We start from the raw sequence: 72089 nt of genomic DNA, 5'->3' as shown, positions 1-72089 counted from the left end.
GCTAGACCAAATTCACTGATGATTTTCGATGATATATCTACAGAAAAACAAGATAATGTTCGAGCATTTTTCTGCATGGGTAGACATCAAGCAGTTGATAGTTTTTATTTATCTCAGACCTATGCTCACATACCCAAACATTTGGTGAGAGATAATGCCAATTTTTTTGTACTTTTTCGTCAAGATGAAAGAAATTTAAAGCATATATACAATGATCATGTAAATACTGACATGGAATTTGTAAAATTCCGCAATATATGCTCGACATGTTGGAATAAAGATAAATATGGATTCCTTGTGATTGACAAAGATAGTGACATTAATAATGGCCGATACAGGAGAGGTTTTGATTGTTATATAAACATTACAAACGATTCTGCTGAAAATACAGTTTCTCCCTCTGCTACCACCACTGGTACATCTACTATCTAAAAAAAATATCAGATAATTTAGAGTAATATTATACGATATATAGTAAAAATTCCAAAATAAAAGACAGTAGGATTGTGTACTGTGAACTGTCAACAGCATCATTATCTATCATGAAGCATACAAACTTACATGCTGAAAAATCATTATTGCATGAAATTGAAAAAGCAAGTGACTCTATAAGACGTAAACATAAATTAATTAAATATGGTCGAGTTGAAAATGAAAGAATAACAAGTGAGGTGTTAGGACCTATAACTGAGCCTTTAAAAAAAATGCTAGCAGATGTATCAAAACAAAAACCAGCACCAAGTTCCAGTAAAAATCAAGCAGAAAAAAAAAATAATGCTCAAAGAAAAGAAGAAGAATACACGACAGAAGAAGAAGAATACGAGACAGAAGGAGAAGACGAAAAATCAATATTGACAAATAATGACGAAAAAATTGATATTGATCCGTTAACTTTTCATAAGAATAATGTTAGTGATGCTGATGATGATGACACAGACGAAGATATAACGGAGAAAAAAAAAAAAATTTGGATGATGAAGAAGCACCTTGAAAGGCAAAAATCAATAAATTCTCATGACAAGGCTCATAATACAATGTACACCATTCAAAAATTAAAAAACAATAAATTATTGTTTGGTAATTCAATGATTGAAATAAAAAATCATCATATTTATGTGAAAGATAAAATTTATCCGGCTACTCAAGGTCTCTTGGAGTTATTATTTCAACAATCACCTAATGCATCTATTATTCGGAAAGTTGATCGAGAAATTTTTATTGAAATTATAAAATTAACAAATGCACATCGTAAAAATTTCAAACCTGATGGTGCATTTCTGACAAACAGGACACAAAAATATAAAAATTATGTATCACTGTTTGTCAAGTCTTTGAGAAAACAAAAAGTAGAGAGCAAAAAAGGTTCAGCACTTGTATTACCAAAATACAAAACACTACAAAAAAATAAGAAAATAAATAATACAAATTATATATATTGGGATGATCCCAATGAGCTTGTCAATCGTCTTCAATTACTTGTAGCTTCAGAAAAAGCTGGCAATAATAGTCACGCTAATGAAATTCTTTCAATTATTGAAGAATTAAGAGAAGCTGGTATTATTTGTTAATATATATGTTCATTCAGTCTTTAATGTACAGTCATTAAAAGGACATTGGAGGAATAATGTCTAGTGTTGATATATTTGGACGTCAATTATCAAATAAACGAAAATATTCTATCGGAGGAAAAAGTGATGGCGATACAATAAGAGGACCACCTGGAGAAGGTTTCAAATTTACAGAAGACGGAAATTATGACATTGCAGAAAAAAAATTATGTCACATTGCCGATGCTCAAGACATGAATGATGCTGTCTCAAAAAAAGTAGCACTGATTCTGATTAAAAATGAAACTAATGATCTACTTAGAATAATGCAAGAAGATAGTCAAAAATATATCACTGAAGTCATTAGTAAACTGACAATCAAAGTGGACACATTGCAAAAAAGTGTTGAAAAATCACGTCATACATTAGATGAGCTGAGTACAGAAGTTGCAAGTATATCTCACTATTTGACAGAAAATTTGGGAGTACGTTTAGAAAATCAAAAATAAAAATGAATAAAACAAAAAATAATAAAAAAGAAGACAATAACTATTTGAGAAGCGTTGTGGCACATGAGCTACACAAGCCTGCTCGCAGATATTATCAACGTAGACATGTTGACATTAGAGCTCTCGATGAAACATGGCAATGTGATCTTGTTGACATGAGTGCATATGCTTCCGTAAATGAAAATTACAAGTTTATACTTACAATAATTGATAATTTTTCCAAATATGCATTTGCTGTACCACTCAAGACAAAAAGTGCAAAAGATGTTACTGCAGCGATAAAATCTGTTTTCCTGAAAGGTCGATATCCAAAAAAACATTTACATGTCGATCAAGGCAAAGAATTTTACAACAGTGAATTTAAGAATCTCATGAAAAAATATAATATAAATATGTACTCAACATATAGTACTTTAAAAGCAAGTATAGTCGAAAGGTTTAATAGAACCCTGAAAAATCAAATGTGGGAAAGATTTACATTCCAAGGCAGTTATAAATGGTTGACTATACTTCCTGAATTGATTAGAAATTATAATAATACAAAGCACAGAACTATAAAAATGAAACCAAAAAATGTAACTAAAAACAATGAAAAGGATATATTGAGGGAAATATATCATAATCAAAATCCAATGTTTTGTGTCACATCAAAGTTGAAAAGAAAATTTAAAATTGGTGATAAAGTGCGAATAAGTAAATATAAAAAAATTTTCGAAAAAGGCTACACTCCCAATTGGACAACTGAAGTTTTTACAATCACAAAAGTATTGAATACAATACCGATAACTTACAAGCTTGCTGACTATCAAGATAACAATGTTGAAGGATGTTTTTATCAAGAAGAACTGAGTCCAGTACGCTATCCAGATATATATCTTGTTGAAAAAATTTTAGAAAAACGTAAAAATAAAGTACTTGTAAGATGGTTAGGTTTCGATTCTGAACATGATACATGGGAAAATGAATCAGAATTATGAATAATTATATTTACAATGTATATAGGTATAAGAATTTTTTAATAAAAAATTATAACAAAATAAATTTTTTCAAATGTAATTTATTTATTGAATATTGTGTGTATAGGCTTAGGCCAATTTTCTAATAATACAACTTGATTATTTTCTCCAATACATTGTAATGTTAAAACTCTTCTTTTAATACCATCCTCTAATTCAAGGAACTTTTTTTTATTATAAAAATAATATTCAGCATTATTTTTAGGTAAGAAAACAGTATATTTATTATTTATTTCGACTGATAGTCTTGCACCAGACTTTTTTCCACAGTAACTTTGAATTTTTGTCACAGCATAGTAAACATCTTTTGTCAAATCTTTCAATAATTTACAATTTTTTGAAAGTCGCTTAGTCTTGGTGTTTATCAGTTTTATATTATAATCATTTTTTTTGTCTAGATAATAATAATTATATTTGAAGAAGAAGAGCTCACAAACTTTTTTCTAATTTTTTTCGTTTTATGAGAAAATGAACTCACATTTGTTGTATTTTCCTCCCAAAAAAAGAAGATCCAAGCATCCATCGATCGCTGCTTTCTCGATTTTTGTAAAATAATCATTATTTTTCATAAACTTGGCGATTCTGCTGGGTAGAAAGACATTAAATTCATCATTTAATGTAGCCATAACTCCATTGTATTCATTATGAATCTTCTGTAGAGCTGTTACTTTGTACTCTTTATTAACCTCCAACTCAGACATTTTTTTGACATCCAATTTGCTCTCCATTTTAGCAACATTATTTAATTGTTGTTCCATTTCTATTGAATGCTGTTTTTCTACAAACATTTTAATTTCAAGCAAATAAATATGTATAAAATATAATACTAATTATCAATGTATATTATTAAATTGCTTTCTTACCTTTCCTTACAGTCTTGATATTCGAATGATAAAATTTCAGAAAAACTTCTCGTTTATATAGGGATAAATACAATAGAATAGTAGAAGGAGTACCTATTCAAATGACACGTATTTAGAGTCAGCAAATTCTCACGTGCATATTAATTTTTTGCAATTAATATTTATTTTTTATCATAAACAATTAAATACTACGACAGCATTTTATTAGTTTATATTTGAAAATTCCACGTATCAAGAGTCAGCTAATTTTTTTGCAAAATTGTATTTTAAAAATATTTATGTATGGGACATGAAACGTGAGAAGTCCTACAAATAACCTTCGATAGCTCAGTTGGTAGAGCACTGGACTGTAATTGTATATTGTTATAAACAATTTAAAAAGTTATCCATTGGTCGTTGGTTCGAACCCGGCTCGAAGGAATGTTTTTTTGTTATTTAATAAGACAGGACATGAGACTTGAGACTTGAGCTAAGCCCCAGGACATGGGACACGATGAATCGCATGTTAAAATAACAAAATTTAATTTTTCCGGTCAAGTCTGTATTACCGACACATGGAGATTGGGTATTCACACCATCAATGATATATGGGACATAAAATCTAAGACATGGGGCATAAGACATGAGAAATCGCACGTTAAAATGACAAAATTTTTCCAAATCTGTATTACCGACGTATGACAATTGAGGATTTCACACCATCAAATGACAAATTTCTTTACCATCTCTGCATTATCAACAACTGGGAATTCAAATGACAAATTTCTTTACCATCTCTGTTTTACCGACCGAGTTGCAGTCCCCTGTCCCCTCGCCGATCTACTATTTTTCGACCTCCCTCTGGTCTAGAACGCCTATAGCTACACTACTAATGACGTAGACAATCGCGATACAATATTCGATGATGGTTATGTAATGAATGATGATGATTTTGGTGAAGAAATGACTATATAAATAAAAACACACAAATGAATTTTATCTGTTTTTCTTTTATTCATAAACCCTTATATTTATTATACATCGTAAAAAATGTTTTATTATTATGATTAGTATTGTTATTGATTGACATTGAATTTAAAATATTTTTTTTTTTTGTATTTTTTACATTTTATTTTATTTATTTTATGTTAGCTTGTGAACTATGCCACTTACTGGTCTGTACTAGATGATACTATCATGTAATATTAAACAATGTGCTGTTGTTCTTGCTGGAAAATTTCCCTTTGATTCAAACTCTAGACGCACATCTACAGCACCAGTTTTTAATGTTTCATTTTGCTTTCTACAATCAATGACAATAAATAGAGTCCGATTAATAAAAAAATCTTTTGAGAATAAGTTAAGCTTTGTCTCATAGTATGAGTCCCCAAAATTAGCATACATATCGTATAATAGAGAGAATTGATTTTTTTCAATATCTAAATTTAAATTCCCATATTAGTCCACTCAAGCCATACAGTTGGAGTCGATTTTTGACAAAACTAGGGAAAAAAATCACACTTACTAATTCGGGGTTGGGGAATTTGAGGGTGGTAATGAAAAGTAGCTGAAAATTTTTTTAGAGATAAAAAAAAATAAAAAGGGTTGAAAATGGGTGTTTTTTGGGAATATCGCGGAAAGTAAGGGATTTCGGGAAAAATAGTTTCAATAAAAGTTGTTCAGAAAAAAATTAGCTTCAATTTAGTTGTCGGGGGTTTTTCGCGTATTTCGAAGGGTTAAGCGGGAAATCGCGATTGAAAATATTAATAAAAATACCTCTGGTCGATCGGGAAAAGGGGACGCGGATTCTCTTTCACTTCTCATTCGTAGCTCATCGCAGACCCAAAATCCGAGAATTTAAAATAATATAAAATATTATAATATTTTAAAATTAAAAATTGCAATTGGGCTTTGAATTGTTTATAAAAAATTTTGTTCATAACAATAGCATCAATTTAAGGTGTTACCCCTGCATATCTAGAGGCCTCTTGCGGATGGCATTTAGAAACATAATATTTCTATGAGTGCGAATGAGATGAAAAAGAAAGAGAAAATCTTGTTTCTCACTTCCACTTAAGTATTTAGACAAAGACAAAAATTTATTTTTATTTATTGTAAAATAAAAAGGTCTCAAAGCCCTATTAATTTTTATATCAAAAGTTTCCTTATTGTTTCCTCTATCTATCTTTAGTTTTTGATAAAGCTATCTGCGTTTTCCATAAAATGGCTAACCAGGTTTCTAAAAACTAAACCGGACTTTCCATAAAAACCTATGTATAACCTCCAAAAAAGTAGCCTACTTTAGTAATTAATTACGAAGTAATTAGCTACAAGAAAATTTTCAAAAAATTTGAGCGTATGTATTATTATTTCATTAATCTATTTAAAAAATTTTAAAGCTTTATCTGCGTTTTTGATTGGTGGTGGTAATCCCTTAAATAATTTTGCTAGAAAATTCAGAAAAAATAAAAAAGTTTCATGTAAAAAAAAAAAAAATTTTTTTTTTTTGTTGAATTAATAAATAAACAATTGAAATTTATAAATAAATAATTCAACAAAAAAAAAAAAAATTTTTTTTTTACATGAAACTTTTTTATTTTTTCTGAATTTTCTACCAAAATTATTTAAATTGATGCTATTGTTATAAACAAAATTTTTTATAAACAATTCAAAGCCCAATTGCAATTTTTAATTTTAAAATATTCTCATATTTTATTTTATTTTAAATTCTTATTTTATTTTAAATTCTTATTTTATTTTAAATTCTCGGATTTTGGGTCTGCGATGAGCTACGAATGAGAAGTGAAAGAGAATCCGCGTCCCCTTTTCCCGATCGACCAGCGGTATTTTTATTAATATTTTCAATCGAGATTTCCCGCTTAACCCTTCGAAATACGCGAAAAACCCCCGACAACTAAATTGAAGCTAATTTTTTTCTGAACAACTTTTATTGAAACTATTTTTCCCGAAATCCCTTACTTTCCGCGATATTCCCAAAAAACACCCATTTTCAACCCTTTTTATTTTTTTTTTATCTCTAAAAAAATTTTCAGCTACTTTTCATTATCACCCTCAAATTCCCCGACCCCGAATTAGTAAGTGTGATTTTTTTCCCTAGTTTTGTCAAAAATCGACTCCAACTGTATGGCTTGAGTGGACTATATGGAAAAATTTGTGAATTAAGATATAATTTAACATTTGTTATAATGATCAAAATCTGTCATATTTAAATTCCATATATTTTTTCTATTCGTTTGGAAAGCAAGAATGACATAACGAGGTTTCTCCAATTGAGTTGATGTCTTCACTGTCCAAATATGATGATTAGTTGTTGGCAATATTGGATATTCATACAAATTCCAACTTCTAAAGCCAATAGATATGACTGGATCTTTTCGAATGTATTTTATCATTTCCATTTTATTTTTATATTTTATTTGATAGGCTGACATATGGCACTTACCATTCGATTTTTGTAATTTTTAAATCGAATTGAACTTCCTCTAGAATTGCAACATCATTCCGGATAATGCACTGCAAAAACTGCGCCTTTGGATTATAGGCACTGTTCCATTGGATTCATGGAGCACTGCTCCGCTAAAGTTGTTCCTTTGATTTCTTGGTCCTGTACCTATATATTTGTTGAGCAGATTTCGGCGTTTCGGAGGCATGCGCAAACACAACTACATTATATTTTTTCTCTCTCTCTATTTGTACTTTTATATCTGTCATGTCATGATAATTACATCATAAATATTCATTTATAAATTATTATAAATATTCTATATATCTTTAGTTATTAAATTTATCGAATATTTAACATATATGCATTCATATATATGTTAATTGTTTAATAGTTACTGATATAGAGAGGTTATGTTATGTGTATGCGTTTCTCTATCTTAATTCGAGTGACGGCTCAGGCTGCTCAACGAATACAGTTGAACAGTACCTTTGAATTAACAGAGCAACTGGACTGATATCGGTGCTCCTTGAATATCATTGAGCAGCGCTCAATAAAATGTGCTCCATGAATCCAATGGAACAGTGCCTATAATCCAAAGGCGCAGTTTTTGCAGTGTGGGCATCCTTATTAGACCGTGATCGTATCATGATAATTTCATGCTTTGCATTGGCAATAATTTTTTGGTAGTCTTCAGCAAAGCCAAGTAGCATTTTTAATGGTATACATGTATCAAAATAACCAGCTTGATTTGTTAATTTATATTGACTGTCAGGATTCAGCCATCCAGCATTTTCATAATTCATTTGTGAGTTCAATGATAAATAATTTTGAATCGTTGTTGTAATACCAACATTTTTTGATTTATCAACTGAAACACCATTCAGTTCGTAACGTATTTCTTCAAACAAAAAACCCATTGCATTGTGAATCAGTTCAATGCCAGTTGCTGCATCCTTACTATCTTTTTTACACAATTTTCCGCTTATATGTATGTAGCTTTTTGCAGGTAAAACAAACAAGTCTTGATTTTGTATAGATATTCTAATTCCATCACTATTATTGAAGGTTGCTGATCCAAATGGCTGATGTGCATGTAGCTCGTAGTTGGTTATATCATCATTGAATTGGACTGGAGAATTGATATCCAACATATTTTCTTCAACCATTTCGATGTGTAAAACAATTAAAACAATTTATATTTATCCAATTGAAATTCCAAGTCCAGAATTTTTTACTCTGAGTCCAAGACTTTTAAGATAAATTATATTCTGTGGTGTTAGCCTTCTGATTGCTTGATTCAGACTGACTGGATCTCCACATGATGTGCTGCTTTTATATGCAAATCCTCGTTTTATAGAACGCGAATTAAATGCAATTTCCATTGCTATGCTTTCACATGTAGTGTTATTGTAATTGTCTCACCACGGAAATTAACTAGTCTATTGTTTTGATCAACTATTCTTAATTGAAGATGATCAATTGTCTTCACAGTAACTGGTAGATAGATTAAATTTGCTGGCACTTGTATTATTTTACTTATATATTTTTTTGATCACATAATGTGATCAAAAATACAGATGTGATTATAGATTAGAAATGATTATATTTTTTGATCACATTATGTGATTTATTTATTGATCACATTGATCACATAATGTGATCAAAAAATATAAAAGTGTTCAAAATTAAATGGTGATCAATAAATAAATCACATAATGTGATTTTAAAATAAAATTGATTATTTTGTTATGATTAGTGTAAGTGCTGTGTGTGTGAGTTTGCAGCTGCGCGTTCATTATGATTTAGCTACATCTTGCGTTCGAATTTCGAATTAATTAAAAAAACAAAAACAATTTAATCCATGGCGCGTAAACACACACGTGGATTCAGACGTCATAATGATAATAATTTTCGACGCCCGATTCTGATTGGTCAACTTGAAACGTTAATAACTCAGGCACAAAGCGTGGTAGACCCAAAATTTAAAAACATTTACCATTTAAAATTTCACGTACAATCTCGTAGTATATCTACTGTTCGCGACTTACGCTTCATCCTGTATAAAGATGTACATTCACAATATTCAACATTAAAATCGAAGTCACAAAAATGGAAGGTTCAACATTCTCAAACTTGGTAAGTAAAATATTATTAATATTCTCCTTAAACATTCCATATTGACTGTGTAATATTTCCTTATTGTACAATCAGCTTTCTACTTGATACTAATTGATGTTATCGTTCTACTTATAATTTTAATTTGTAATTTTAAACATTTCAGCTCGAGATTCACACTGATGCATTGAAACCAATTGTCAGCTTTAAATTACGCTGTCGAGAACGTGTGGAAGAGGGAAGAGCTTTTCCATTTTCAAAACGAGCAAGTCAGTTAAAGAGGTTATGCACAAATTCATTGCGGGAGTTGCAGGGCGCTTCTGACGTCACAGACAAAACTGAAATCTGGCTACACTGTAAAAAAATAAAGTTAAAAGCGCCTGCGCCCCGTATACAATATATGGGATTGCGGGTATGTGTGTGTGTTTAAACATGCCATACGTTGCCAAATCTAATTTTTGTAAAGTTTATAATTAATTTCTCATCAATTGACCGATCAACATATGAAAATTTTTCGCGCAATTAATAAAACTCGGTTTCTCGTATATGTGTGATTTTTTTCAAGACTTTTTCATCATTGTTTCTATCCGAAAAAAATGGTTGAAATCTCCATAAGAGCCAATGTTAAATATTATTTTCAATAATTAATTACAAAAAATTTAACCGATCAACATAAGAAAATAATTATACCGTTGTATTCAGAATGAAAAGATCTACTTGTGTACAAAATTTCAGAACATTCTCATTATATTTAAAAAAAAAAGAGTAATTTCTGCATAACCTCCTTAAGATTAATTGAGTATCACACTTGTGCAATTGCTGGATTAATTAGGTCATCGAGGGTCTATAAAAATTTTTGTATGTGTTTTTTGCTACTTTTATTATAAATATGTGAATGAAAAATAATTCTAATTACTTTGTTAAAGGTGGCTTCGAGCTTAAACGTGATCAATAAGATGAAATGAGGATTGATATACGTAAGTATTTGTCTATATACTTAATATAATTATTATTATTGTTATTATTATGAATATGTAGTAATATATGAATAATTTTGAATTTTATTTGTTATAGATCAATTAGCTAGGACTGACTGGAGGGATCAAGATGATAGAGCACTTGCAGAGCATGATGCTCCATACAACATTACATCAAATGGTAAATTTCATTTTATTTTTATTGAATAGATAGTTTATGATAATAATTTGTAATTTTAATTTTATTTATTCATCTTGTTTTACAGGAACTTTCCAAATCACAAAATCACCAATGCGTCGAGTATTAATTGAGGGTCTGGATGCAATAACACGTCGAGCGCTCGAGAGTCAAGAAAATGCTATGTTGCTGTGGGTGGAAATTAAAAAAAATTAAAATTGAAGAATTAAAAAAAAAAAATACAGTCGTCGATAAAATTAAAAAATACATGTTTTTCTCTAAATAAACTTTTTTATATGATAATTAGTTTACGAGATAAAAAATAAAAACGAAATTTTTTTTTTTGAAAAAAATACTTTTTTTTAATCATATAACTCGAGACAACTTCTTTAAAAAGTAATAAATCGACCTGAAATTTTGACTGTAGCTTCATTATACGCTACCGATTGCAACAGTATAATAAAAAAACTTATTCATTCATATTGTTTAATTTTTATTATATGATTATTTAATGTCGAGGAAAAATTCAATGTGTCTAACTTTGAATGAAAAAAGAGTCGGAGAAATTTAAAAATTGAGTAACTTGTCAGTGGCAATATTGTTGAGCAGTATATCAAGAAGTTTTTTACAAATTTTCAGATATTTTTTTTAATTATTTACTAAGTTATTAATTTAACAACAAATTGCGCGTATACTGTTTGTATTTATATGGATATACAAACGCGCGAACATACGCGTTCGCGAGAGAGGGGGCTGACGATCACGCATACATAGCCCTAACGGCAGCTCGCAATTTGTTGTTAAATTTAACCATAATAATTATTAAAATAATGCGAAGGTATGCTTTACTAACTGCACAACCGGCAATATTGCCACTGAACCTCGAGCACAAATTTCTCCGACCATTCAAAGTTGAACAAATTAATTTTCTCGACATGTCAATAAAAAAATAAACAATGAATAGGGCACCGTGCTGTCGGCCAACAATGGCAATTTCGGAGTCATTATGTCGAAATTAAAGGTATTTTTCAAAATATCATGTAAAGACATTTTGAAAAACGTATTTTGACTGTTTATTTTTTAATTTTAATTTTTCTTATTTTCCACCCACGGCAACATAACATTCTTGACTTCGACATCTGTATCAAACAATATGTAGTATCAATTAATGAACAAATACTTTTTAATTTCATGTATATTTATTATTATTTCATATGAATTTTCGTTTCATTGCAGAAATTACACCCCTACGTCATATTTGGGATGGCCATCTTGATGGTGTCATATCAGGCGAGGAAATGGAGAAAGATGAGGATGACAATGAAGAAATAATAGAAGTTGAAGATGAAGATGGTCATGCTGATGAAGGAATTGGTGATGAAATTATTGATGTATCAAAATAACAATTTTAGAATTCAAATAAAAATTATAAAATCATATTTATATTTGCCTATGCTTCATTTTTATATTTTAACACAATTCAATTTCCATAGCATTCCTTGATTATTCATTTATTTATTTATTTATTTATTTATTTATTTATTTATGTTTTTAAATTTAAGTAGTTAAAAATTTTATATTATATGTAAAATTTTGATTTTATAATATATATTGATTTATATTGATATTTAATAATATTTTAAATTTGAATATTCACTAGCATTCTAAAGATTTGTAAATAAATTTCTATTTGTTATTTCATAGAAATATTTTATAAATTGAGTAATGCATTGATCCTATGGCTGAATATATATGGAACCATTGAACATTACCTTCAGCAAAATGCATCAGGCTCTCGACTTTCACCCAGAGGGTCCGGATTCAAACCCCCGTCGGAACAAATAATGATTTTTTCGAAAAAAAAAAAAAAAAAACAAAATGGCGGCTCGATCAATTACGAAATTTATCAAGAGGCACGGCAGTGCCTCGCGTCAAGTATGAGAAAAGTGGGAGAAAGAGATTAACTACCGTGCCTATATATTATCTGCATAAAGCTAACCCTAACCCTCCAATTCCTCGGGAAATTATTTCAGAATATGATTGATCAGATAAAAATATTATGTCTTCTGATCATTTCATTAAATCAATATCAAACTTTTTATTAAAAAAAAAATCAGATTTTTCAGTTGTATACTTTTTTTTTAAACTTTAAAATCAGTTTCAGAAATTGCGTTTTTTTTTTGATATTTCCTTAAAAACTCAGGGCACTCTGACAGACATTAAAAACCAAAATTAAATCAAAGCATTATGGCTTCCAAGTCCAGAGCAATTCACCAACCTTATAAAATAAAATTGAGCAATAATAGTAGAATGGTGTGAGAGAACCTTTATTTATATCAGTACAGTACAGTATTCATATCGCAGCGATGGTGTGCGCGCCATATGAAGTTGGGATATGGGCGCGAATCCTGCTCATCAGGTGTGCTAATGTACTTACATACAACATACACATGCTTGCTGATAAACGTAACCTTTTGTTTATACATCCTTTTGTCTTTATCGTGCCTTTGTTTCTTGTGCCTTTTGGAATATATTATTTAATTGATGTGAAAAATATTCCGTCTTCTGATCATCTTATAAATTAATTGAAACTTTTTAATAAAAATAAAAACAGATTTTTAAGATGTATACTTTTTTTTTAAACTTCAAAATCATTTTCAGAAATTGCGTTTTTCTTGAAAATTATTTAAAACCTTACTGCACTCTGACAAATATTATAAAACCAAATCAGATCAAAGCAATATGGTTTCCAAGTCCAGAGCAATTTAACAACATTATAAAAATAAAATTTTGCAAGGTTATAGTAGATGGTGTAGGAAACCTTTATATTTACTTCAGTATCCAATATCGCATCGATGGCGCAAATTAAATAATGTTACTTTAAGCTATGTTCCTAAGTCACATGTTATTGTTTATTTTTCTTTCCATCAAATTTAATGAGTTTTTTTTTTTACATCATATGTAAACAAAAATATGAAATATTTTTATTTACGAAAGGATTTATTTTCGAATATCTAAATCAGCTGCCAGAAGCATCGGTCTATAGAACTGCAAATCCGTGGTATCTCTCCGTGACTGCAGAACAAGCTTGACACCACCAAGATTGTTCTAAAATCACGGATTCGCGATAAATTTAGTAAATTTAGTTACTTTTTGGTGATTTTTATAGCCGCCATGTTTACAAGCAGAAGTTTTAGCTTGTCATGAGTTCGCACCCTAAAATTGATGTCAAGTATTGGTTATTTGATTGTAGAAAACCTTTAATTTTCGAAAAAAAAAACTGTTTTTGAAATAATTCCATGTTAAATAAAGTGTATTTTATATTTTGTTATTTTTGGCTTATTAATATTATTTTATTATTGTTTTATCAACTATCGATATTTTATATATTTTTTCATTGTTGTCAAGTGTATTAAATTTTAGAGCCGTGTGTTCTCACGCATGTTTTTGCTGCAATGCTTTATGCTTTATGAATGAGTGCCCTCACCGGTAAGTTTTCTCGCTCACTGACGAATCGAGTCTCCACTCGGTCTCTACGACTTCACAGCTCTATGGTGTTATTCATTTTTCATTAGCAATGTACAATTGTAGCTACGAACAAAAGTATTTAGAAAAATGTGAATCGTGTTCATATGTAACATTATTGATCAATCACTATCATTGTGGCACGAAGGGGTTGATACATGTGTCGATTGTTTAAGATCAACGAAAATTCTAAGAAAGATTGAAGTCCTCAAAATTAATGATATCATTGTTTTAAGTCTACTCTACATCAATAAATTTAAATGGTCAAGTAAAAATGATAATTGCTTAATCAAAGGAATACCCACTTCTAAAATTGCCATTTGTGGTTGTAGCAAGAAGACTAGAAAGAAAGAGAGTCAACTCCGTACATAAGAAATGGGACAAAATATGTTCTGTACCTCGAGCTTTTCAAATTTGCTAATTTGGCGCTGGTTGGGTTCTACGTATAAAGTTAGTTATTTTGTAAGTTATTTCCGCAAGAATACAAGCTGGACAAAATCCGATAATTTGTTCGTTGCTAGCAAAAACTGGCGAAGTAATGCGAAAAATGCTTAGATATTTTTTTTTAGAACGAACAAAAATTAATACGGATGGTACCAAGTAATTTTATATACTTTTTAATATTATGGTTTTTTCTATCAAATGATTGAAGGACTTTACAAAAAGATGTGATATCTAAACAAAAAAGAAACACAGTTTTTCTTACAAAAAGGAGCGTCAAGTATTCGAAATCCCCACTAATTATGTGATTATAGTAATTTTATTTTATATTGATATTTATTAATTTTTTAGATACAAAAAGATATAATACCAAAATAAGTCAAGAAGGGAATATTTAACGCATATAATTAAGTCTTAATCTTTGACACAATTTTATACTTGACCCCGCCCGGTTCTTCCCAAATAAAATTTAAAGACTTTCACACCAATGCAGATCTACTGAAATTTAGTAGTCGTTCACTTTCAACATAAATGTATGCGCAGTCACAACCTCGCGACTTTATTATAGTAGTTTCATATACAAGAGACAAGAATAGAGCGTGACAAGTGTGATTTTTTGAAAATCTATGAAAAGTATTTGAATTATATTAAATTAATGTCTTAGAGCTCAAACGCACGACAAGCTAACTTTTGCTTGTAAACATGGCTGACGTAATTCTGAGTGATCTAAGCATGCGCAACACGTAAAATTACTAGAAAAACCACGATGGCTGGGGACATATTACTAGTTTTATGGGAATTAGGACGGCCATGTTTACAAGTTCGACACAACCCAACTTGTTGCGCGTGCTCAGTGCGCTTTACAAGCAAACGTTAGCTTGTCGTGAGTTTAAGCCCTAACATGTTACACATGCTAGTGCGCTTTACAAGCGAAACTAGGCTTATCGTGAGTTTAAACCCTTAGCTTATTAGCATTGTAACTGAATTCAACTAGATTTTTTGGTGATATCTGGAAAAATTGCAGAGTGGACACCACCTTTTACACTGTAAAATATATATTCGGCGCTCGTGTCATATTGTGTCATACGCATTCATTATTGAATTGTTGATTGACGAAAAAAGTATATATATATATGTATAGATATATATATATGGCTAGATCCACGTGAATTTTAAGTCGAAAAATTGAATTCCTTTGGAATATTTTTTTTATTGTTCTCGAGCAAAAAATATAGAATAGTTATTTTTTTTTTTTTTTTTTTTCAAAAAATTTTGACTTGTGATTTTTTTTAGTTTTGATTTTTAAGGATTTTTTAAGAATGTACCAGCTTTTGCATGCTTTTTATTCAAAAACTATTGACTGAATCAAAAAAATTATAGAAACAAAAAAGTTTCACTTTTACTTATAGTTTACAAAAAAAAACTTTGAAAAATTGTTTAAACAATTTTTCCACTATTAATTGTTAAATAAACAATTGAAATCGATTTTTCTCAAACTTGGACCCATTTGTTTTTTTTTTTTTTTATCAATAAATAATCCTTAAAGTATAAGAAATTTTTGAGCAAATTATAGGTTTAGCATTTTCATAACTTTTTGAGATACGAATAAATAAAGAGTGAAAAACACGTTCCTGTGTGCCGCTAGACTATATGTATATAGATATACACTTCCATGAGAGACAGCGAAAAACCACAAGTCAAAATTTTTTGGAAAAAAAAAAAAAAATATCTATTCTATATTTTTCGCTCGAGAACAATAAAAAAAATATTCCAAGTAAATTCAATTTTTCGACTTAAAATTCACGTGGATCTAGCCATATATATATATTTTTTAAACATGCCGGCAAGTTAACAAGATTCTACGCTGCCAGTCCTAAGCCTAGATAAAATGTGAAGGGTATATATATATATTATACATATATATATACACTGAGAGAAATTTTAACTAAGAATTACAAAAGTAATAGAAAAAATTACAAAATAAATAGTAAAAACTGCGTTCCCCCGTCATTTATAAGAATTATTCGTATATTGATAGATAATTTTTACAATAAAATTATGTAAAAAATCTGGCCATTGACTATATACACTACTAAGCCATAAAATTTACACAATTTTATTGTAATTTCTGTTTAAAAAAATGACTAAATTCACGACACTCACAAGTAAATTCTAGCAGACTGAGAATTTACCCACTACCGGTTTTAGAATTTACTAAATTTTATTACAAATTTTATTTAAAAGTTGGACATTTTTTGTGTTAAGTTGGGCAGTTTGTGCTAAATTCACGGAGAATAGCAATCAATTCCCGGCAACATTTTTTCTTTTCTGTTTACACGCTCAAAACTCGAAAACTAATTGTTAAATAGAAAAAAGTTATTCTTGATAAATTGTTTAGAAATAAATAACCAACAATAAACCTCGCTTAACCCCATACCTAGCTTCAACAGATAAGGCTGTAGAAATGCTTGAAATTACATGACAGTTCAATCATTTGTTCAATCGGTCGGCCATCTTTGTGTTATTTCGTCCCACAAACAGAATTTTTACAAAGCTATATAGTAAAAAATATTTAAGTCTATGCTAACTTTTATATGTCTACATGATAATTTTTATTATATATATAAGAATATTTATTAAATTGTGCAGTATTTTTTATTCAACCATATAATAATTTTTATTCTATTTACAAAACATGTATGTCTTTATTTTAATTAACTCATAACTCGTTATCTAAGAGATTAATCAAAAAAAGTAATTCTTTATAAATTGTTTAGAATTGAATTTTCAATAACAAACTTCACTCAACCCCATGTCCATCTGCAATAGATAACGATGTATAGAGGCTTGAAGTAACCCAACAATTTTTTGACATTTTACACATTTTACATAATTTTATTGTAGAATTCCATCTCTCGCGGCCAGTCCCAGAAATAAAACAAAAATTACAAAGCAGTATAGTAATTTTTATTCAACCGTGATTTTAATTTTTAGTTAATATTTCTCTCAGTGTATGTATATATATATAATAATGGATAATTGGAAAATACCATTAACTCTGTTGTCGAGACGTGTCTAGGCTTTGAATTTTATTTGGGAAGAACCGGGCGGGGTCAAGTATAAAATTTTGTCAAAGATTAAGACTTAATTGTATGCGTTAAATATTTCCTTCTTGACTTATTTTGGTATTATATCTTTTTGTATCTAAAAAATTAATAAATATCAATATAAAATAAAATTACTATAATCACGCTTTGGTACACTACTACCAAGGACAAGCGGTAGTTAGAATTTATGTAGTCCAAAAAATTTCGCTACTTCTTTTCCTTGGTATTTCATGAAGAATAACTATTTATCAAATATTAAATAATAATAAATGGATAAATTAATCAATTTAAGAATAGATTAATAAATTAATTATCATATTAAATTAAATAAGTTATTCAAAATACTATAAAAGATCTCTCAATGAGAACCCCTTGTCTCCCTAACTTACTTTCAGAATTTTGTCAGGGCTCCCTCTGGATCGACGTCAAATCGAGCGTTTCTTGATCCAAGCTCGATTTCCGACGCCTGCCTGAGCTACTTCAGCGTAACGTTTCGACGTCCAACCAACATACTTACGGACGTCGGATCGATCTTCGAGCTTGAAATCCGACTCCGAATCGACGTCGAACGGATAATCAATGTCTACCCGGGCAATCAATCAATCAATTAATCGGACGTAGGTAAATTCAGATTGAACCTCCTGGGGACCCCCCGTGGCGAGGGTCACGGTTTATGCCATTCTACGGCTCTTCGGTAGATTCAGTTTTAGCTCTCTCGTTTTGGCTAGTTTCGCCGAGTCAAATAAAAGTAAAATAAGGGACTTAGAATTTTTTTAAAATTTTTTTTCTAATTTTTCTTTAAGTTTGATTCTTATATTTTCTTATAATTAATTTTAGATATTTTTCTTATTCACAATTTACCCAAGAATTTGGATAGTAAAATGAGCTAGAAATTGATTTTTGGCTACAATTACAGCTATAAGTAAAAAATCTAGCTAAGTAGAAAATTAAGCTGGTAAAATTATGTAGATATTGTGGGTTTGGCTCTAATTAAAGCTAAGTAAAAGATGTAGCTAAGTAAAAAATCTAGCTAAGAAAAAGATGCAACTGAAGGAGAAATTGAGCTAGTAAAATTATGTAGATATTTTGAGTTTGGCTCTAATTAAAGCTAAGTTAAAGATGTAGCTAAGCAAAAAATCTAGCTAAGAAAAAGATGTAGCTAAAGAAAAAATTAAGCTGGTAAAATTTTGTAGATATTGTGTGTTTGGCTGTAATTAAAGCTACACTGAGAGAAATATTAACTAAAAATTAAAATCACGGTTGAATAAAAATTACTATACTGCTTTGTAATTTTTGTTTTATTTCTGGGACTGGCCGCGAGAGATGGAATTCTACAATAAAATTATGTAAAATGCGTAAAATACCATGTTTTACGATCTCTATGGGCTGGTTTTGTAGTCCATAGTTAACCTGAATTGGTATAATTCCACGTTTCTCTTTTCTATCCCATACTACACCATGTTAACTTAACTATGGATTGCAAAACCGGCCCTATTTTCTTGGCTATGGTAGTATGTGTCTATATCCCCACTAAAAGCTTGCCACTATAGTGAATAGGTTTGAACACGGGAGCACTAAATATCTTTTTCAAAACAATACGCAGATGCGCATCTTCTCAGTCTCAAACATTATTCAACAATGTAACTTACCCTTAACTTCAATTCCTATCAATGTTCTACTAAAAAAAGAAAATTGACACCCCACTTGCCGTTTGTCCCACGATACTACCGTATGCACCCGGCATTCAGGTAGAAAAGTCTCGGAATGAGGACCCCGGTCTATCGCAAGTGAAGGCTTCATTCAAAAATTCAGCAAATAACCGATATTTCTAATGATCTTAACTATTGGGCTACTGGATGATGAGATTTTTTTTCAACTTCAATTTTTTGTATTTTTTACCTCGAGTGACATTGCATTTTCTCGAGGTTAACGCACACAACGGGTTACGATATCCAGACCCTTTTGTTATCATTCAATTTGTCTTTATTTTCTGTTGAATGAGAATTGAGTTCGAAAAATCATTGAGAAGGTTGTGTACCAGTCCTATGTTATTTCAAAATATGATAAGAATGTTCTAAAAATTTTCACCATGTTAGATTTTTTATTTCTAAATACGATGGTATATATAATTTTATGCCATTATAAATATGTATATAGAATATAGATACTAAGCATAAATTCTTACTGAAAAAAAAGATATTAGTACATGGATCTTTATTTTAAATAAATATCATACCTTAAATTGATGTCAGTGTAGAATGAACTGCTATAGTCTCCTGATTCGTTGAGTTCCTTTTGTTTGTGTTCATTCATTAATTTTTTATTTTTTATTCCAAGTGGTCGATTATGTGTAGCGTACCGTATACTAGTTTGTAAGTTTTGAAATGCTGGAAAAGTTAAAATTACATTATAATATTGCCGTATCGAGTATAATTTTGACAATTCTGTACCTTTTGATTTCATACTTTTAAATGTCTTCGTCTCCTTCTTGTTAATCCGTTCTGATCTTCCAAGCTTAGTGGCTATTGTCATCTTGTGAAAAGTTCTGAATTCTGAGTCTGCATGAGAAATCACCATGTCTTCTGAAAACTGGTCTAGAAACAGATGAGTGATTTGAAAATATAATTATCCGATACTAATGAGAATTTAAGTTTTTCATCACGTATATGTATGAAAAACTGTATGTTGTTCAAGCTTTGCGGTGAAAATACATTCGATAAGTGTAGATGAACAGAAAAAACTCCTGAAAACACTAAATTTATATAGGAATAAAACTGTTGTACTTATTTATAAATTGAGGGTCTGGATGCAATAACACGTTGAGCGCTCGAAGACAAGAAAACGCGACGTTGTTTTGGTGGAAAATTAAAATTGGAAAATAAAAAAAAAAAAAAAGACAGTCATCTATAAAATTAAAAAATATACATTTTCTTTCAAATAAATTTTTTTTTATAATGATTAGTTCTTGCGATAGTAAATAAAAACAAATTTGTTTTTTTTTAAAAAATACTTTTTTTTAAACATATAACTTGTGACAACTTCTTCAAAAATTGATAAATCGACTTGAAAATTTGACTGTAACTTCATTATAGGCTAGCGATGGCAGCAGTGATATTAAAGAACTTATTTATTTATATCTTTTAATATTTTTTATTTATTGTATTATGCCAACGAAAAATTCAATTTGTCTAACTTCAAATGAAAAAAGAGTCGGAGAAATTTCGAAATCGATTAACTTGTCAGTGGCAATATTGTTGAGCAGTACATCAAGATATTTCATACAAATTTTCAGATATTTTCATTAATTATTCACTGAGTTATTACACGGAGAAAAATTTACATTTTTTTTTAATATAATACCATAGCAATTTTTGCGTTGTGTTACAGTAAGCTGGAACCATAAGAGCATCATATTAAATTTTGAGACAGGCCATAGCAATTTTCATTGAAAAACGCCACTTATTGGCCGTACGACCTTTCGCGATGTACCATAGTAATTCTTGCGATGGGCAAACGCAAAATTTATTATGTTTATAAACGCTCGTAAAAAAATATTGTAAAAAAACATTTCAAGCCTAGGATTTGAACCACATATCATCGGGATACAAATCCTACGAGTTATCCGCTGCGCCACAACAACGTATCTGTAAGGGAAATATTATTTGTTTTACATTAACAATTTAAAAATAAGCAAAGTCACGCCTGCGCAGTCGACTAAAAAGTGGGGGCAGTTTACATTTCTGAGTCCTTCATCAATTTTGCTATGGCCCATTGTAATTTTAAATATGTTGCTTTGTATTTGTTAGTGACACCTACAGGAAATCCAAGAAAGTTATTAAAATTACTATGGTACATTGTAAATTTTCAGAGGATCATTTTAATCTTGTCCATAACAACAAAGTAAAATTTAGAAATAAACAAAGCAAAAAAAGAAAAAAATATTTTTTGCTATGGTGCAATGTAATTTTTAGACTGGATTATTTTAAATTTTAAATTTGGTTTCTGTAAAAATTTCTTTATGCGTTGTAATTTTTTCATCGGGGAATAGCAAAAAAAAAACATGACAAAATCGCTATGGTACATTTTAATTTTTCAAGACTACAATTGTTTTTTTTCGTTGAAATGACAGTAAATTTTTTAATAATCATAATATGGTTCTATGGTAATGTGGCACCATAGTAATATTGAGTGAAAATTTTTCTCCGTGTAATTTAACAACAAATAGCGCGTATACCGTTGGTATTTATATGGATATACGAACCCCTGAACGTAGGCATTTACGAGAGAGGGGGCTGACAATTACGCATATATAGCCTCAACAGTGGCTCTCAATAAATAATAATACAATAAATAAGAAAAATTTAACAATATAAATAAATAAGTTCTTTAATATCACTGCTGCCATCGCTAGCCTATAATAAAGTTACGGTCAAATTTTCAAGTCGATTTATTAATTTTTAAAGAAGTTGAGGGTCCGCAGTCTAATTCACAGGGCATTACAATTTAGGGCTTTTTTTCACCACTCACGGCGATTGTGAAGCTTTTGTATGTAAAATCTATAAAAAAAAAATTTTTACAAGCGCCATTAGCGGCAAAAAAAAGTCCTAAATTGTAAAAAATTTGCCCTGTGAATTGGACTGCCGGATGCAATAACCGGCCGCACGCTCGGAGCCTATGAAATCGCGACGTTGCTAAGATGAAAATTGGAGAAAATTTTATTTGATTTAAAAAAAAAAAAAAAATATACTCATATTCGGAATAAAAATACCTACATTTTCTTTCAGATAACTTTTTTTATATTATTATTATTTAACAAATTAAAAAATAAAAAACAAAAAAAAAATTAACAAAAAATACTTTTTTTTTCAAGTTCAACTCGTGATATCTTTTTTATTTATCGACAAAATAACTTGAAATTATAAACATACCTTTTTTATAGTCAAGCGATTGTGAATGTAAAAAATCAAAAAATTATTTATCTTTATTATTTAGTTTTTTTTATTTCTTCCTAGGTAGGAATTCTCGGGCTTGGCGACCGTGTCAGGCTTGTGCAAGGGCTGTGTATCAAGCCTTGGTAGCCAAGGCTTGTCTCAGGCCTGGGCCCGTTGATTTTACCCGGCTTTACACGAGCCTTGGTAACTGAGTCTTGTGTCAAGCCTGTATTTTTTGTTTTTACCCGGTGTCACACGAGCCTCAGTAGCACAGGCTTGATACAAGCTTGTCCCCGTTGATTTTACCCGGTCTCACACGGGCCTTGGTAACTCAGTCTTGTGTCAAGCCTGTATTTTTCGATTTTACCCGGCCTCACACGAGCCTTGGTAACTCAGTCTTGTGTCAAGTCTGTATTTTTTTATTTTACCCGGTCTCACACAAGCTTTGGTAACTCAGTCTTCTGTCAAGCCTGTATTTTTTGCTTTTACCCGGCCTCACACGAGCCTTGGCTGCACAGGCTTGAAACAAGCTTGTCCCCGTTGATTTTACCCGGTCTCACACGGGCCTTGGTAACTCAGTCTTGTGTTTTTTGATTTTACCCGGTCTTACACGAGCCTTGAAACACAGCCTTGTGTCAAGCTGGTGCCCATCGTTTCACCAAGCCTCACACGAGACTTGACTTGTGCATATATTTAATAAAAAAAAAATAGTAATTAGTTCAACGAGAGAATTTCCGATATATTATCAAAATGTGATTTTTTATAAAATCTCAGTGTAACCCCGAGTCGGCGGAATTTGTTGCCACCACTTAGTTTCTGTAATGGTCCAACGACATAATCTCGGGGTAACCCCTTAGAATAGTTCAGCTCAGTTGGGTCTTGTGAACAATGACATTTTATCAGTGGAGCACTGAAAAAATCTCGGGGTTACCATTAAAGAAATAAAAAAAAAATTATTTTTAGAATTTAAGGTTGAATGTAAATAGAATTTCCCACTATACGATTTTTGATTTTTTGATTTCATATTAAAGCTAGAATAATTATCTATCTTGCTGATTTTTTTAGGAATTTTCGTGAGTTGTTTTTTTTAGATAATTGATGTCAAAGTTGACAACTTTAACACGTAGGTATAGGGACTGAACACATATTTTCTCCTGTAGCTCAAAAAGTTTCTATACGATTTTCCTTAATTTACTATCAGCTTGTAGTTTATGATAATACGGATTTTTTAAGCCCTTAACGATCAATTTCGTCTGTTAATTTTAAAAGATATTCAATTATCAGAATCAAAATTTTCTATCATTAGCCGTCATTGTCTCTCTTTTATTCGTCGTGCTGTCTCATGTTTCTTGGCTATGGTAGTATGTGTGTGTCTATCCAGATAGACTACATACACACATACTACCAAGAGCCTGTCAGTATAGTGAATATATTTTGGACAGCGGGGCACTGAAAATATTTTTTATAACCGTGTGTAGATGCGCACCCTCTCGGGCCCAAACTTCGTCCACCGATGCAATTTACATTCAACCTTAATAAATTGTGACAACATATATACATATATATTTTTTTTTTTTTTTTTGTATCTCGATGTCCTGACCTTAAATCGAACTTACGTCTACCTAAACCTATATAAACCTATCTTCTAAATGCCAGTGTCTTATCCCCTAAGCCATCGCGCGCTAACGTGCAAGCAACGAAAACTTTATCTTTATTAAAAATGACTTTCAATCAATGGAGAATAACAAACTTTTTCAACGATAAGTAGAATAGTTAAAGATGAATATACAAAAATAAAAATTAAAAATATTGAATAATGAAATTTATTACATTAATAAATAGATTTTAATTAACATGTTATAGCGAATAGCTAATTGAAGATTAAGATGAAATATTCAAATTGATTTTAATGAATTTATATAAAAGAAATTTATACTTTTTTTGACTTTCTTTAGCTTCGTCTTGTCAATGTAATTTTTATTTCTTCAATGGATTATATACATGTAATTTTATTTTTGAAAAATCAAAATGTCCAAGGAAAAGCAGTAGCTAAGGAAAAAATGTAGCTAAGGAATTGAGGTTGCCAAAGAATTATGTTTTAAAGAAATAATGTTGCTTAAAATATAATTCTTTGGCAACCTCAATTTCTTAGCTACTACTTTTCCTTGGACATTTGTATTTATCAAATAATATGTTGGCAACTGTAATTCTTTAGCTCTATTTTTTCCTTAGCTGCTGCTTTTCCTTGGACATTTTGATTTTTCAATATTAAAGATAATATTGTTGTAATAAGTAAAGCCAGGTATTATTATGTATAATACATTTGATATTTTTAGGTAAAAATATTTGTTTTTTTACATGTATCTATTGCTGTTACATACATTGATAGATAAAATATCAATAGTGTATAATATACGTAACGTATTCGTGTAATAAAAAAAACTCACTTTTGATATTGATGAATAGATGGTAGATATTGATGGTAGATTGGTAGATGAATAGATTATCTAAATTGATAAAATAACTAGTTTTATTCAACATTTAAACATTTGATACTCGAAGAGCATTCTTTTAACATTTACTTTTGAATATTTCTTTAACTTTAAACATTTTGAAATCAAGAAAACTTTGGATCGTATTCACCCGTTTACCTATATTCATCAAAATGGACAATCATCTTTTTGGAGTTAAGGAGATCTCAATAACAATTCATGTTTTTTTAAAATCAATGTATTTAATATTAAAGACAATTTTTAAGAATTCAAAATGTATTTTTCAGACATCCAACGATAAATTTTATTCAACCATATTCTATAATGATATGTATTCTATAATTTTAAGTTGGCGTCCTGCATCAATCAAATTGGCTCGAGAATATTGGCCGCCCTGCTCTATGTATCTAGCAGTATTTCAGATCGCAGTGAAAGTTCAAAGATGGCGTAATGATGCTGCGCGTGCCATATATTGTTTGATCAATTCTGATATTTTTCGAACCTTCCATTATCATCAACAATCAATAATTATTGTATGATACGATTAATACTACATAACATTGTTGTTGTACAACGAAAAAAAATAAACATTGAAAATAGACACATCCCAGGAGTCTGTTCGTAATGAAAATTCGGTGGGGTTACAATAAGTAGTGATAAGTTATCACTGAACTATAACCCCGTCCGATTGTAATGGCCGTAGTTAGTTTTTATGATCCAGGCTAGTTTTGTTTTCGTTTCAGGGCATTTTCGCGAAAAAACCACCCCTTTTTTCCAAAAAAATAATTACGCGCCGCGAGAAAAATAAAAAAAAAAAATTCTTGTTGGAGACATAACGTATAACTTTTTAAATAATTGACGAAAAAAAAAAATAAGAACGGGAAAATTTTGTTTGATTTTAGTACATTTACTTCGTTTTAGGACACTTTCGGGAAAAAACCACCCTTTTTCCCTTAAAATTAAGTACGCATCGCAAGAAAATAGAAATAGCAGTATTATTATTAGCATACGATAGTTAATTTAATTTATAATACGACAAGAAAAAAAAATTTCAAATCGATGCATTTTTGAAAGTTGGGGCTATTTGTTAAGATTCTTTTTTTACTAACAATTTCTTTTGTTGTTATTCCGGGCCGACGACGCGAGAATTGAAAGAATTGATTGAAATCGAATTTAAAAGTTTATATCACTAAAGGCATGTGGCCACTAGCATAGTTTTTCGACCAAGTTCTATGCCATAGCATAGTTGTCTACCATATTGTCTCACTAAAAATTTACTAGAAAATGGCCGCTGAGGACTATGTTGAAAAAATGCTGCACGCAGCATTTTCAGCATAGAACCGCTAACTTCACACTAGTTTTTTTGGATACAGCCAACATAAAAAAATACAACAACAATGGTTAGCGTTATTAATAAATTTGTTTGTTTATATTTACACATGTTTAGTACATATGTATAATGATTGACTGTCAAAATATCAAATTGTCAACAAATAAGAAAGATTATATTTTTATTTATTTTTTATGTGTTTTTAAGCAAGTTGGTACAGCTGAAACAATTTCAAAAAACGATTAAAACGCCGCCCTATAGCCGTTATATGTGAACTTTTTTTTCCATAGTGCTATGGTACGGAAGCCCGGTCCGGCCATTATAAAATATTATACATGGTGCAGGAAGCGGGGTAAGGGGCAGTAACTTTAAGGCAGGTTTACAAAAAAGCATCTTTATTATTTTCATGTAAACACAAAATATAACGTATGTATTGGTATTGTTTATATGTCAGTACAACTAACCTCCTATTCTTGTTATTATTTAATAAAATATAGATAAAATTTATTTATTAAATTAATTAAAATAAATAAACAAAAATCTAGAGGTCAACAGAATTATGTAGGGCAATATAAAATAATATTCATTATTCAATGTTTATCATCAATAAATAATGACTTGCTGATATTTTATTTACTGTTTTTTTTTCTTCTCCAGAACAATCACGATGAAACCTTGGATATTTTTGCTGATTGATTATTAAAAGAAGAAATTGGTAAATAATAATATCTAATATAATTTATAAATTGTTCAATAATTTATAACATTAAGCTCACATAATTATGTAGCCTGGTACACCAGTGTAGTAAAAAAAGTAGTTTAAATCCAGATATTTATCATTGTTATTGTTTAAAAATACCATAAATAGTCTCAAATCAAAATCAGGATTATCAGTCAGACAGAATAGTGTGGATAATTTTTTTAATTGACAATGTTTAATTGTTAAATATAAATGAAATTTAAATGTATTATTTGTTTTATTAAATTTTATCATTCAAAAGCTGAGAAGATGTCAACAACACATTCAAAAATTCCAGTTACCATTGAAATTGAAAGACATTGAATGTAAATTATATTTCGTATTGTCATCTGATAAAATTTGTATGGGTGTTCTTGATGTTGAGATATTGTTTTATTATAAAGAGGTAATTTATTGAAAATATATATTTGTATTTTTTTTTATTTTATTCGTATTGTTTTTAATTGCATTCATGGTACAGTTGCAGTATCAGGATGATAGTAATTTGTCATGTAATAGTTGTGATGTAATTGGAGGTGTTTGGATGACGATGAAGCTTGTTGATCTTCACTTGGACCTTACAAAAAGACAGATCTACAAACTTGGGGTAACAAAAGAAATAAAATAATCAAATAATTACAATAAACAGTATTTATTTGGTTTTTTTTTTTTGTAGAAGATAATTTTAGAGCATCAATTCTTGATGACAGGTTGACTTACAAAATTATTGATGAACTCGAAGCATGGAAAGAACATCACCAAGAAATTTTTTGTATTGAGGTAAGAATATTTATAGATTTTATTTATGAATAATTATTTATTGTTTATTGAATTTTTTTCTAGTTGAAAAAAAAAGAAAAAAGATATTTGACTAGATTAAGTGAAGAGTGGAAGGAACCAAAAGAAGTATTAGATACATTACATTCTTTATCTGTTTTTCAAGGACATACAGAGTAAATAATAACTTTATTATTTATTATATAATTCAAAGAAATATGTATCGTTTATTTATTTTTGTTTTTTTTTTCATTACAGAGTTGTTACTTTAATTAATAAAATAAATAAAAATTGGTTTGATGAATTATGGGGTTATTTCTATTAATGTAAAATGATTATTTAATTACCATTATTTCAACTAGAAATAATGTACTACCAGTTTCTTCTTTAATAATTAATCAAAAATAACTAAGATTTCATCGTGATTGTTCTGAAGAGAAAAACAACATGAAAACAAGTAAATAAAATACCAGCAAGTTATTATTTATTTATGATAAACACTTGAATATTATTTTTATATTGCTTACTTAATTTTATGACCTCTAGATTATGAGACCAGTTATTATCCATGAACTTATCAACAAAGTAACAACTGTAAATGCTGAAATTTTAAAATGATTTGTTGCAACGACTAAATTAACTTCTCCAATAATATCAAACTATGTATCATCAGCCAAATACCAACTCCACAACATACACTGTAATAAAATAAACAAAAATTGTTTTCATAAATAATAGGGTTTTTTTATGAATGTAAAAAAATTATTCAATTACCATTTGTTCAACTAGAAATAATATATTACCAATTTCTTCTTTTATAATAATCAATTAGCAAAAATATCTAAGGTTTTATCGTGATTGTTCTGAAGAGAAAAAAAAAACATTAAATAAGTAAATAAAATATCAGCAAGTCATTATTTATTTATAATAAAAACATTGAGTACCTATATTATTTTATATTGTACATCTTACTTAATTTTATTGATATTAAAGCTCCTGTGACCTCTAGATTTTAGTTTATTCATTTTTATCTATTCAATCAATTAATTTTGTCTATTTTAAAAAATAATATTAGAAATGTACAAGTGACATTTCATACATATAAACAATAACATCAGGTTATATTTTGTGTTTACATGAAAATATTAAAGATGCTTTTTTGTAAACCCACCTTAAAGTTACTGCCCCTTACCCCGCTTCCTGCACCATGTATAATATTTTGGAATGGCCGGACCGGGCTTCCGTACTATGGCATAGAACTTGGTCGAAAAACTATGCTAGTGGTCACGAGCCTTAATACTTTTGCGGTGCGTGTAAATACAACAGTTGTGTGTGTGTGTTTGCGTCGAGTCGGGTACAGTCGGGTAGCGTTGAGTAGCATCGGGTCGAAATAAAACTATCTCTTTCTTTTATATATCTAGTGCGGTCGCGCAGGGAAGTTTTGAGTGGGGATTCGTGAGGGGTAACGTTAATCAAAAAATATAAAACTTCAAAAATTGATTACGCGAAAACGGATGGTTATAAAAAAAAACTTATAAGAACTACCCCCGCCCCTCTAAAATATTATTCCCTACAACTTTTATTTGAAAACTTTTTTTTCTAATTCTAACAGGAAACGCGAAATCGATTATTTCATTTTTAATGAATTTTTTTTAACCCTTTCCCAAGGGGATAGAATTTTTTAAATATTTTTATTAAAATTAGGAGGTCGAAATACCTTTGAAATAATTTTTTTGTCAAAATCGCGTGAATTTTTTTAAAATGCACATTTAAAACGAAACTAGCCTGGATCTGTCATTTGATACTAAAATACACCTCTCTAGATGTAAAAATACGGTATCAATACGGTATCAAAAATTTGTACATCTTGGCGCTAGTGAGCAGTGGCGCATGGCATCAGCCATTTTGGAAACAATAATTATTATTTATTTTTTTTTGTTGATGAAAAAAAACCCACAGAAATAGGATAAATGATACAATATAGGTAATAACTTAATTAAATAATTTATAAATATAATTGTTTATAAATTACACTAGTAATTTTTATTATAAAATTTATTTGTATATTTGATTAATTTTAGGACACTGAATTATTTAATTTCCAATAAATAAATCTAAATAAAAAATATACTGTGGCATAAGCAAACGAGGTTAGTTTATATTTTTTTGTCTGTTTATTGTCTGTAAATAATTATGTTATTAATTTTAATAATTAATTATTTAAACTTGATAATTCAATAATTAATTCGCTTCATTTATTTTGATACTAAAAATGTTTGACGTTCGGTACAAAAAAGATGGCGGACAGTAAAATTGACACTAGCGCCACTCAATGTTGAACTTTTGATACCGTATTTTTTACATCTATAGGGGTGTATTTGGTATTAATACGGTATCGTATCAAAAATTCAGTTTGATACCGTATTTTAACATACAGAACACCCATTTGGTATTAAGGGATTTGGACGATTTTTTTTGGAATATGAAAAAGAAATGAAATTTATACAGTAGATTTTCGAAATACTAATACATTTTATGTGATTTTTTGGTAATTGTTTGAAAGCTCGTTTTTTTTTAATTAATTTTTAAAGTTGACAACTTTTAACATTGGCTCTTATGGAGAATGCGATTTTTGTCAAAAAAAAATCCATTAAAATATCAATATCTCCAATCGACAATATGACATCATGAAAAAAAAACTATCGGGTTATAAAATGAGACAAAAGAAAGCGTATAGAAAAAAATAAAAGAGATTTGGAGAATAGTTTTTTTACAATTAATAATTAAAATATGAAAAAATGGATTTTTATGAAGAATTATTGAAAAATCACTAGAGACCTCTTGCGGACGACTTCTAGAAACACAATATTTCTATGAGTGCGAAAAAGACAAAAAACAGAGAAGAAATGTTGTCTCACTCTTCGTTTTAAAAAATCGTCCAAATCCCTTAAATACGGTGATACCGTATCGATACCGTATTAAATACCGTATTAATACCGAAAAAAAAAATACTGGTATTTTTCATCCCTATACACAGACAATTTGTGTGCGGTTGAAGTAATCCGTTAATAAAGTGGAAGACAAACACGCAAATTTCCTAAGTATGATTTGATTATTGCGCATGCGCTGAGTAATTGTCATGATCTCTTTATGTCAGTTTCTTTTTGTGTTATTCCATTAACACTGAGACTTTCTTTGTATCATCATTAATGGATAATAGTAATATTATCAATAATACTGGAAAAAATTATTATTATAAGACAACAAAACAATAAAATTTAAAAATAGATACGTCTTAGCAGTATGTCATATGGCAGCAAGGTAATTGGTTGATGGTGTGAAATAACCTTTACCCTAATCAAAATTATTTCAAAAAGACTGCCTCTAACAGTATTTTATATCACAGCAAAAGTTCAAAACTTGTGTAACGTTGCGGCGCGCTATATATTGTTCAATTAATTATGATATTTTAGAGCCTTCCATTGTCATCATCAATAAAAAATAATTGTATGATACAAATAATACTACATAAAATTTTAATTTTTTGTAATTTTTTTTTGTACCTTTTTTATTGTTCATCATAATATTAACAGTCAAAATTATTTACACTCATGATGAATATTTGAACATAGAGTAAAACCGGCAGAAGAAGATCATGAGAAACCTTATGCACATGCGCGAATATTGAAGCACACAAAGGCAAATTGAATATCTGTGTGAACAACTTCATTCCCACTTACAATTCTGTACACGCAGATATACAATTTGCCCTTTCTCATGATTTCTCATGATCTTCTTCTGCACCCGTATTCACAGGGCAAATTTTATACAACTTAGGGCTTTTTTTTGCCACTGATAGCGCTTGTCAAATTTTTTTTTTTATAGATTTCACATACATAATAGAGTGGGTATAAGCAGAGTGAAGCCACCGAGGTTTTATTAGTCGGACATTTTGTGCTCGCCGTATGGAGTGGGTATAAGAGGTTTCCGTCACTTCCGAGGAAAAAATCATCGATGGCTTCACTCTGCTTCACCCACTCTAATACAAAAGCTTCACAAGCGTCACCAGTGGACGAAAAAAGCTCTACATTGTAATGCCCTATGTATACGGGTGCTCCAAGTGGTGAAACAACATACAAATAGAAAAAAAAAATTTTTGTAGAAAACAAACTTGTTAAACTTGTTTTTTCAGTTAGCTTAGTAGTTCTGTATGCTAAATGTTTGTTCGACAAATAAAAATAAAAAATTTAAACAAACGATGTTGAATATTTGAAGAGCATCAAAGCTGCCTGTGATCAAAGAATCATCAAGTTCTATCCCTATTACACGAACAAACTCTAACGCTGGTTTTCTTCACGACTCCAAGTTCAGGTTTTTCAGACATAAACTTTTTAGCAAAAATGCAGTTGAATGATCAATGGGTGCATTCCTTTAATAAAAATTTTTTTTTCGCTCTGCAATTTCGCCCTGTAATACTGACCAAAATTTTATAGGAAAATGCTATTTCTTGTAGTGGCAGTACTGGCACATGACATTATTTTTTTAAGCTTCCAATTATTGGAAGAATTACCTAAATGACTGTTCAATTGTTATATCAAACTGAAATAAATAGACTTGTTGTATTTGCTTGTTATTGTCACATAGGTCGTACTAGACATTAGTAAAGTCTAGGATATTGCATGGAGAATTTTATCACTTTTGTCGTTGTTTCTGTTTCTAGCTACTTGTCGGTATTACAGGGCGAAATTGCAGAGCGAAAACAAATTTTTTATTAAAGGAATGCACCCAATGACCCTTCTCTTTATAAATAATCTTTTCTTGAAAATATTAATTGATCCTGGATTGAGAAATGGTAGGGTCTTTTGTTGAAGTTATTTTTAAATGCCAAAAACCTACACTCAGAGAAGGATAAGTTAACAGTTAACATACCAATATGTTTACATTAAACATACAAAAGTTTAATGTTAAGATATATATATATTAACAATAAACATAGATATCTTGACTGTTAACATACGTATGTTTATAGTTAACATACGTATCTTTACGCGGCCAAATATTTTGATGCGCCAGTCTACTTCTTGTCATCTTTTTTTTTTGACATTATATTGTGATACTATTCTAATTGTAATATAATATAATATGTACTCGTGTTGTCATAAATTCATTTAAATTTAGTTTTTTTGTAAATTCATTCTTAATTTTACATTCAATTTTCATATTTACATACGTAAATGTCTTCAACTATCAGCCTAACCTTCAAATTGTGTCAATTACAGATATTTTAATAGTTAACATACGCATATTAACTATTAAGATACGTATGTTTAATGTTAATATATATATCTTTGATGTAAACTTATCAGCCACCACCCATTTTAACATGGCATATGTTAACATTAAACAGGATATGTTAACTGTTAACATATCCCTCTCTGTGTGTACCAGAGATATATATCTTTCGGTATCGCATTCGTTACGTCAACATGGCATATATCCCGTTATTAGATCATCGAAACCAAAAACTAAAATAGTTTCACTATGCAAATTGAGGCTATATTATCTTTTTAATGAGCCTGATTTTAGATTTTTTTGGTATATATTTGCAGAGTATTTTATATGAACTTTCCCAGAAATTTAAAATATTCTTTTTTTTATAAATACACCTTCCTTCATAGGAATATCAAACTAATACAGCTCTATCTGAGTTGCTCATAAATACCAATCCATGAATAAATCAATGCAAATGACAACTATCCTTGTTTATCTGGAATAGGAACAAAGAAGAGATGCTGTGATTTTCTTAATTTTTAATCTGAAATAGGCCATCTTGAAGTTTCATGCTTACAACTAAGAGTCGGAAGAAAAGAATTTTTGTCTAAGACGTGCATATGAAGTCTATTTTCTAACAAAATGCCGTTCATCTTACTAAAAAATTATTCATACACATATGATACAATAATCAGCTTTAGATTGAAGTATTGTAGGATATTTTTGATGGACCCATCAAATTATACTCAGTCTCAGTTGTCCGTCAACCTGAATTTGGAATTGTGAAGGAAACCAGCGTAAGAGTTTGTTTGTGTAATAAGGATGAAGCGTGATTATTTTACGTATACGGAGAAAAATTTTCACTCAATATTACTATGGTGCCACATTACCATAGAACCATATTATGATTATTAAAAAATTTACTGTCATTTCAACGAAAAAAAACAATTGTAGTCTTGAAAAATTAAAATGTACCATAGCGATTTTGTCATGTTTTTTTTTTGCTATTCCCCGATGAAAAAATTACAACGCATAAAGAAATTTTTACAGAAACCAAATTTAAAATTTAAAATAATCCAGTCTAAAAATTACATTGCACCATAGCAAAAAATATTTTTTTCTTTTTTTGCTTTGTTTATTTCTAAATTTTACTTTGTTGTTATGGACAAGATTAAAATGATCCTCTGAAAATTTACAATGTACCATAGTAATTTTAATAACTTTCTTGGATTTCCTGTAGGTGTCACTAACAAATACAAAGCAACATATTTAAAATTACAATGGGCCATAGCAAAATTGATGAAGGACTCAGAAATGTCAACTGCCCCCACTTTTTAGTCGACTGCGCAGGCGTGACTTTGCTTATTTTTAAATTGTTAATGTAAAACAAATAATATTTCCCTTACAGATACGTTGTTGTGGCGCAGCGGATAACTCGTAGGATTTGTATCCCGATGATATGTGGTTCAAATCCTAGGCTTGAAATGTTTTTTTACAATATTTTTTTACGAGCGTTTATAAACATAATAAATTTTGCGTTTGCCCATCGCAAGAATTACTATGGTACATCGCGAAAGGTCGTACGGCCAATAAGTGGCGTTTTTCAATGAAAATTGCTATGGCCTGTCTCAAAATTTAATATGATGCTCTTATGGTTCCAGCTTACTGTAACACAACGCAAAAATTGCTATGGTATTATATTAAAAAAAAATGTAAATTTTTCTCCGTGTAGGCCGAAGCCTACTAGTACTGTTTTCACTATATGAATTTAAAAAAATGTTCATATCTTCTGAAATGATATAGATAGGATGTTCGTATTAGAACCAAATTAAAGCCTAGAAGAAATACTACAACCGAGAATAGAAAAAAAAATATTCTCATTGTTAATAAATTAGTTATCAACAAAAAATGTTTTTGCAAAATTTTTAAAATCAAAATATTAAGAAAACTAAAAACAAATCGTGGATGCGATTTTTTGCCTAGACATTTAAAATTGCAAAATCTATATAATTAAGAGGTAGTTTTTTTTTTGCTATTGTTAGAAATTTGTTAATTAACAAAAAAACAAAATTTACGTTTTTTTGTACCTCGCATAACTTTTTAAAAAATTAACCTATATACTTCCATTTGGTCTCAAATTGTTGGCCTTTTAAATACCGAGAGCCACACGGTCTTGATAAAAAACGCTCCGAACTCGCGTTAATTAGTTATCAACAATTGTTTATAATAATAAGTAGTGTCTGGTATGTTCTAATAAAAAAAAAGACATGAAGGATTGCTTCTAACGATTTTTTAGAAGAGAGTGTGGCTCTCAGAAATTAAATCAGGAATTTTTTGGGCTTTACAAATTTTTTTTATGTTTATTTGTTCAAAAGTTATTGAAAGTATAAACAACTAATGATTTAAATTTTAACACTGTTTTTTGACAAAAAAGGGATGCGCGCATGCGTAAAAGTTTCTTTGCTGTGGTTATAATTTGCTTGATCGATAAAATAGTTATTTAAATTATCACGTTATTAAAAAAAAAAAAAAAAATTGCCACGGAAAAATTTTTATAAATAAAAGTAGTAAACAAAATGATTTGAAAAAAAAAATTTGTTTAGTTAAAAAAAAAGTAAATTGAACGATTTATTTTTTTAATATTTGTATTGATTTATTTCTTGAACAAATCTAATAGAATCATTGATATCAATACCTACATGAAGTATAACCTCAAATTTGTTTTATCTGTATTTTGATTTGTGTACATAATTTGACAGCGCACGTCAGGGTAAATAAAAAAAAAAAAAAAAATTCAATCATATAATTTAAAATTGTAAAAAAAATTAAACTGTAATGAATTTGGTATAATCGAGAAAAACCACACGGGCTTTCTCCGGAGTTTTTAAAATTTTCAATTTTCAATAGAACGAATTCGTTACTAAAAATTTTTCTTTAATATTTTTTGTCATATAAAAAATTGATAAATCAAACTTTTTCGTTTCTGCACAGTAATACCATAAACTTTTTATTTTTTTTGTATTTTGATTTTTTTTTTCAGAGACAGGCAGCTTTGATGCTTTTAAATTATTTAACATTGTTTGTTTGGATTTTCTATTTTTATTTGTTGAACAAAAATTTAGTATACAGAACTACTAAGCTAACACAAAAAACAACTTTAACGAGTTTGTATTTTACAAAAATTATATCTTTGGTTATTAGTATAACTTATACTAATCAGACTGCATTTGGACTGCATTTTTCATTACACGGCTAACCAGGTTTCTTAAAACCAAACCGAGCTCCCATAAGAACTCATGTATGATCCCTGAAAAAGTAGGTTACTTTAATACTTAATTAATAAATAATTGGCTACGAGAAAATTATAAAAAAATAGGAGCGTATATATTATCGTTTTATGAATGTACTTTGAAAATTTCATCTGCATTATTAATTTGTGCTGGAAATCCCTTTACCATGGTATGCATAAAAAATACAGAGTGAATAGTGAAATTTTTTCCTAGTGAATGTTATTTCAAAATTGAATTAAAATAAATTCATAATTTCTCCGGCTACATTAATTTCTTAGCTACATCTTTTCCTTAGCTACTGCTTTTCCTAAGTATTATAATTTATAATAATGAAGTACCTTCATTTTATTTTTCAATTAAACAAAATACTAAGGACAAACAGTCACTACGTAAAAGATGCAGCTAAGGAATTAATGTAGCCAGAAAAATTATGAATTGATTTTATTTTAATTTTGAAATAATATTTACTAAGAAAGAATTTGACTATTCACTCTGTTTTTACGTATTAAAGAAGATACAAATACCTATGTTTATCGTCTCTTTTAATAAACACTGCCAGTAACTGTTTCCCGTATAAATCTGTGGGAAATTTCTAGTAAAGCTTTTCAACGGTTAAAGGAATTTTTCCTTTATTTCGCTTCTAATGCTTTATATATGTAGACGTAAAAATTTTTAAGTCTTCAACCAGTGCTCATGTTATGTCACTAAGATTTACCCTATAATTTATGTGTTATACTTCTATCTTCGAAAGAGCCTCGATTCCGTCTTATCAGTATCCAAAAAGTTGAGTATAGCTGTTTTATAAAGATTGTTGATTACTATATGTGTGATTCACATTTTTAATAACTCAAATTTCTATTTCGTTAAACTACGATTCCGATCATAAAAGGAATCGGCGTTAAGTGCATCAGAGTGCAAAATGCGGCGTATTCCGCTAGGGCGTAAACATCTGATGTCAGCACGAGAAATGACTTTATTTTTTTTTGTTTTGCATCGAAGTAAAGTCATCAATCTAATGAATTGTTCTAATTCAATGAGCTCTTTGGTTATGTAGTCAAATATAATCACAATATTTACAAATAAATGTTCTCAGTATAATTTATTTTTCTACAATATTTATTTGTCTTTTTATAACGATGCATCAATTATTAAATGACTGACAATATTCTATGCCAAATTTATAATTGACTGCTTTCATATAGCAGTTAATCATTTATTTGTCGCGTTTTTAAGTTTCCTTAGGTTAGTTTACTTAATCAAAAGTGAGCGGAGTTGATGGTCGCGTGTTCACAAGTTATTTGTTATAAATTTGCATATTATTGAATTGGGTTGCCATCAAAATATTATCAACATTTTTGAATACCATCAACCTTATGGAAGAAAAACTATCTCAAGCATAGAATCTACTGAAGAAAATAATTATATTTCGAAAATTACCTGCTTTACATATATTCAAATCTATATCCTTAGTAATAGCATATCTTGAATTCACCAATTTATCAACATCAAATTTGAGGTTTTTACTATTAATATCATTCTTCATCTGGCTTTTTATTACAGCAGAATTTACTCCATTGAAAAAGAAAATGAACTCCACGATTATAAAAGTAACTAGTAAACAATGACCATTCATATTAATTGTAATATTAAAATCCAATACACACTTTACTACTCTCGTGAGTCACTTTTATTAAAGAGTAATGGAAGAAATGTTCACACCACAAAAATCAAAATTTTTTTTTTCACCTCTCAAAAGTTGTTAAGCTTCAAAGTATTAGATCTTTAGTGTCATTCAAACATCTAGTTATCACATGCTCAGAGGAATAAAAACTATTAATATTAATTCAGTTTCTTTTTAGTTCGACAATTAGTGTTGCTGTTATGAACGTGTCATCATAAAATAATTCAACTAAAAAAAAAGAATATAATTGAGTTATTATGAAAACATTTCATCCAAAAATTTTGATATCAAATAATGGACTTATATAAATTTTAACGCATAACGAAGATAAGCGTTTATTACAATGAAAAAGTATCTAATCTTTTCGAAGATTCAGAAAATTTATAATTTAATTGATTTATCCACCCATTAAAAACATTTTTTTGAACTTCGAGAATCAACATTAGTCTACCCGTCAAAATAGTTTATTTTCAAACGTTAAATAGTAGACTAGTGTAACAGACTATACCAGGTCAAAGTTTGAGGAAACTGTTGTAGGGTGAAATAATGTAAACTGACTAAGCTGTGGTCCCTTGCTATAACATTCACGCACACACTCAAATAAAAAGAGAACAACATAAAAAAGTACAAAGTTGCGATCACATGTTCAGCTATCATCTGCCAGTTGACCCTTCGATTATGTCTGCTCAATAGAGTGTCAAGAATCAATCATATAGATTCATTTATGATACGGAGAGAAAAAAATAATAAAAATTGTTGTGACAGCACAGCAAACTTAAGGCGAAATCTAATTTTGATACTTATTGTTGATGTACTAAATACAAATTGTTAAACGTCTTATCATCTTTGTAATTCTGCTTAGACAAATTTTGTTATGCAGCACAATAATTTTTAGCATCTGATAATATTTGTTGTGCTGCTCAATAAATGTTGGTCAGTTGCAAGGCAAACTTTACCGTGCTATAAAACAAAGTAGGGCTTTTCGGGGGTTGGCAGTAAGACTCGGTCTTGGTTGTGTGCCTTGGTATATCTACATGGCAATATGTGTGATTGATATTTTTAAAATAAAAATACATAATCAATGCCAGGTTTTAATATTATTTTAGTAATTAAATGTTAGACTGTAAAATATTTGTGTATAACCTGCATGTTTTCGTTTGTCATTTTAATGCCGAGATTTTTTATTCTAATCTTTAGTAATAAATATAAAAATGAATCAAGGCATCGTAATTTGAATTAATTAGTTCCTCAGTTATTCTCTTTCTTATTTTCAATTATCATAATGAAAATTTATTCTGTTATTTTGAAAAATTAATATCGTTTTAAAATTTTTGTTATGTGGAATAATAAAAAATATTAAACTAAATACAAAAATTGTTGCATGTTGAACGATTGTTGTTTGGAGCATAATAAATTTTGTTGTATGTTTATCAATTTTCGTTGAGAGCAAACAAATATTATTGAGTATTTCAACTTGGCTTCTACTTTGCTGTGCAGCACAACAATTTTTCTCCTGTTTTCTCGACAATTTTTATTATTTTTTTCTCTCTGTGTATACTATAGTATAACATTGTCATAGGAGATGCAAGGGATATGCTTCAACTGCTAATCTACATGAAATTAGCATTCATAGAAAAAATAAATAGAACAAATTCTTTAGAATGCAAAAAACAGCGTTATTGTGAAGAGTTATTTATTAGGGTACTCATAGTGTGACTCCGAGTGTAGTCATAGTGTAAACACGTGTACTTATGTAAAATTTTTTTGACTACCACTACGACTAATTGAACAACATTTCTTGAATGTTTAAAAGTTTTTTTTTTAAATTGACTTGTTTGTTAAATGAACAATAAAGCACGTGAGCTATTCGAATTCCATTTTATATTCTGGTGAAGTTTTGACTCATATACGTATATTCGTATTCTTGATATACTAGAAAAACTTTTGGAGTAAGTAAATTTTTATTCATAAATTGATTTATATTAGTTCTTTTTACATATGAGTTTACCTTCATAGTCAATATAAATATATTAATAAACAGAAGCAGTTTGTTATTGGATTAATAATATTATATATATATACATATATTGATATATGTTTACAGTAGTTCTTAAATATATTATAATATTTTGAGGCGGCTTTTCTTTCATAGAATCGAATAAATGATTGAAAAAAGATTTTCCAGTAGGTGAGAGATGACGAAGCAAAGCAATGACATCTTTCTTCTTTCATTCGATATGCCTACAGGCAATCTCTGTTTTTATTGAATTATCAAAATTAATATCAGAATTTATTAAATACAGTAATATACAGTAATATACAGTAATATACAGTAATATACAGTATGTATTTATGTAGATAGTAGATAGTTCATTATATTATTAAGAAATTTCAGCATCGCCATTTGGAAAAAAATTAATTTTAACTGCATCTCTGATACGAATGTTTTTTGGTAAATCCATTTTCTCAGGGATAATAGTTTAAAAATCATTAACAATAACATCTGGAATTTTTATAACAGTAAATGGTGGATCACTTGAATTTTTTACTCGATCAATGTATTGTTCTGCAGTCTCTATTGTTTCTGCATTTTTTTTTTTTTTTTTTCCATACATCCCTAAGTTTCTATCACATGAATAATACGAGTGACCCTTATAGCCGGAAATACATGTTTAATTTCAATTTGCAATTTTTTTGATAGTAATGATAGAAAAAAAATAATGTTTTTTGTGTCCACCACATCGATCGTCACACAAAAAAAAAGGTTAAGGATTGTTCGACACAAACTCAATTAAGCCTTTGCGCCTGGTAAAGGTGATCATAGGAAGTGATTTGTTGACACAATGAATGTTGAAATTAATTCATGTATATTTATTATATTAAATTTATATTGGATATGTGAATATGAATTAGAAGCACTGATAAGATTTACAACTTATAAAAAATATTAAACAAATTATATATTATAATGCCGCAACTGTTTGTATGCACCGTGATGTATAATATGAGATATTATAAAGCCTCCGAACTGCGGTGATTTTGCTTAGTTGATAGCTCAAGAGTCTTGAGTCAAGACAGAGTGATGTTAAAAATCACAGCCGAAAGGTATTGATAGAAGATTCTTATTTATTCATCATCATTATGGAGAAATTATGTAATAAGCTACTTAGTATTTTACTTATTCATGCAATTTATTTTTACGAACTGAATGACCAAGGACAAGCATTAGCTAAATATAAAATCGGCAGTCGTTACATTTTAAGTCGACTAAATTATGCGACAAGATATACTGAAGATTCGTGACGTATATCGGGGAAAATTAGGGATACTAGTAAATTTTACAACGTGATACAGCATATTATCAATGGTGGAATTTTTACTAAAGTCTTCAATAAAAATTTGAAATGTAGAGGGGAAAAAATTAGTTATATATATGTATAGGAATAGGTCCAAGAAATGTCGTCAACAATAAATTTCACCACTACGCTTCAGTAATATTTACTCAAAATTACTCTCCGTATATAAGATAATTCTTGTTCATAATCACACATAAGCTTTAGTGCTACAACATGACAGCTTGACTTGCCCGAGTGGAAATTGGATCTGGTAATTGGTATGGCTAGGGTAAGCCAGATCCAGATTTCCTGACTCTTTTCGGATCCGAATTGGATCCAGAGTGGCTAAGGCTAACCGGCTCTGGTTTTCCTTATACTCTTTTCTTATTCGAATCAGATCCGAATTGCCAGTTTTTATTCGGATTTTGATTTTTTTTCGAAGTCAACCTGCGGATCCAGTTTCCGTGATCTGGAACGAATCCAACTTAAAATATCTTGAAGAAAAAAAAAAAAAATTAATTCTAAAATCCTTAAAATCCTAGCATCCTACTTGAAAATTACAGTACAATATAGTAAAAATAATTTTCGAGTATCAGAAAACGAATTGCAGTACATAAGCACTAAATCTGAGGCTGACAATTTTGATAGTGTATGTAACTCAGTATAACAGCCTTTATAATTATACCCAGGTAGGAGTTCTCGGGCTTGAACAACTGTGCCAGGCTTGTGCGAGGGTCGTGTATCAAGCCTTGGGGCCACAGGCTTGACACAAGCTTGTGCCCATTGTTTTCTCCGGCCTCACACGAGCCTCGTTAACACAGGCTTGACACAAGACTGTCCCCGTTGTTTTTAACCGGCCTCACATAGGCCTTAATAATCCAAGCCTGTGTCAAGCCTGTGTTTTTTGTTTTCCCCGGCCTCACACGAGCCTTGTTAACACAGGCTTGACACAAGACTGTCCCCGTTGTTTTTAACCGGCCTCACACAGGCCTCAATAATTCAAGCCTGTGTCAAGCCTGTGTTTTTTGTTTTCCCCGGCCTCACACGAGCCTCGTTAACCCAGGCTTGACACAAGACTGTCCCCGTTGTTTTTAACCGGCCTCACACAGGCCTCAATAATTCAAGCCTGTGTCAAGCCCGTGTTTTTTGTTTTCTCCGGCCTCACACGAGCCTCGTTAACACAGGCTTGACACAAGACTGTCCCCGTTGTTTTTAACCGGCCTCACACAGGCCTCAATAGTCCAAGCCGGTGTCAAGCCTGTTTTTTTTGTTTTCCCCGGCCTCACACGAGCCTTGTGTCGAGCCCGTTTGACCAAGCCTCACACGGAACTTGACTTGTGCATATATTCAATTAAAAAAAAAAATTAATATAGATCTATAAATTGTAAATAGAAATTTTAAATAACAATTATTAGGTTTTGACTATCGTGCTAGGCTTTTACAAGGACTGTGAATTGACTCTCGAATAAATTCATTCATATAAAAAATTTTGACTGACTCTTTCAGTAATACCCCGGTGAATGACTTGATAGAGCATTGGAGTTTCACGTGAGTGGCCTAGGATCGATCCCGCGTTACGCCGTTTATTTTCGTTCATATAATTATCGTTAATTCAAATTGTATTGCGTAAAAAATAATAATGTCAACTTAATAAATTAATAATAATTGTTTATTTATATTTTTTTATAATTTTTTTTGCAAGCCGGTGTCAAGCCTGGGAACACGAGACTGTGTCGAGCCTGGGAACACAAGCCTGTGTCAAGCCCGATACACTAGTCTGACACCAGCAAATACATCGTGAACATTCCAGACTTGACACAGGCTTGTGTCTCAGGCCCGACACAGGCCCGAGAGCTGGGTAATTAGGCTTGTCCCAGGCTTGTGCCCGTCGTCACTTCCTACCTGGGTAGTTTTTGTTTTTAATGGTATTAACCACTTTCTGGATAGCACGGATTGTTCATAGGGAGTACTGAGTCGTTTTTATTCCTGGTTTCTTCGCCACTATTTTAGTAATCAGACATACTAACACCTTCTGAAACGTACTCTTGGCAATCTTATTAAGAAATACATTTTTGCAGAAAAAAATTAATACGCAAAAAAATCATATATAACGAAAATTAAAATTTTCAATACTCTGGTGGGTTATGTGCAATTATTAGTTAGTGTAACTTTTTTTTTTTTCAAATAAAATGTCATATTGTTTAATAACTAAGCAGGGCTGCCAACACTGCGCGTCGAATCTCTACAAAACATGATTTTGTTGGGTTCCAATGTAAATCGGGAAAAAACAGCCACATCAAATTTTTCTATTAGAATTCTAATAACTCCGTGAGTTTTAAAAAATATCGTTTTCAAAATAGCGGCGATTTAAAGATCAAAATAAAAGGAATCTTTTAATTAGTCGGTGCAAATCGATCACGCTTACAGATAAAAAGTTATTTAATATTTAAAAAAAAAAAGAAAAAAAGGTTTTTAACATTTTTGGCTCTGGCAACTTTAATAATTATTTGAGAAAAAATCGAAAATATACAAATTAAAGAAATTGAAAATACGCTTCTTTTTGTTCTAACACGAAGTGTCTCTGACAATTATTTAAGAAATAAGAGCGTTTTTTAATTTCGGTAGACAAATCCAATACGTAGGTGACGCGAAGCGTCCCACCTACGTAAAATCGAAAATTAAAATTATTGCACTTAAAAGTTGTGTGGAACAACTGAAAAAACCAAAATGTGAAAAACAGCTACGACGATTTCAGATTTCATTTTCGATAACAATTTAAAAATCTGGAACACGCGAAAAAATTTTTAAAGCGTAAAAAGCAATGAAATATTCAACAAACATAGGAAAAAGAATACTCAGGATATGCCAGTTCGCAGTTTCCTGTTAAAATATCGAATGAATTAGATAAATAAGAAACTAATCTCATTGAATTGGATCTTTATTTCTCAGATCTAAAGCCGAATTCCTCTATTAGTGGTCTCAACATATTTTAAGAGTTCTTCAGAATCTTCGCAAACAAATGGTTTTTCATGATAACAGGCGACATCATGCCAAGCAATCCCATCATCGTAAACATTATTGAGAACTGATAGGCAAGACTCAGTTGTTTTGGTAATATCAAACTCTGCATTATCTGGCTGACGTTGCTTTTTGTGTCCTGTTTGTGACCATGGATTGATCTCCCAGCCCGTTGGAATGCGACTTGTTGGTGCTATTTTCTCACGATTTGCTGACCAGAACCACCCATGAAGGGCTTTGGGCTCTAAGTCAGGACGATTTTCACAGCCTTTGAAATCACACAAACGGCCAGAAGTCCAAATGTACGGAACATTATCTGTGGAAAAAAAAAACAGTTGTGAATATTGGAAAAAAATTGAACGAGTGCGATTTGCGTGGTAAGTGTTTTGTCGACATATTTTTCTTTCAAATTTTAATTTACAGATAACACTTTTAAGCCATATCAGAAAACACATTACAATGATAGGGTTCACTCATCAAGGGTAGCAAACGCATGCAAAGCTTCTGTATGAATTCATCATGTAGCTTCATAAGAAACTTGATAGTTTTTTTTGAATTGTGGCTATTTTGTCGTTTAACATTAACGCTTTGCTATTTAGAGTAAAATTACGATCTGAGTGTTCAAAAGTGTTGTCTCCCGAAAATCCATTGCAGGTCTTTTTTTTTTTTGGCAAACCGAATCAAACACTTTTTACAGACTTTATCATAATCATAACACATTGTCCACGAACATGTTGAGGTGTAATTGTGTATTGACGGCAGATGAAATGACTCTTGGTCTCTAAACTGGAGTGACTATTATTACTCTAATAAAAATTCGTTCTAGTCACCAGGTATTATCGTATTGTATCGACAATGTTGGTATTATCGTCAATATCGTCCCTATGTTCTCGATGATGCGATGATATTTTCTCAAATAATTTCATATTTTCGTGTATATTACGATTTTATTTCATGTACCTATATTATCTATATAATATTTTCTTCTTCAAAATATATATTATCAACAACAAAATAGTTTTAACGACCTCATTCAATTGTTAATTTTCGAATTTTTTAAGATATAAAATATAAGTTTGATTTTTTTTTCTTCTTCGTATTAGGACTTTTTTATTTTTATCAATTTTTTATCGCGTGTGGGTGCTGCGTAGTAACTCACTCAGAATATAGTACATAATTTCAGAAAAAGAAACTGTTGGCATTATAATTTGATGAATTTGCATAATGGAAAAAAAAAACAAAACAAATCATTGATCGAATAATCTGATGAGGATTTATTTTTTTTTTGAGGAGCTATCCAAGATGAGATATAATGACACTGTGTCTACAAAGTGTAGTCGACTACACTACTTACTGCATTAACTACAACCTCGACTACAACTAATAATTTTGTAGCTGACTACAAATGACTTCGAAATAAAAAATGCGACTATAAGACTCCAAATTATTACGTTTTTTTTTTTCACGTCATTAACTTTTTAGTCTCGCTTGTGACTTTTTCACTAAAACAAATTTATAAAACATCAAATATAATTTTTCTAATTATTGTATTTATTTATCAACAACAATACAATTGAAACTAAATTCTTAAATTATTAGATAAAAAAAATTATTGTTGAATTATTTTTAAATTATCAAAATTATTACATAAAATATTTTTTAACATTTAAGTTAATTGAATCTGATACTTTAAGTTTGTCATTATCAGTCATAAATAGAGCTTACAGTCTTTTGCGATATTGTTCTATATTTATATAACCATGAGAACTCATTGGATGCTTAATGAAATTAATACATTGACTACAACTGACTAGTAAAAAGACTACAAAAAATCCATGTGACTCCATACATACTACACACGAGAGTGTCACCATGAAGCTATATAGCTCCTCGGTTTTTTTACCATTGAGAAAAGGCTGATATAATAATACAAAAAATAAATGAAACAATACGTCATTTTTGATGTTTTTATTAATGTCTTTTTTATTGTTGATATATTAGTCAGGTCATTCTGTAGACTACTTTCAACAAGCAACGAATCCGAACTTCATATTTACAGAAAATAGCTAACAGATAACTCGACACTGAATTTATATATATCCTGCAGTTAGTAATTAATTGATATTATGAAACAGAAAAACTTACTTTGTCGGATTAGTCTGAAGATCATGTTATTTTCATCCTGAGTCTCAAGAGAAACCAAATCCATGCAATACTCTCTACATGCGTTTCTTGCATCAAGCCAGTCGACTTTCTGATTTTTATGGGCAGCAACGTGACTGCTCAGAAAATAGTTATGCCCTCTATAGCTGAATTCCTTCGGTCCTATTATCAATGAAGAAAAAATAAACATCGTATTATTATTAATACCGTTAATCATTCAAAAATTTATGTCTTTATTTATTTATTTCGAAATTAAAAGTTGTTATATGAAAATGTTCTTTCGTCATTAACATTTTTCAAATGACGACACTATGAAAAGTTTTTTGAATATATAAATACCAGTCGCAAAGCAATATCAGATTTTATTTCAGTAACTGTTTACTTTTGAATGACAGTCACTGGTTTCATCCAGGTTCTCGAATGTCTTAGTTTATGACAGGGTACAAATCAACGGTAAAATGTTAACTCAAAAAAAGTACAAAGTAGCTAACACAAAAAATTATACTACGCAAATTAAATCTAAAGATCGTTCAGTTATTTCTGATGACATTCAGATATATGTTAAATATGCAAATGAGTGGTGTTCTGTTTGAAAATAACGGTAAATATCTTTTGCAAAAAAAAAAAAAAAAGAAAAGTTGAGCACATTGTTCTTATATGAGAAGAACATAAAATTTTTATTGTAATCAATATTCCATATACAACTATATATAACTATATATTGTTTTCTATAACTGTAGAAGATTGTATACAATCCATTTTTCACGAGTTTGATATGTGGTTAACAGAAGTTACATCAACCGATTCAATGTCAAAGAATACATGTTCTTGTTAATTTATTTTTTAGTTCATAGTTCATTAAATGATTAATAAATTGTTGAACTTCCCGTTTTTGGACATTAAACACAGGCGTATACAAAGAAATTGACTTTTTTTATTGACTAAACTTTATAAGCACTATCACATAGCAATCAAATCATTAATCCAGCAATGTCGCAAACTAAGCGCCGTGTATTTATGTTATATTTACCATAAGTATTATATATTTTAATTGCAATAAAACCGTATATATAATTACATATATTATACTACTATATTTTTATTTTTTATCTACCCAATTTCAAAGATGTATCATTTGACTTTTTTTCAACAAATAATATGATAATAAAATATTTACAAAATCAACTTAGAAACTTATTAGAAGAAATTGAATTGTCGATAAGTGTTGTGATAATCATTAAAGGGTTTGATAGGACAGAAAAGCAGTCCAAGGATCTCACTGCTGTGCAAAATGATAATCAGCTAATCAATATCATTGTTTCATTCGTAAAATCAATGTTTCAATTATTTTCAATTAATAAAACGAAGATGATAATTTTTTTCTTCTTACTCTAGATGAAATAAATGAAACTATTCTATTTTAAAATCTCAAGTTAGTTGTAACATTATTCGTGCCCCTGCTACAGATGTCAAATGACTTTATTGCTATCTGTAGTTAAAAAACTGATCCACATAATAAATCAATATTTTTTTTACCATCCAAAATTTACCGAGACGAGTATTATTCCAAAGCAATTATTGAAAAATTTCGTAATCACGTCATCACTTTTAGAAAGCGTATATATGTTTGACATAATCGTTGGCTAACCATAGTGATGATAATTATCAACAAAGAATAATATTATGAAATCGAAATTAAAATTAATGATTGCAGCATCGATGAAAAGAAAGAGGTAAACACGCAAAGAGGTACGATAGGCTGAATTTTGTGCCTTTCACTCCCGTAACAACGCCTGATGGTGAATCTCAATGTCGTTGTTCGTTAGTACACAATAAGTGAAAGTATCCACATTCAATTCTATTCATTTTATAAGCAAGTTTGATGAGCCAGGTAATGATTTTGGATTACTAAAAATTATTTGGTTAAAACCATTATCTCTAAGAAACAGATCTTCAAATGAATGTTGTGAGCTCAATAACTTGCGTCTAGTAAATGATTTTGCGATTCACTAACAAGAAAATAAACTGAATTTGTACACTTGTTTAATAGAACACGCACTTAAGAGTAATAGCTTAAACAAATCTAATTCGTTAAAAAACTTTGAAACAAAAAAAAATAAAACTTACGGCTACTACATTTTTTTGGAACAGGAAGTGCTAGAAATCGTCCTGGGCGATTACTATGAAGTCGAGTTTCATGAGAAGTAGTCTGTGCATTGATGATGGATAACCAAGTCATCACCATTATGAACAATACGAGCTTCATCTGTAAATAATCAGACGTTTTAGAATTAAAATTAAACATTACTTGAGAAAGTAAAGATCGAAAAATAACTTACTATAAAATTTTTGTGATAATGAATCACTATTTGTAAATTAAACAAAATGGAATATAAAAAACGGTTTTTGAGAAAATCTCTCCAACAAGTATGAGCAAACTTGTCTTCTCTGCCTCGTTTTATAGAAAAATTCCGCCCCACCATAACTAAATGAAGGTCTTTTTTGACGAGGTGTTAACGATGCGGAGTGCAGAGAAAAAACATCTGAACAGCATTTGAATTCATGATTTAATTTTTCTTTATTGTTCTTATTGTGGTAGTACTCTAAATTATATAGTTTAGAAAAGTGTTAGGGAATAGAGATAAACTAGATAACAAGTTACAAAGTGAACTGATAATAATAATATATAAAATGACCATATGTATTTTAGAATATTTTTTTCTAAAGACGAGATTATAAGCTTTCCGAATTTTTCAGTCTTCTATGTGCTTTGTTTGAAGTTTTATCCAAAGAATTCACAACTTTCCGATGAATTACTAATATATTGAATATTGTATTTGATATTATAAAAACGATTCAATGTGCATTTTTTGGAGTATGGCATGTATGTGAATATTAATCGATGGTTATAGGCGTTGCGAGTTACATCACTAGATGAGTGCATTGTTCGTGATTACTATTTGATTATATTTATATATATTCCTATACGTAAAGTATCATGTTCATACTAAGTCAAAAAAACAATATACAACTTTGATTCATTTGAAGAAACACACTGTATAAATGGCATCTCATACATAAACCAAGATGATTTAAGATCTTTCATTATATTGTGAATAACAGACAGAAACAAAATAAAATACACAATAAATCACGGCACAATGGAATTTTTTTGATTTGCAATATTATTTTATTCAAAAACGTCGGTTCATACAGATTTATTTATTTTTTTTTTTTGACACAAATATTTCAATCATTGCTTTCACTCCTTTTCTAAAATTTACAATTTGATCATAAGGTGCGGAAAAAAAATTTGATCAAAATATTTTTGCTTTTTAGAATTAACTTCAGAAGGTCAAGGGGCGGAGGGAAAGGAGAAACATCTAAAACTTTATTTTGAACCTTGAGCCAAATTGTATACGTAAGAAACTAATGAGCTAATAAGTCACGAGACTGAGTGATAGAGTCACGAGGTGATTACGGTTGACAGAGTTGATTTTTGAGCAAACTTGCCATTCGAGGTGTTGCTAAACTACATCAGTTTATTTATAAGAAGAGTCGAACATTTTACTTCACTTGTTAAATAACAAGAAGACTGCCATGCCTACGATCTTTTTCGAAACTGTGAAATTACTTGGAATTATTTTCTTTTACAACTACAGAAGAATTTCATTCATATTACGCGTGAGACCCACTTGACCTTTAAAAGTTTCGACATTATTCGTTGCTTAATTGTACATCAATAAACTGAGATTTTTACATTATATTCGGCTTTAAAATTCATAAATTTTCATGTAAAATAAAAAACTTAGCTTTTATAATTTTGAATTGTATATTTGTTTGTAATATTCTTCGAAGAACTCATAATATATTGTAAAACGTATGATAAAATTTGTATAAGTTATATTGTATTTTATAATAACGAAGCTACATATACAAAAATGTTGGAATTTCAGAATATACTTGTCGTGAAATTGCTTAAAAATGATTAAAAATTAGGTCATAAAATTATAAATATTTTGTTCTGTTTTTGAATTGCATACCAGCTTTTGATATTGTGATAAGAACTTTTGGGATCGCAGAAAAAAACATATGTTCTGCAAAACTTTTTTTTAAAGAAGACTGTATTATAAATCTTTTGTTCTTGCATGAATTCGAATATCTGAACAATAAAAAATACATCGTGATGATGAAAACAAATTTCTCGATAGAAAAATTTGAAAATTTTCGAAACATGAAGCAATTATCGAAATCAATTTTTCATCCTGTTATTTTTTGTTTTTTATTTATTATTATTTAAATTCATTTATTATTTTGATTGCATGCAACGTACATGTATTTATATTATCATTTCATTGTAACATATATGTATATGGAGCATTCAAGGTCAAATCACGTGGTCATCAGCCTGACCCCTACCGATGCAGTTGATAATTTGTTTTTGGACGTATTTTGGTCGAAAAAACGAACTTATTTTTTCTAAATTTTTTCCACTATTTTTACACGATGAAATGATTTTTCTTTGCTACTATCCAGTATTTTTACAATTTGAAAAGAGTTTAAAATTTTAATATGTTTCCTACAGAATGTATCGTAAGTCGCGAATAGTAAGTATACAACGAGATCGTACGTGTAAAGTTCTGGCTGAACAACTTGTGGCTTTGTGCGAGGGTCGTATCGAGCCTGGGAGCACAGGCTTGACACAACTTGTGCCCATTGTTTTCTCCGGCCTTACACAAGCCTCGTTAACACAGGCTTGACAAAGACTGTCCCCGTTGTCTTTAACCGGCCTCACACAGGCCTCAATATTCGCCGGTCTCAAGCCTGTGTCCTTTGTTTTCCCCGGCCTCACACGAGCCTCGTTAACACAGGCTTGACACAAGACTGTCCCCGTTGTCTTTAACCGGCCTCACACAGGCCTCAATAATCAAGCCGGTGTCAAGCCTGTGTTTTTGTTTTCCCCGGCCTCACACGAGCCTTGTTAACACAGGCTTGACACAAGACTGTCCCGTTGTTTTCAACCGGCCTCACACAGGCCTCAATAATCAAGCCGGTGTCAAGCCTGTGTTTTTGTTTTCCCGGCCTCACACGAGCCTTGTTAACACAGGCTTGACACAAGACTGTCCCCTGTTTTCAACCGGCCTCACACAGGCCTCAATAATTCAAGCCGGTGTCAAGCCTGTGTTTTGTTTTCCCGGACGAGCCTTGTTAACACAGGCTTACACAAGACTGTCCCTGTTGTTTTCAACCGGCCTCACACAGGCTTCAATAGTCAAGCCAGTGTCAAGCCTGTTTTTTGTTTTCCCGGCCTCACACGAGCCTTGTGTCAAGCCCGTTTTACCAAGCCTCACACGGAACTTGACTTGTGCATATATTCACAAAAAATTAATTAATTAGATCTATAAATTGTGAAAGACATTTTAAATAAAATTATTAGGTTTTGACTATCGTGCCAGGCTTTCAAGGACTGTGTATTGACTCTCGAATAAATTCATCCATATAAAAAATTTTGACTGACTCTTTCATGAATCCCCGTGGTCGACTTGATAGAGCATTGAGTTCCAATGAGACCTAGGATCGAACCCCGTTACGCCGTTTATTTTCGTTCATATAATCATCGTTAATTCAAATTGTATCGCGTAAAAAATAATAATGTCAAATTAATAAATTAATAATAATTGTTTATTTATATTTTTTTATAATTTTTTTTGCAAGCCGGTGTCAAGCCTGGGAACACAAGACTGTGTCAAGCCCGAATAAGACTGTGTCAAGTTTGAAACGCCTGTGCCAAGCCTGATACACTAGTCCGACACCAGTAAATACATCGTGAACATTCCAGACTTGACACATGTGTCACAGGCCTGACACACCAGCCATCGGCTTGTCCCAGGCTTGTGCCCGTCGTCACTTCCTACCTGGGACGTGAAATTTTAAATAGTAAATGTTTTTAAATTTTAGGTCTACGACGCTTTGTGCCTGAGTTATTAACGTTTCAAGTTGACCAATTAGAATCGAGCGTCGAGAATCATTATCATTATGGCGTCTGAATCCACGTGTGTGTTTACGCGCCATGAATTAAATTTTTTTTGTTTTTTTAATTAATTGAAAATTCGAACGCAAGATGAAGCTAAATCATAAATTCGCTGGATGAATGCGCAGCTGCAAACTTACACACACAGCACTCACACTAATCATGGCAAAATAATCATTTTTAATTTAAAATCACATTTATATTTTTGATCACATTATGTGATTTATATATTCATCACATTTTAATTTTAAACACTTTTATATTTTTTTGATCACATTATGTGATTATTCTATCAATGTGATCAATAAATAAATCACATAATGTGATCAAAAATATAAATGTGATTTTAAATTAGAAATGATTATATTTATTGATCACATTGATAGAATAATCACATAATGTGATCAAAAAAATATAAAAGAGTTTAAAATTAAAATGTGATCAATAAATAAATCTTATGGTGGTCTGATTGGTCAACTTGTAACGTTAATAACTAAGACACAAATTTAAAAACATTAACTATTTAAAATTTCAAGTACAATCTCGTAGTATACCTACTGTTCGCGACTTACGATACATCCTACTTTTTTTTCAAAGTAAACATCCGGGTTCTGTCAGGTTTGGCGAAGGTAAGCCGGATCCGAGTTCCCTGACTCTTTTCGGATCTGAATCAGATCCGGTATACCAGATTTAAATCGGATCCGGCTTTCCTTATTCTGTCCTGATCTTAATCGGATCAGGGATGCCGGACTTTAATCGGAGTTAATTTTTTTTTTCAAAGTTATCTCCGCTTTTGGTCAGGTTTGGGTAAGGTAAGGTAAGCCAGATCCGGTTCCTTTTACTTTTTTTTGATCCGAATCGGATCCCGTATTGCTAAGGTAAGCTGGACCCAGTTTTCCTTACTCTATCCTGATCTAAATCGGATCCAGAAGGCCGGCTTTTAATCGAAGTTTGATTTTTTTTCAAAGTTAACCTCTGGATTCAGTCAGGCTTGGCTAAGGTAAGCCGGATCCGTTTTCTCTGATCTGAAATGGATCTAACTCACAAGTATTTAAAAAAAAAAAATCAATTTTAGAACGTCATTTTATTTTTTGATAATATTAAATGCATCGTCGACGATATATATTATTAATCATTTCAAGTTTTTCTATTGTGATTTTTAAATAACTTTCTACGCTTGTAAAGTACTTTCGATTTCAACCAGTCTATGTATGCCACCGTGGTCGATAGGATAGTGTCACTGACTTTAAACGGAAAAGAGCCGAGATAGATCCTCGTGAATTCCGGAATTTTAGTTTAGTTTAGGTTGAAGTTTCTAAGATAGAAATATCGTTAATAATTATTGTTAACAAAAAATAATTAAAAAAAAGGAAATTTTTTTTTTTTTTTAATCAAAATTCGATTTTATGCTGCACTTAAATTTTGACATTCGGATTGGCTAAGGTTCTCTTACTCAAACCGGATCCGGTCCAGAGCCTAGCCCGCGTTACATTTTCAGTCCGGACCGGATCCGAGTTGGTTTTGCAATCAGGTAAACCGGATCCGACCCGGATCCGAATCAGACTGAAATTGACACTCATCGACGAACACTTGCTCATCCCTTTTCTTATTTTACGAGGTCAAATGTCAGCTCTCCCCTGTATTCAATTCACTCGTGTTTTTCGGATAATGTTCACAGCTTCTAAAGTGATTGAGATAAAGAGCACATATAAGATTTAAAATATCTAGACCCAAGGATATGAAGAATCAAATTTCAATTGTTAGTTAAGCAATAGTTGATGAAAATAGATAGTGATCAAATTTTCAACGCAAAATATTAAGAATAATCATTATAAGAAATTTGTTTATTTAAAAACAATGAAATTAGAATTTTACTTGCGAGTAAATCATAACTCATAACTCGTTTACAAATAAATTTATGGAGTTTATTTTGGTCTTGAATTCTTTTTTTTTCAGAAGTCTAGAGCCAAGACTATATTTGGATATTTTTCAATGAATTCAATAGAAAAATGAATATATAGGTTAGAAATATATGGCAATAAAATATCTCATTTTAGCAATATCTTTTGTCAGAATAATAACAAATGAGTTGTATTTAACGTGCTACACTTTTTTTATGAAGAAGTTTTTCAACACGGTGCCTCACAGTCTCACTTTCTATATACAGTACAAGTTCTTAACAAAGCCGCACGCAATAAGACCACTTCCCCTAATTCGTGCTCGAAGGTTCCCCCACCTCTGTGCCATTCGTCAATGCTAAACTCACGTTCCCAATAAAATCATTTGTAAAAGAGGTGAAAAATGAAAATCAAAAAAAAACAAATCACATCAATTTATTAATTCTTATCGATTTATTATTAATTAATTTGTTCAGAATCAATAATTATTATGCATTAGTTCTATTATTATTCAGATTAATAAATAATTAATGAATAATTGAGTGTCTGGGTGCAAGAAAAGCAAGAGCTCAACATTTGCGACGTTGTAAAATACAATATTTAGGAAAAAAAAAAAAAAAAAATACATACTTATGAAAAATATTAAGATGCATCTTTTTTCTAAGTAATTTTTGTATTTTTTTTTTTATTATTTAAACAAATAAAAAATAAAAATACAAAAAAAATTTTATAAAAAATATCATGTTTTCATAACTATACCTCGTCATAACTTTTTTAATTGCCAACCGATTTTCTTGAAATTTAATACCGACCTAGGTTATTTATTAATAGAATTAATGATATATTAAAAAAAAAAAAAAATTCAATTGTTAATAAAGAATAATTAATTTACGGGTAGCGCGCGCGCGAATGACGTTCTTTCAACTTTGATGATAAATGTTATCGAGAAAATTTCAAAATTAAAAAAACTCCAAGTGAAATTTTTTTTCATTAATATATAAACAAGTTTTTTTTGAATTTTTAAATTTTTTTTATAAATAAATAACTGGAATATTAAATTATTAGTAGAACGCGCGCCGCGCGCTGAGTAAAATTCATTAGTTATGTGAATGTCCAATGATCCCGTCTTTTCTTGAGAACATCGCGTTTTTTATAATATTATTTTTTTAATATTTATGCTTTTTCCTAGGATAATTATTTTTATGTTTTACTATTACCAAATTTTGAACATTATTTTTTAATTTTTTGATAAATAAACCAAAGCTGAAAATTTTCAAGGTCGTTGTTTCATGGAAAAAAAAAAAAAAATTTATTTATGCTTTCTTTTGTTTTTTTTTTTTTTATTTGTTGATTTTGATGTATATTTTTCATTTGTCTTTGATATTTAACAGAGTCACTTGTAGATAATAAATATCAATGCAATATATTTTTCGTTTTTTACTATACTGTATTTAAATTTTTAACTAGTTTTTTCATTGTTTATCATCAAACGTGAATTAAAAAATGTCTGACATCAAGATAAATGATTCAAGTAGGAAGAGAATTAGAAATGAAGAGAACTGGGCAAGAAATGTTAATAAAAAACGTAAAAATGAGGTGTTGTGGGAGTGTATTTATTTAATTATTTATTCACAAATATCAGTTCAACATTATTATTGGTACATTTTATTCTTATTGACGAGTAATTTTTGTTATAGGGACTTGAATATATAAATTCATCAAACACTGTCATATCTGCCAAAGAATTTATTGTTGATATATCTTGTTGTGCTAAAAATTGTCATGAAAAAATTAATGAAAGATACAAAAAATTATTTTTTAATAATTTTTGGAAAACTGCAGGTGATTATAAATCGAAAAGTGTAATGTTAAGTGGTTTTATGACTTTGAAGAACAATTTAATTGACACAATAATTGATGAATCTCAAAAAAAAAAAATTATTTCTTGGAGTTACTTTTTCATTGTATTTTTTTTCGGACGGAGGTATGTCAGGGTTTCTTATGTAAATTACTACAAATAGACAAAAAAAGATTTATAAGTCTCCATAAAAAATTATTACAAAATGACTCATTAGAAGATAAACAGGATACACATTTCCAGCATCCTTTAAAATTAAGTAATGAGCTTCAAAAATTAATTAAAGACCATTGTCTATCCATGCCACACTCTGAATCTCATTACAACCTAGAAAGATGTCAATTATTAACATTTGAGCAATGTGATTTAACTTTAACAAATTTATATCGAAAATTCTTGGATTATTACACATTAAAAACTGGAGACAAAAAACCTCCTCTCGCATCATCAACTTATTATAGATATTTTAATCATTATTTAAATTTTACATTTATTAAGCCACATACTGATGTTTGTAACTTATGTTTTGAGAAAAAAAATAGCACAGAAAGTAATACTGAATTAGATAAACATGAAAATGATATTAAACTCCATAGAAAATTAAAAAATGAAATGATAAATGAAAAAAACGTTCTGGTACTTGAATTTGATTTGGGACAAAATTTGCCTCTACCTAAACTACCAGTTTCAGAACAATTTTATAAAAGAATTCTGTGGCTTCACATTTTAAATATTAATGTTTTAAACAATAAAAATAGCGATATGTATTTGTTTCTAGAAGGCAAGTTTAAAAAGGGTGGCAATACAATTTGTAATTTTTTATACAACGCTATTGAAAGTAAACTTAAATTAAATTATCTTAAAAAAACAAAACGTGACACTACATACCGTTGAATAAAAAAAAAAAATAAAGGATCGAAAAATTTGAAAAAAATATCGTGCATAGAGAAAAAAAAACGACAAATATTGTTGAGAAAACAGGACAAAATTGTCGTGCCGCGCAACAAAGTAGAGGCGAAGTTGAAACTCTATAATATTTGTTCTGCCGGTAGTACAGTTTCTAAAACCATATTAATTTTTTTTTTTTTTCAAAATTACAAAATAAATTTTCATTATGATAATTAAAAAGAAGAAGGGAAGTAATTGAGGAATAAATTAATCCAAATTACGATACTTTGATTTATTTTTCATATTTATAATTATTAAAGATTAAAATAAAAAATCTCTGCATTAAAATGACAGATGCAGGTTATGTTTGGCATTTTCATATAATTTCATACTTTATTGTTGATGTGATTTGTTAAATATCAAACTTTGTTATTTATCTAGTTGCTCACAAATATTTTAGCCTATAATTCAATTATTAAAATGTTATTGCAACCTGACATCTTGGGATTAATTAATTTATTTTTAAAACGTCAGTCACACAAAAGCTGATCTCAACATAGACTGACTTAGACAATTTTACACAATGCCATGTAGATATACCGAGGCACACGAGCAAGACCGAGTCTTACCAATAACACCCGAAAATCAAATTGTTGTGCAGCACGGCAATATTTGCCTTGAAACTGGACAATATTTATTGAGCAGCCGAACAAATATTATTGAGCAACACAACAAATATTATTGGATGGTAAAAATTGTTGTGTAGCAAAATAAAATTTGTTCAACGATACAATAAAATTTGTTGTAGCACAACAAATTTTGTTTAACGATAGAACAATTTTTGTTGCAGCACAAAAGTGACAGGATAGGATTCCGCCTCTAGTTTGTTGTGCTCTCACAACAATTTTTGTGGTTTTTTTTTCTCAGTGTGGAGTCTACAGATGAAGCGTCGTTGATTAAGACATTGCCGGAATTGATCGGTCAATATTTACAATTTGGCTCTGTGAAAAAATGGGAATAATAAATCTAATAAGGCCCAAAAATTGAAAATAAATATGACGATTGCTTTTGGGGGGAAAAAAAAACATAAATTTGATTTAACATCGACTAATTCGGTTCAGCGGTTCAAAAAATATCTCAAATAAACAAAACGTGACACTACATATCGTTTTTTATTTCAAAATAACAAAAAGTCACATGAAAAGTGAAAACATAAGTGTCCTACGGAACACTAAAACTTAATTTAAGTCAAAATATTTTTTTGTGTGTTCCATTTTGCTTCGCCGTTCTAATTTGCCCTGTTTTCTCCTATATCGAAATTTCTTTATTATTTTCCGAGCCTGTTCGAAGTGTCCAAATTTGCGCTATATAAAGCCTGGAAGGCATACGGCTCTGTCAGTTTCTAATTATGCTGGAGGCATGAGCACTGAAATAAATGATCAAAATAGGTTCAGTGTTTGAAATTAATTAAAATAATGGAAGAAAAGGGATAAGTTAACAGTTAACAAACCAATATGTTTAAATTAAACAACAAAAAAGTTAATGTTGAATATATATAGAAATAAACATAGATATCTTAAGAACAAACGCATTTTATAATTAACATGTATCTTTAGAAATATTTTGATGCGCCAGTCTACTTCTTGTCATCTGACAATATATTGTGATACTATTCTAATTTCAATATAATATAATAAGAAACCGTGTTGTCATAAATTTAAAATTTAGTTTTAAATTCATTAAACAAATTTTCATATTTACATACGTAAATGTCTTAATTATCATCCTAATTAAAATTGTGTAAAATTAAAGATATCTTAATAGTTAAAATAGCATATTAACATTAAGATAGAGGTGTGTTAATATATATATTTAGGTTTTGATGTAAACTTAAGTACCAATTTAACATGGCATATGTTAACATTAAACAGGATATATTAACTGTTAACATATCCTTCTCTGTGTGTGGAAAAAGCTTATAGTTTGATCAGTAATCCAGAACAAATTAAGAACTGGTTAGAATTTGAACAAAAAATAGTTAGCTTGTAAAGCATTAAAAGTTGCAAAGACAGTTGCGATAAAGTGCGAATTCAAACAACAATTTCACAATATAGATCATGATGTAAAGAATTTATAAGAAAAAAAAACATGGTGCTGGTGTGGGACATAATAAAAAACTAAGTGACCAAGTAAAGTGGTTAGATGGTAATTCTGCATTTCAAGGACGAATAAGATCAGAAACCGTTGTTAATCTTCAACATACAGATCTAAATTCATTTTTAGAGGATGCAGAAAAGATGAAGTAGGGAAACAGGGCCGGTTCTATCCCATCCCTTAATTAATCATCCCTTAATTAAAATTCGTAAAAAAAAAAAAAATAAAATAAAAAAAAAAAAAATAAAGGGTAGTTTTTAGAGGGTAGATGGGGGTGTAGATGAGATGTTGAGGATTGAGGGATGTGAGTGTGTAGTTGAGATTGGGGGATGAGGGTTGAGAGTATGGAGATTAAAAATGGGGGGACGGGAGACGGGAAACGGGGACCGGATGTCGTTGACTCATGTATGATGATGAAAGAGATTGTTTATATAAACGTTATTAACGGTTTTTTGTTTATATAAATACATAAAAAATTTATGGCTTTTTCTTAGAAAAAAATATGAAATAAAAGCATGCGTCATTAACGAAAAATTTAAATATAAGTGGGGCAACACAATAATATCAAGTTTTACGTATATATGTTGTAGGAGTAGAAGGGTAAAGAGTAAGAAATTTTCAGCTATAATTGTTTCTAAAATTTTATTTCTTTCTTAGAAATAAATTTTTATGATAAATCCAATTTTTTTTTCTCAGGTCATAAATCTAAACTGTTTTGTTTATTTAAAAAAATAAAAATGTCACCAATAAATATACAAAGCTATAATTTTTTAAATATATATTTATGAAGTAACCCATTATGTCATGTTAACTTAATAAAAAAGCTATAAAATAATATTTTAACAATTATTATTGATAAATGAAAAAATAAATCAGAGTCAAGTATCAGGGCAACATAAAAACATAGTAGATCTTTTTTGGGTCCGTTCAGTGACACTCCTAGACTAGCTAGAGGGACCACCCCCGGCGTAGCGACCTAGACTATAGAGCGACCGCCCCCGCATAAAACATCCCTCTGAAGTATACGCAACCATTTTGCCTGAGGGTACGGCCTTTTTTTAAGACATGGCTATTCATACATGAAAAAGCTTAAAACGCTTAGGACGCTTAAAACACTTAACGATCTAGGGACTTTTGCTTTGCAATTTACTGTTCATCCGTATGTCGTTAAGTGTTTTAAGTGTTTTAAGTGTTTTCAATAATTTCTAAATTGAAATTACAGGGGGGTAGCACTACATGTATTTTTATGAGCTGTAGTTTGTCACCCTAGATGAGTCAATTCCATTCCCCAGTAAAAGTCTAGTGATAGAACGCCATTTTGTATTCATATGATAAATCTGTGTAATTCCTACGTTATCGGGTGTGGTTGGAATAAAAGATTGATTTAAATACAAAAGACGCACGTGATTAATTAATTTTATTCAGATAAATAAAAAAGCTATAAAAACAAATAAGGCAAAATTAATTCTGTAAAAATTAACATATAGCAACTTCCTTTCCTTAGCTAATATTTTTCCCATAGCTTTTTATCTATTTGAATAAATAAAAAGCTATGGAAAAAATTTTAGCTAAGGAAAGGAAGTTGCCACTTGTTAATTTATACAAAATTAATTATGCCAAAGAAATAAACATGCAGGCAACATCCTTTCCTCAGCTAATATTTTTCCCATAGCTTTTTATTAATTTAAATAAACAAAAAGCTATGGAAAAAATATTAGCTAAGAAAAAGAAGTTGTCACATGTTAATTTATACAGAATTGATTTAGCCAAAGAATTTAACATGTAGGCAACCTCCTTTCTTTAGCTAATATTTTTTCCAAAGCTTTTTGTTTATTTAAATTAATAAATGGTCATAGGAAAAAAGGTAGCTAAGGAAAGGAAGTTATCACATGTTAATTTATACAAAATTAATTTTGCCAAACGAATAAACATGCAGACAACATTCTTTCCTTAGCTAATATTTTTCCCATAGCTTTTTATTAATTTAAATAAACAAAAAGCTATGGAGAAAATATTAGCTAAGGAAAAGAAGTTGTCACATGTTAATTCATACTAAATTAATTTTGCCAAACAAATAAACTTGCAGACAACATTCTTTCCTTAGCTATAAGCTATAATACTTTTTCCATAGCATTTTTATTTATTTAAATAAATGCTGCATGTTTATTTGTTTTGCAAAATTAATTTCGTATAAATTAACATGTGACAACTTCTTTTCCTTAGCTACCTTTTTTCCTATGAACATTTATCAATTTGAACAATTAAAAAACTATGGGAAAAATATTAGCTAAGGAAAGGATGTTGCCTTCATGTTTATTTCTTTGGCATAATTAATTTTGTATAAATTAACTTCTTTTCCTTAGCTAATATTTTCTCCATAGCTTTTTGTTTATTTAAATTAATAAAAAGCTATGGGAAAAATATTAGCTGAGGAAAGGATGTTGCCTGCATGTTGCGATTTATACGAAATTAATTTTGCCAAACAAATAAACATGCAGACAACATTCTTTCCTTAGCTATAAGCTATAATACTTTTTCCATAGCTTCTTATTTATTCAAATAAATACTGCATGTTTATTTGTTTGGCAAAATTAATTTCGTATAAATTAACATGTGACAACTTCTTTTCCATAGCTACCTTTTTTCCTATGACCATTTATTAATTTAAAATAATAAAAAGCTATGGGAAAAATATTAGCTAAGGAAAGAATGTTGTCTGCATGTTTATTCGTTTGGCAAAATTAATTTTGTATAAATTAACATGTGATAACTTCCTTTCCTTAGCTACCTTTTTTCCTATGACCATTTATTAATTTAAATTAATAAAAAGCTATGGGAAAAATATTAGCTAAGGAAAGGAAGTTGCTATATGTTAATTTTTACAGAATTAATTTTGCCTTATTTGTTTTTATAGCTTTTTTATTTATCTGAATAAAATTAATTAATCACGTGCGTCTTTTGTATTTAAATCAATCTTTTATTCCAACCACACCCGATAACGTAGGAATTAAACAGATTTATCATATGAATACAAAATGGCGTTCTATCACTAGACTTTTACTGGGGAATGGAATTGACTCATCTAGGATGACAAACTACAGCTCATAAAAATACATGTAGTGCTACCCCCCTGTAATTTCAATTTAGAAATTATTGAAAACACTTAAAACACTTAAAACACTTAAAACACTTAAAACACTTAACGACATACGGATGAACAGTAAATTGCAAAGCAAAAGTCCCTAGATCGTTAAGTGTTTTAAGCGTCCTAAGCGTTTTAAGCTTTTTCATGTATGAATAGCCATGTCGTTTAAAAAAATACAACACATTTATAATTTTTAAATATTACTTTGTTTTTTATGGCTACTTCGTGAAACGACAAAATTTAGAACAATATGTGACTAAGATTTTTTTTATTATTTAAATAAACTACAATAAATTTATAATTTTCAAATATTACTTAGTTTTTTATGGCTACTTCATGAAACGACAAAATTTCGAAAAATATGTGACTAACAACTAATTTTATTTTTCAAATAAACTACAATAAATTCATAATTTTTGAATATTACTTTGTTTTTTATGGTTAGATCATGAAACGACAAAATTCAGAACAATATGTGACTAAGATTTTTTTTTTATTATTTAAATAAACTACAATAAATTTATAATTTTTGAATATTACTTTGTTTTTTATGGTTAGATCATGAAACGACAAAATTCAGAATAACATGTGACTAAGAACTTATTTTTATTTTTAAAAAAAACTACTATAAATTCATGATTTTTGAATATTACTTCGTTTTTATTTTTTAAATAAACTCCAATAAATTTATAATTTTTATATATTACTTTGTTTTTAATGGATAGATCGTTAAACGACAAAATTTAAAATAAAACTAAATTTAAGCTCCAACTGTCAGCTTTCAGAAAAAAACCTTACAATATATAATGGAACCCCACTCATCTGATTTTGAGAAGTACTCATAAGTTGGATTTATCAAACCATGAATTATGTCGTGAATCAAATCCCAAGAATTTACAAAAAAATTTATTGCCCTGTTTTTTTTAAATTTTTTCAACAAGATAAATGTCTGTGTATTCTACAGAAGTTAATTCTTCTTCATAAAAACCTCCTTGAATCGGATTGTTTTCATAGTCTATGAGTTTATAAGTTACAGGATCAGTGCTTTTAACCTCGCTGACGGTAAATATTTCAGTCGTAAAATTCGGTGTATATCCTTTCTCAAAAACATTTTTATATTTACTTAGACGTACTTTATCGCCAACGACATATTTATTTTTTGGTTTTCTATTAATTTTAAAATTTTGATAAATACTTTTTAATACATGTTTCTCGTTAGCTGAATTAACATCTATGGGTTTCATTTTTATTGTTCGATGTTTTGTATTATTATATTGTTGTAATATACACTGAGAAAAATATCCTGCGATTTTTACACAGATTATTGTAAAATTTAGGACCGTGGCCGACATCTGCGAAATACACCATAATTTTGTGTAATTTTTGCATTAATAAAAAACGATTCTACGTTATCTGATAAATCCCATAAAATTTTCATTGACTATATTGTAAGATTTATTATTTTTAAATGGAAACTTATTTCATATGAGAAAATGTAAAGTTTGCATTAAAAGAAAGATAAATTTTGTATTATTTTATTGTTAATTTTACATTTTTTTAAGAGAAATACCGGATATTCCGAGAAAATGAAACACCAGAATAATTTAATAGAATTCATCTTATTTATTGTAAAATTTACCGAAAAAACATGAAAAAAAAACATTTATTCAGTGATCTTTTAGATTTACGTCGTTGGAACGTAAAATTTACACTTTTTCCGTAGAAATATTGTGACGTACACATTGCTCCCACTCTGGATTTTTTGTCGAAATGTTTTTTTGCCAAATAAATTAATACGTAGTTTAAATTACTTTTACAGCCATACGACACAATAATTATATTTTGAAATAAATAAAAATGATGTAAAATTGAACTAGACTACAAAATAATTTATTTAGCAATATCGATTCCTTAGCTATTTTTCCCATAATTAATTGATAAAAAAGCTATAGGCAAATGTTTCTACACGGAGAGAAATCCGCAGCAAATAATGCTGTAGAGTATCAAACAAATTTTACTGTAGTCTACTGGAAATTGAGCAGTTGCGTGGGGAGGCCACCAGGATCGACTAGAATTTCCTACTACACTACAGTAATTTTAATCAAAACAAAACAAAAAAACGTCACAAAAAATTAAATAAAACCTTATTATTTAAACATCAGAATAAAAATGTAATGTGTTTATTAATTTTAAAAAAATAAACCATTTTATAATTTTCATGTGTTTCACCGTATTTTTATTTAAATTCATGAATAAAATAAAAACAATAAACTTTTTTAGAAGAGGTTAGGAACACACTTGATTTCCAATAAATATTCGTGTCATCTGGCGGGAAAACCTGCTGTACACTACAGTAATTTCTGGCATGAAGTATACCATTAACTCGAGACTTCCAAAAATTCCGGTAGACTACAGTAAAAAATTTAGATGAAATATAATAATAATCATTATAATAAGTGGGAATTAGTCGCTTTAATGACGTCAGCTATGATTTTTACGATACCACTACAGTAATATTTGGTGCGGATTTCTCTCCGTGTAAGAAAAGAATGTTGCCAGATAAATTGAGTCGTAATTACGACTGGATTGATTTTACAGCCATTACGTAGTAGATAAAAGACATGTAATTTTATTTTTGAAAAACAAAAATGTCCAAGGAAAAGCAGTAGCTAAGGAAAAGATGTAGCTAAGGAATTAATGTGACTAAGGAATTATTTCCTTGAAATATAATTTTTTGGCAACATTAATTCCTTAATTAGCTACTGCTTTTATTTATTTTATAAATAAAATTCATGTAAATTTATTTTTTAAAAATACAAATGTCTAAGGAAAAGCAGTAGCTAAGGAAAAGATGTAGCTAAGAAAAAAATGTAGCTAAAGAATTAATGTGACTAAGGATTTATTTCCTTGAAATATAATTTTTTGGCAACATAAATTCCTTAGCCACATTAATTCCTTAGCTACTGCTTTTCCTTGGACATTTTTTATTTATTTTATAAGTAGATACATGTCAATTTATTTTTTAAAAATACAAATGTCCGAGGAAAAGCAGTAGCTAAGGAAAAGATGTAGCTGAGGAATTATTGTGACTAAGGAATTATTTCCTTGAAACATAATTCTTTGGCAACCTCAATTCCTTAGCTACTGCTTTTCCTTGAACATTTTTTATTTATTTTATAAATAAAATACATGTAAATTTATTTTTTAAAAATACAAATGTCCAAGGAAAAGCAGTAGCTAAGAAAAAGATGTAGCTAAGAAAAAGATGTAGCTAAGGAATTAATGTGACTAAGGAATTCTTTCCTTGAAACATTGATTTTTGGCAACATTAATTCTTTAGCCACATTAATTCCTTAGCTACTGCTTTTCCTTGGACATTTGTATTTTAAAAAAAAAAATTTACATCTATTTTATAAAATATAAAAACAGCTAAGGAAAAGATGTAGCTAAGGAATTAATGTTGATTTTTATACATTAATTCCTTAGCTACATCTTTCTTAACTTATCTTAGCTACTGCTTTTCCTCGGACATTTGTTTTTAAAAATAAATTAACATGTATTTTAAATAAATAAAAATAAAAAAAGAAAGAAAACGGTAGCTAAAGAATTAATGTGGCTGAGGAATTAATGTTGCCAAAAATTATATTTCTAATTCATTAACTTAATTCATATCTTTTCTACTGCTTTTCCTTGGACATTTATCATTTATTTTATAAATAAAATACATGTAAATTTATTTTTTAAAAATACAAATGTCCAAGGAAAAGCAGTAGCTAAGGAATTATCGTTGCCAAAAAATTATATTCCAAGGAAATAATTCCTTAGTCACATGAATTCCTTAGCTACATCTTTTCCTTAGCTACTGCCTTTCCTTAGACATTTTTTATTTATTATTTAAATAAAATTACATGTTTGTTACTAATTAAAATTATTTGCATCGTGTCAATTACGACTGTCGTGTAAATAAATTTTTTTTTTTATTTTTCTTTTAGATAAAACTACGGTTTTTCATAAGTACGGGGTGCCCCGTAAAAATAAATTCTCTATTTTTAAAAGCCTTTAAAGTTTGTTTGTTGTCATAAAAAAATAAAAGAAGCCGTAAAAGTACGGGGTCCTCTGTAAATATAAATCGGTAACTTAAAAATTCGTCAGTGTTTTGCTAACTTTTTAAAATTTTTTTTCCGTATTTATAAATTTCTTGGTAAACGTTCTATATCTACGGTGTCATACCGGAATATTTGATTTTACATTCACAAATAATCTATATACCCTACATAGACTATAAAATAACTCGTGAATACACCGTAAAATATTCAATGCGCCATAAAATAATTCCGTGATAATTTGATATTTTTTACATCATATTCCCGTAATTATATCCTGAATTTTTACAGTATTCTTTCGTAAATAGTAGTAACCACATGCAGAAAACTTAGTGTAAATAAATAGTTAAATACGGAAATGTCAACTTGGCCCACTTCGTAGTGGTTGCCCCGTAGAATTAACAAAAAAATTCTCTCAGTGTAGTCTATATTCATATCACAGTTAATTCTAGTTTATTTATTTGTTTTTAATTTTTATACTCCATTCATGTTTTAATTTTTTTTTATATGTTTATTTCTTTATTAATTTAATTTATCAATTAAAAATGTATTATTTTTTATTTGTCGAATGTCATCCTTGATATGGACGAAAATTTTCCGACTTTTAAGTTTACGCGCGATGGCTTAGGGGATAACGCACTGGCTTTAGGATCATAGGTTTATATAGGTTTAGGTAGATGTAGGTTCAAATCCCGGTCGGGACAAGCAAAAACAAAAATAAAACAAAACAAACTCCGTTAATATTCTGAATAAAAAAAAAATCTAAAATTTTTTTTTTTTTTTGTCAATTTAAAATCGTTATATATTATTCAAAAACAAAAAAAAATGTAAATTTTACATGATTCGTCGGTAAAACACCATTTCTACAAAATAAAGGTAATTTCTACAGTTTAACTTTATAAAACAACATTTCTACAAAAAAAATGTAATTCTCGCAGTTTAACTTTGTAAAACAACACTTCTACAAGAAGAATGTAAACTATACACAAAAAAACGTGAAAACTCGATTACTAAAAAAAAAAATGAATTCTTACAATATTTCAATACGGTCCCAAATTTTACATTATTTTTTGTGTAAAAATCGCAGGATATTTTTCTCCGTGTATCTGGTAATATTTTTTGCCATTTATATGAACCTTGAAGAGTAAACTTTTTCTACATGAGATTTTGTAATGTACGATTAAATCGTTCAACAATTGATGCTTTTAAATTGCTGAACGTATGATATAAATGTATATTATATTCTTTCATTAATGTTTGAAATTCTTTATTCCAAAATTCTCGACCCTGATCAACCATCAAATTCTGTGGGTGACGTTTTTGCACTAGGACAGATTTCATAGCATTGGTGACGTCTTTACCATTTTTTGTTTTTACAGGAATTGCCCAAGCATATTTAGAAAATGTATGTATGATTGTAAGTAAATATTTGTAACCATTATTGACAGATGAGTAAGGGATCATTTCAACAAGATCTGCTTGCCACGTTTCATCGAGACCTCTTATATCTACATGACGTCGAATATAATTTCTACGTGCTGGCCTATGAAGTTCTTCAACTACTTGAGCTTCTTTGTCCTCCATTAATTAATTCTTTTAATTGAAAATTAATTTCTGAAATATTTATCGAGTTTTTTGAATTTTTTTCAGAGTTTTCTTGAATATTTTTTTCTAAATAACTCAATTTATTTTTGATGTTGTGTGTAAAAATTTTTATGTCGCTCTTAGCTCCTTCTAAAATATTGAGCTTATTTTCTAGATTTTTTAAAGATCCAGTAAAGTTTTGATTATCACTTTCAAACTTATTTAAAATTGAAACTCGGTTTTCGAGATTTGTAATTAAATTTACGATAGAATTTTTATTGGTATCCAATTCAACTACTTTTTTATCAAGCTGATAAATTACATCAGCGTTACGCGTTGCAAGATCTTGTAGGGATTCAATCAGAATAGATTGATTGTTTTGATTTATTTTTATTTCAGATTTAAGTGAATCTATGAGTGTAGTATTAGTATCAGCTATATCTCTCAAAAACGATGTTATTTGATACAAAGCTCGTGATAGCAGAATTACCAGTAATTTTATATTTAGGCAAGCCGGAGCCTTGATGTGTTATTGAGTTGATGAATGGTAAAATATATTCCTTATATTTTTTAGTATTTTCGGTTCTTAAATCACCTTTTGGGTCATAATATTTATGATGAATATTTGTTAATTTTATAATATCAATAAAATTTTTTTCATCATTTTTTTCAATCATTGATGCATTGGGGCTACTTGAAAATAATAATTCTAGTAAGCCTGGTGTTTCATCATATATTGTATTAGCAATATGAATTTTATTATCTTTAAATTCAACTTGTGAATTTCAAAATTTAAGCATATTATCTTGTTTTAATTTCCGAATACTATAACCACTATCTGAATGCTTTTGTCTATTAAGTTGTTTTAAATATTTTTGAGTATATTTTGGAGTAGATTGAAGCGTTTCATTTAAACTATTATCAGAGCCCAGAGCACTTGCAAACGATGAATCAGCCATTTGATCTTCTCGTAAATATAAAATGTATATATGTATGTATTGGTGCCTCCGTGACACCAGTATAATTGTTATATTTATTGAGTGATGTATGTATGAGTGGAAATGTGTGTCTGCGTGTCGTAGAGACGACGTAGAAAAATATAAACGGCACTTCTTGTCCGGCCACCAAACTAAACGGTGCGTCCGAAAAACATTGAGAATATTAATTAAAAATTCTATTTGTGATTTGGCTCTGCCATATCACAACCACTAAAAATATACACATATTGTGTCGTGTTAAATTATCATATTTAATATTCTGCTTGTTGAATAAATTATTTTATTATTTTTAATATTAAATATAATTTTGTATCTCTGTTTTAAATTATTATTTTAAAATTAAATTAAGGTTGTTTGTAAAAGACATCGTCGAACCAATATTTGTAGTTTGAGGGGCCCGTATATCGTAACGCTATATTTCATGCCCGGGTACCCAAAATTTTGTTGCGCTTCTGTCTCAAAAACCGGCTTTTAAGTGTGTCCGTGCATATACAGACAGACACTCACACAACTGCTAGCAAGCAAGTACAGTACACAGCTACATTATATGCTTGTGTGTGTCACGTCTGTGCGCATCACTTGCCGCGAGAAAGCAAATATTTTTTTTTTTTAAACTTGAATAACTTTTAAAATCCGTGGCAAACATGACTTATTTTTTCAAATTATATTCGTTTTTTTCTTATCTACAATTTGATAGAAAAAAAAAAGTTTTCGAGTAGACAACGAATCTACTATATGCTGTTAAAGAAAAAAAAAATTGTTTCGCACTATTCTCGTGTATAAAAGTTGTCAACTTTGACATTCATTATCTATAAAAAGCCGAGGCAAAAAAAATTGAAATAAATTGTCAAGATAGATAATTATTTCATTTAAAAAATAAGCCTAATTAAAAAAAAATCGAGTAGAAACTCAAATATTTACAAACAACCTTAATGTAAAAAAGTAAAGTGAGAAAACAGTCTACTCACAGAGTATTAGAAACATCAAATACAGTAAAAATAAATTTATTTCAAACGACTAATATCTTTCATTTGAAACAATTGCAGGAATTGAATTAATTTTTTTTTTCTTATTTAATAAATATATTTGTAAATTTTAGACAATGTCGTTTTGCTCCATAAAAGATTTGGTTCTATTCAAAACAAAATTATCTAAATTTTAGACAATATTGCGCCTTGATTAATACTATAATAGACTTGGTTTGCTTCAAAACAAAAGTGTCTAAATTTGAGACAATATTGCGTCTTGTTTCATAACATAATAGACTTCGTTTTCAACAAAAGTGTCTAAATTTTAGACACTATTTCGTCTTGATTTATAATAAACTTGGTTTGCTTCAAGACAAAAGTGTCTAAATTTTAGGCAATATTACGTCTTGCTTTATAACAAATTGGATTTTTATTAAAACGAAATTGTCTGAATTTTGGATACTATTGCGTCTTGCTTTATAACATGTTTGGTTTCACTGTCAACAAAATTGTCTAAATTTTAGACAATGTCGTCTTGTTTCATAAATAATTTGGTTTAATTCAAAACAAAATTGTGTGAATTTTAGACACTATTTGTCTTGATGTAAATACTTGTACGCCTTGATTTATGAATAAAGTCCCTCAATTTTATATACAATTTGTCTTCTTACATGCAATAATATTCTTGAATAGAAATGATAACATTCTTTTTCATGGACACATATTGCCTTGAATCGATACTCAATTTTTTTTTTCAAGACTTCATTTTCTAAATTGGAAGCAATAATAGAATAACTCAAGACGTAAAAAGATATTTTAAAAGTTTTATAATAAAGAAAAAAAAAAAATTATATTTTTGATTATTAATTAGTCTTTATTATATTGATGTCTATTTATATGCCTACCTATCATGAAAAACCTAAACCTATTTTTTTGTCTTAACCGGGAACCGAACCAACTATCTTTTAATTTCTAAACGCATATCTTAGCCCGCGCGGCCATCGCAAGATTATATTTTGAATGTGATTTTTGTAAACTTAAAGTACACGTTGGCTAACATAGAATAAATTTGCGAAGTTTTGTAATAAAAAAAATATTTAATTATATTTTATTGAACAAATTTTAAATCCTTCAATTCAAATAATAATCCTAAAATTCAATAATAAATGATGAAATAACAAAAATAAATAATAATATAATAAAATAAATACTATATTTTGATACAAAATACATCTATGCATATTGTATGTTATAAATATAATATTTTTTTTTATCAATTATTCATTTTCTTCAAATATAAGTCATAATTAGTAACTTTTTGCTTATAAAATAAATAACCGTATTGAAAATAAATTCGATATATATGTCAATATATAAAAGTCAAACTTTATATTAAATAGTAATCTCAATTAAAATGAATTAATTAATTAATAAACTAATTATTAAATTGGTATTATAATTAATAAGTCATTTAATGAAGTATTAATATTTGATATTAATCAATAATATCTTAATAATACTAAAAAGTCGTGCTACACCGGGTAGACTCGGTTAGATTCGGGCATGCTTGATCGATGGTTGGTGGAATTACAAATCTTGCTGCACCGGCTAGACTCGGTTGAATTCGGTCTTCGGAAAAAAGCGAACTGGCAAAGTGGAAGGGACACGGTAGGGGAAACGATTGGAACGAACTCGGATTTTTTTTTGGGAAT

The 72089-nt window shown here is 29.4% G+C and overlaps 2 protein-coding genes and 2 long non-coding RNA genes across 8 annotated transcripts in view; 1 reads left to right on the top strand and 3 right to left on the bottom strand.

Moving 5' to 3' along the window:
- Positions 1-38980, bottom strand: part of LOC122849214 (tolloid-like protein 1) — a 250085-nt gene extending 211105 nt beyond the window's left edge. For 2 of the 5 annotated variants that reach the window (XM_044147866.1, XM_044147871.1), the window contains exons 1-4: positions 37991-38980; positions 25102-25161; positions 20174-20317; positions 19960-20110 (exon numbers count right to left, since the gene is read on the bottom strand). In XM_044147866.1, the coding sequence (XP_044003801.1) occupies positions 19960-20110; positions 20174-20317; positions 25102-25161; positions 37991-38186 (551 nt within the window). In that variant the 5' untranslated portion in view covers positions 38187-38980. The remainder of the gene's footprint in view (positions 1-19959; positions 20111-20173; positions 20318-25101; positions 25162-37990) is intronic. The other 3 variants (XM_044147867.1, XM_044147869.1, XM_044147870.1) reach the window with 3 other exon arrangements.
- LOC122849248 lies at positions 26946-28362 on the top strand. Its single transcript, XR_006373543.1, has 7 exons — positions 26946-27037; positions 27134-27191; positions 27478-27621; positions 27697-27822; positions 27892-27995; positions 28059-28168; positions 28251-28362. It is a non-coding gene; the product is annotated as an uncharacterized LOC122849248 (long non-coding RNA).
- On the bottom strand, positions 28574-29041 carry LOC122849249. The gene is made up of 3 exons (XR_006373544.1): positions 28937-29041; positions 28767-28855; positions 28574-28690 (listed from the first exon to the last, which is right to left on the bottom strand). It is a non-coding gene; the product is annotated as an uncharacterized LOC122849249 (long non-coding RNA).
- Positions 38981-44489: 5509 nt separating the features above from the next.
- On the bottom strand, positions 44490-49248 carry LOC122849234. Its single transcript, XM_044147908.1, has 4 exons — positions 49090-49248; positions 48878-49016; positions 46733-46912; positions 44490-44903 (listed from the first exon to the last, which is right to left on the bottom strand). The coding sequence occupies exons 1-4, from the start codon at positions 49231-49233 to the stop codon at positions 44521-44523; spliced, it is 846 nt and encodes a 281-aa protein (XP_044003843.1). The 5' UTR covers positions 49234-49248; the 3' UTR covers positions 44490-44520.
- Positions 49249-72089: the final 22841 nt, after the last annotated feature.

Source organism: Aphidius gifuensis, linkage group LG2 (genome assembly GCF_014905175.1).
Source record: "Aphidius gifuensis isolate YNYX2018 linkage group LG2, ASM1490517v1, whole genome shotgun sequence".
Lineage (NCBI taxonomy): Eukaryota > Metazoa > Arthropoda > Insecta > Hymenoptera > Braconidae > Aphidius > Aphidius gifuensis.
Note: the sequence above shows the minus strand (reverse complement) of the source record. Positions and strands in the feature narration are given on the sequence as shown.

Excerpts from the sequence above, each read along its gene's own strand:
- LOC122849234 (XM_044147908.1), bottom strand. The coding sequence starts at position 49,233 with ATGGTGGGGCGGAATTTTTCTATAAAACGAGGCAGAGAAGACAAGTTT. Across the intron at positions 49,017-49,089 it reads ATTATCACAAAAATTTTATA|ATGAAGCTCGTATTGTTCAT; the intron begins GTAAGTTATTTT and ends GATTATTTACAG. Across the intron at positions 46,913-48,877 it reads TCCAAAAAAATGTAGTAGCC|GACCGAAGGAATTCAGCTAT; the intron begins GTAAGTTTTATT and ends CATTGATAATAG.